Consider the following 72,089-nt stretch of genomic DNA (forward strand, 5'->3'; position numbering starts at 1 on the left):
CAAATATTAAAAATGTTAGTAGGAGCTCTGGGACTACCCTTCTTTCCTCTATCTCCTTGGTCCCTTTAACATCCAACATGCCAGAATTTTGCCTGCAAACTGTACCCAGACCCAGAGGTTGCAACTTAGACACACCTTGGTATTCATTTTCCTTGAAAAACTGTGAAGTAAGCACTTCTCAACAAAGATTTAATATATTATTTTAAAGGACCTATCTTTTTTCCAACACTGTAGATATGGGAGAGTCATTTAAGTTCTATTATTTTTCAGGGGTGTGATTGATGTGATGAGTGCCAGGTGGAGTTGAAATGATGGGCTCAAATTCTGACTTGAGGTTGGGCATTCAAATGACAGCAATAGGGAACCCAATCAGGCTCACACTATGATAAGTTTGAGCAAAGGATACTTATAAAAATGTCTTAAAAACACTTTCATTTTATCTCTTTAAATTCTAAAAACAGATTTAATGAAACGGTGTATACTTCCAACAAGCCATTTATATGCACTGTCAAAGTAAACAATGTAATCACACTACATCCATTAGCGTTTTGAAGCAATGATGAATATTTATGCATTTAAAACAATTTGAAACAATGGCGTGGATGTCACATTTTTGTTTACATTGTAGTGTGTCTCTTTGATGCACTGTAAATAGGATAAGAATGTTATTTTTGAGCAGAATTTTGGACTTGTTTTTCCTCAGATGGAAAATCACAGTTTATGTTTTTTGTTTGTTTGTTTGTTTGTTTGTTTTTGTCTCTTGTACATTTTCTTTCATTCATATTATCTGCTGCCTGAAGGGAACCAAAATACACCACTGTGACATAGTGATATTTTGAGCTAAAAACATTGGAGAATCAACAGGTACAGAATGAGGTTTTTTGGTTTGTTTGTTTTTTCTGAACCTTCCTTATCTGCCTAAAATCAGAGCCTCCAAAAATAATTTAACTGTCATAAATATCCTCCCCAGTAGTTTCAACCAAGGAAGATGGACTCCTATCACAGCAGAGAAGTTGGCACTAGGATAAGAAATCACCAAAGCAGGTACACAATTTAGAGAAAGCAAAGGGAAAGAACCAAAGTGTGCATTCAACAAATGCAAATTTTGTGAATCTTCATTTTTAATGATCTTTACATATATATATGTGTATATATATATGTTACAAAACAGTAAACGGTCACTGTGTAACAGTTTAAATTACCAATGTATTTGATTTTACTGGAGAAACCTAGGTGCCAATAAATAAAAGACATCACCAAAGCAGACATTGTCACAATGCTACTGGATCTCCCATCTGTGCTCCGAAGGACCCATTTATCTTTCCTACAAGTCATTTCTTTTCCCATGTGTCCTTTCTCCCTTTTCCCTTCCCTTAGTAAGATAATATATGAGCCCTAAATTCTAACCTCCTCTTTGAACCACATAGTCTGTGAGTTCCCATGTATGTTCATAAATAAATGTTGCTCTTTTTTGTTGTTGGTTTAACTTACAGGCCTCAACCACTGAACCTTAAAGGGTAGAAGGAAAGGTTTCTTCCCCACATGCCCAAGAGCCAACACTAGCTCTGCAAAGTCTGCATTTCTCACATCCAATTTTCTTTTCTTTTTTTTTTTTTGAGACGGAGTCTCACTCTGTTGCCCAGGCTCGAGTGCAGTGGCGCGATCTCGGCTCACTGCAAGCTCTGCCTCCCAGGTTCACGCCATTCTCCTGCCTCAGCCTCCCGAGTAGCTGGGACTACAGGTGCCCGCCACCACGCCCAGCTAATTTTTAGAGACGGGGTTTCACCATGTTAGCCAGGATGGTCTCGATCTCCTGACCTCGTGATCCGCCCGCCTCGGCCTCCCAAAGTGCTGGGATTACAGACCTGAGTCATGGTGCCCCGCCACCTAGAGCTTCCTTTTCTAATGAGCAGTGACTAACGGCATCTTGGGTCAATCAAAGGGTTTCATTTTCATAATTTCTGTGATGTCAAACCAACGCGTGAAAATCACTGGTATTTTCAGTACTTTAACTTCTGCATTCATACAAAAAGATACTGAAAGAAACAAAATCCTCAGAATCAAAGCATCCATGACCATTGCACAATGCATACATTTCCAACGGTCCCTAGTTGGTTTCATGTGAGTTACATCATGTACTGGTGCCAGGAATGCCTGCCTACAAGCAGCAATTACAATACTTTTTATTCTTTTCTTATCTAAAGTAAATGGAAGGCATTCTTGCTTTGGCCTTGATGAGTGACAGTGCCCTTTGCAAACTTTGAGAGGCTTCTACATTTTCCTTTGTGCTATAGTGATGAGAAGGAAATGCTTTAGAATACTTCTCATTGGAAACTAGAAACTCTGAGATAGGAGAAAATTCTGCAAGGTATTGATTTCTCGGGGGCTGTTTTCCTTAGGGACTAGAGAAATTCTCTTTAAATCCTGTAAAACACAATCATTACTGCTTTGTACCCTCTCTGTTAACCAGAGGGCTTGGGTGATTATAGATCATAGACTCAGCAAAAGCCTTTAAATTTTGGAAGGGAATAGAAAGCTTAAAATTCACCCTTGTGGGAACCCCTGAAGAGCAGATAAATGCCCTTTGCTTCTCTGTACTCCCCAGTGTGTTTTGCCTACTGTTTTGAATGTTCATGCTATTTTTTGCCTGACAAATGTCTACTCTTCTAAGAAACTTTATTTACTGTGGTTATGAAAGGAATTTATTTTGATTTTAGAAAATTTAAAAATATTAAAAGACATAAAGAGAAAAAAATCTCCTTAAAGCTATCCAATTATGAGTCATACAGACATAACTGCTGTTACCACTGTTACTTCTTGAGTGTGTGACATTCTAGACATTCATCTGTGTGAATACATGTGTATGCTAGTGCATATATTTACAGAAACTGTGTCTAAATTAAAAATTGGAATAATTATGTAGTTAACTAGTTATCTGTTTGTCTAGTTTGACCTCATACTATCTACCTACCCAGTGTTGTTTGATATTAAAGTATAATTTTCCCCTAATTTAATAGTCCATCATATCCCATATACTGTGAACTATAATTTATTTAATCAGACTCCTTTGTATTGGAAATTTAGATTGTTCTTAATTTTTACCATTTTATTATTACTGGAATAATTTTCCTTACTTTTATTAATTTCTTGGTATTTTTGAATTTTTGACCTAGGAAAAATTCTTAAAATTAGAAATAGAGGTCAAAGGATATAATTTTAGAAGTCTAATGCGTTATCCATGGCACCACAGAGCCAGCTATAATTTTAAAAGCTTTTGATATATATATATAGCTAAGGATCCTACAAAAATGTATGTTAGTGTACTTTCTCAGCAGAGGATGAGCTGGAAATATTTCAGGCCATTTGATGTAAAAGTTTGCTTTGCTTTTTACTATTAATGTAATTATTTTGATTTCTGTGCAGTGAACATCTTGCAAGTGTTCGTTTGTTACTTTTATTACTAACTTGGTGTCCTTTGCTCATGTTTCCATGGTGCCATTTTTCTTTTCTTGACCATTCTGTGGCAATCAAATGTAAAATAATGTTTATCTGACATGTACTTTGAGTTTTCTTTATTATCACTTTGGATTGTTATGAAATTTTTTATACCCACCTCAAATCTGTATATCAAGCTCTGTCTCACAAACCTTGTAATTTATAAGGTATATTAGATATTACATTTTTATTGAATTTTATATCATATAAAAGAAATCTGCAATATAATATGATAATGCTATGGAGAAAAAAAGTACCATATACATTGGAAATATTACCAAAAAAACTAACTTTCAGGTAACAGGGATTCATCTTAACTGAAAATCAAGTTGTCAGATTAAAATAATTCTATTGATACTTTCCCTTACATAGAGCAAAATGAACAATTTTGAATTGTTTTCCATATTGTTTTTTGTACCACAAAGACCTGAGAGTAGGATTCCAAGATGGAACAGATAATATTTTACGCATCTCTTCATTTCCAACAACTAGCACATAGTAGCCACTCATACAGCCCTACCTGTCCCCAACCCATAAATAGAAAAGAAAATGAAGGCCGGGCGTGGTGGCTCATGCCTGTAATCCCAGCACTTTGGGAGGCCAAGGCGGGTGGATCACCTGAGGTCGGGAGTTTGAGACCACCCTGACCAACATGGAGAAACCCTGTCTCTACTAGAAATACAAAATTATCCAGGCATGGTGGCACATGCCCGTAATCCCAGCTACTCGGGAGGCTGAGGCAGGAGAATCACTTGAACCTGGGAGAAGGAGGTTGCAGTGGGCTGAGATCGTGCCTTTGCACTCCAGCCTGGGCAACAAGAGCGAAACTCCATCTCAAAATAGTAATAATAATAATAATAATAATAACAGCAATAATAATAATAATAATAATAATAATAAAATAAATAGAAAAGAGGCCGGGCGCTGTGTCTCACGCCTGTAATCCCAGCACTTTGGGAGGCCGAGGCGGGTGGATCACGAGGTCAGCAGATCAAGACCATCCTGTCTAACATGGTGAAACCCCGTCTCTACTGAAAATACAAAACAAAAAAAAATTAGCCAGGCGTGGTGGCGGGCGCCTGTAGTCCCAGCTACTCGGGAGGCTGAGGCAGGAGAATGGCGTGAACCCGGGAGGCGGAGCTTGCAGTGAGCTGAGATCGCACCACTGTACTCCAGCCTGGGCGACAGAGTGAGACGCCGTCTAAAAAAAAAAAAAAAATTAAAAGAAAAAGAAAAGGAAGCTCTAGGCAAGAAAGAAAGGAAAGGAAAGTGAAGGAAATGAGGGAGGGAGGGAGGGAGAGAGAAAGGAAGTTAAAATGAAAAAATGAAGAATTAGTTTTTCATAGAAGATTTTTAAAAGCTCTGGTGCATTCCTGGAATCTAAAAGGCCACATGCATGTGCAGGACTGTGTACACGGCCAAGTAACACATGAAAGGGCTCTCACTCTTTTTTTTTTTTTTTTTTTTTTTTTGAGACGAAGTCTCGCTCTGTCGCCCAGGCTGGAGTGCAGTGGCGCCATCTCAGCTCACTGCAAGCTCCGCCTCCCAGGTTCACACCATTCTCCTGCCTCAGCCTCCTGAGTAGCTGGGACTACGGGTGCCTGCCACCATGCCCGGCTAATTTTTTTTGCATTTTTGGTAGAGACAGGGTTTCACCGTGTTAGCCAGGATGGTCTCGATCTCCTGACCTCATGATTCGCCCGCCTCTGCCTCCCAAAATGCTGGCATTACAGGCGTGAGCCACCTTGCCCGGCCACGGTTCTCATCTTTCACCACTTTATGGCTTTGAGGATCTGCACAAATAGGAAGTAAAAACAAATACATAGTTGCAAATGGTGTGCTGGTGCATTGGAGGTATGTCCCAACACACATACTGAACCCCTAGGCAAAGGATGGGAGACTAACTGGTCTAAAATATTTAGGAAAATCTTTGTCAAAACATTAGCTGACCACTAAGCTATCCAAGCCAAGCCTTCAGTGCTACCCATGACAAATACAGAAAGTCGCTAAACAAACAGTAACAGCAGCAACAACAATCGCAACACAAACAACTAAATAAATAAACAACAAAAATAAAGTAAAACCAGAACAGAAACAAAACAAAAAAGTGCCGAGAAGTATCTGATTTCCAAAATTTCCACATTATCATATTTAAAATTATCTAGTCTTTAAGAAAAAAATGAGATATGTGAAGAAACAGGAAAGGATAATCCATACACCGAAAAAAAGGCCAGTTACTAGAAATTATCTGCGAGGAAGACAAGATATTACATATACTAGGAAAATACTTTAGATTAACTGGTAATATGTTTCAAAGAACTAGCCAAAATCATGTCTAAAGAGCTAAAGGAAAATGTAAATGACAACTCACCCAAATAAAAAACAACAACAAAGAGAAAAATTATTTTAAAAGAAGCAAATAGAAATTCTGCAGTTTAAAAGCACAATAACTTAAATACAAATTCACTGGAGAGGTCACCAGTAGAATTGGAGTGCCAGAAGAAAGAATTCATGAACTTGATGCTAGGTCAGTTGAAATTATCCAGTCTTAGGAACAGTAAGACAAAATAATGAATAAAAAGGAATGGAGGCTGGGTGCAGTGACTCATACATGTAATCCTAGCACTTTGGGAGGCTGAATCAGGCAGATCACCTGAGGTCAGGGGTTTGAGACCAGTCTGGCTAAGATGGCAAAACCCCATCTCTACTACAAAAATTTGCTGGGCATGGTGGCAAATGCCTGTAATCCCAGCTACTCAGGAGGCTGAGGCAGGAGAATCACTTGAACCCAGGAAGCAGAGGTTGTAGTGAACTGAGATGCCGCCACTGCACTCCAGCCTGGGCGACAAGTGAGACTCCATCTCAAAAAAAAAAAAAAAAAAAAAAAAGAATGGGGAGTCAGACAGAGACCTGTGAGATACCATCAATCATACTAGCTTATCCGTAATGGGAGTAAAAGTTATTTAAAAAGTCACACATTAAATACAAGGGATCCTCACTAAGAAAACCATCTGACTCTCAGCAGTAACCATGGAGGCCAGAAGTTAGTCAGATGACATATTCAAAGTTCTAAAAAAAAGGACTATCAACCAAGAAATCCATATCTAACAAAAAACATCCTTCGAAACTGAAGGTGAAATTGACATTCTCAGAAAAACAAATATTTGGAAAACTTGTTGCTGGCTGAACTGTCAAATAAAGAATACTAAGGAGAATCTGTCAGACTGAAATTAAAGGGCACTGGAAAGTAACCTGAGTCCACATGAAGTATAAAGGGCACCATTACCAGTGACTACGTAGGCAAATGTAAAAGAAAGTAAAGCATAATTTTATTTGTGATACTTTTCTTCTGCTATCCAATTTAAAAGACAATGGAATACATCAGTAATTATAAAACTGTGTTGGTAGGCTTATAATGTCATTACTATTACATAAAACACAAAGGAGAAGAAAGAAAATAAACCTATATTGGAAGAAAATTGTGTGTACTATTGAAATCAAGTTGCTGTTGACATGCACCAAAATTTTAAAGTTAAGATGTTAACTGGAGTCCCGAGGGCAACAACTAATGGAATTGCTCAAAAAATATATAGTAAAAATAAATAAAGGAATTTAAATAGTATACCTGAAAATATTTATTTAATAAAAAGAAGCCATAATGAATGAACACAGAATCAAAAAATACATAAGACAAATGAATAGGTATATGGCACATGTAAATATTACCTTATCGGTAATCATATTAAATGTAAATTAACTACACATTCCAAACTAAAGCCAGAGATTAGTAGAACACATTTAAAAATATAATCAAACTGTCCAGGAACAGTGGCTCACACCTGTAATCCCAGCACTTTGGGAGGCCGAGGTGGGCGGATCACGAGGTCAGGAGATCGAGACCATCCTGGCTAACATGGTGAAACCCTGTCTCTACTAAAAATACAAAAAATTAGCCGGGCGTGGTGGCGGGCGCCTGTAGTCCCAGCTACTCGGGAGGCTGAGGCAGGAGAATGGCGTGAACCCGGGAGGCGGAGCTTGCAGTGAGCCGAGATAGCGCCACTGCACTCCAGTCTGGGCGACAGAACCAGACTACGTCTCAAAAAAGAAAAAGAAAAAGAAAAGAAAGAAAGGAGAAAGAAAAAGAAAGAGGAGCTCCAGGTAAGAGAAAGAAAGAAAGAAAGGAAAGGAAAGTGAAGGAAAGGAGGGAGGGAGAAAGGAAGGGGAAGGGAAGGAGAAGGGGAAGGGAGGGGAAGGGAAAGGGAGGGGAAGGGAAAGGGAGGGAAAGAGAAAGAAAAGAAAGAGTTCTAGGTTACAGGAAGTGGGCTTTTTGGTGTGACTATTAGGAAGAAAAAGTATTAACAATAATCACACCACCGTCTGTAATTTCGTAATTTAGAATAGTCCAAATAAGAAAAAAAAAGCTACACAATAAAGGTAACACAGTTAAAACAGAAAGCTGCCTATGGCTATATATAAAGTGTTTAGGACAGTAGTTGGCACGAAGCAACTGTTTGCTGTTCAAAGAACAAATTTTGTACCTGCAGCAACTCACATTTCTAGTTTTCCATCTTTCTGCAGGACCAAGGTGAGATTTTGATTAAATCATCAAATTTGCTAATTATGTCACAAAAGTAGCTATCCAAAAGTGCTGCAATAGGGAACTATTTATGCATTCTTTAATATTCTTTAAGTATCATTTAGCTAATTTTAGGTAAAAGCAAATAAATGTATAATGCTCATTTTTAATATACTTATAGTAAGTTGTTTTCTACATTGTTTTAATAAAATATAAATTATTTCTGTCATGTAGTGTTTTTGTTTGTTTTTGTTTTTTGTTTTTTTGAGACGGAGTCTCACACTGTCGCCTGGGCTGGAGTGCAATGGCGTTATCTCGGCTCACTGCAACCTCTGCCTCCTGGTGTCAAGTGATTCTCCTGCCTCAGCCTCCCACGTAGCTGGGATTACAGGTGCCCGCCACCATGCCCAGCTAATTTTTTGTATTTTTAGTAGAGACGGGGTTTCACTATGTTGGCCAGGCTGGTCTCAAACTCCTGACTTCGTGATTTTTCCGCCTTGGCCTCTCAAAGTGCTGGGATTACAAGCAAGAGCCACCGTGCCCGGCCACACTCATGTAGTTTTTAGAAGTCATCTTATCTTGGGATTGGGTGAAGAGTGAGAAAAAAATCAGTGGGAATATTCCCACAGGAAGTCTTGAATTCATTCAGGAATGAATTATTAGAACTTCTGATTAAAGTTGACTCTAGGTAAGAGTGATCAAGTCAACTTGAACATCTTCTACCCTTAGTCTTGAGCCAGGCTCCTCTATTCTCTGTTCCACATTTCCAGCTAACTTCAGTTGACATAAGGGTTGACTGCCTTCAGGTGCATTGTGACAGCTGAGATTTGTCAACCCAGGAATGAGAATTTTTTTTCAGATAACACTAAACATTTCAGACTGTATCACACAATTCTACAGATATTTAAAAATTCATTACATCTTTTTATTAAAATAATTTTGACAGAATTTAAACTATAAACAAATGCAAAGAAATAAAATACTAAGATAAAACATTAACTCCTATTAATTTTCAAGTCTTCTAAACTCTTATTGAATTTAATCTTATTAATAATTTTTTCTCTCTGACATGAGAAGAAAAAAATTGCTGTAATACTCTTTTATGAGTCAAAATCCTTCTGAAAAGTATTTATTATTCTGGTTTAGTTCTTCAGAACAGATAGGTGTTAAAATTTCTTACATATGGTTTTGACCCTTTGTGCTGCTATAACAAAATTCTACAGGTTGGGTAAGCTACAAGCAATAGAAATATATTAATAGTCTCATAGTTTTGGAAGCTGGGAAGTCCAAGATCAAGGTGCCAGCAGGTTCTGTGTTGGGTAAGAGTTGCTCTGTCTCGAAGATGGTGCCTTGTTGCTGAATCCTCCAAAGGGGAAGAATGCTGTGTCCTCACAAGTGGAAGGCATGAAAGAGCAAGAGAGTGCTCTCTTGAAACTTGTCCCGTTTTATTAGGGTGCTAATCCCATTCATGAAGGCAGAGTCCTCATGACTTAGTCACCTCCCAAAGGCCGCAGCTCTCAGTACATTAGGGATTATTCAACATGTATTTTAGAGAGGACACCGTCATTTGAACCACAGCAACCTTTTAACTGAAAAATCATGAAAGGTCACATTTAATCACCTGTTCCTTACAGCCTTCCTAGAGAGTCACAAAAAGAGAGAGAAAAACCAAAAGGAAAAGAAAATAAACATGTACTGACCTGCTTCTAAATTACAGGCACTCTCTTAGGTAATTTACATGTGAAAGTGTATTGAAAGCAGTAGATTTGTTGAAGTACAAATCAAAAATTATTTTACTGTTTTTTTCCTATCTCTTCCTTCAAACTTTATTACATCTCTTTTGTTCGCCATCAGCCCTTTGGATAAGATTCCATCACTTTTCAGTAGTTTCCCATCTACTAGAACAGTGTCATTTTTGGAAATTATAATAGTCCAGCCGAGTGCAGTGGCTCACGCCTGTAATCCCAGCACTTTGGGAGGCCGAGGCAGGTGGATCACCTGAAGTCGGGAGTTCGTGACCAGCCTGACCAATATGGTGAAACCCTGTTTCTATTAAAGACACAAAAATTAGCTGGGCGTAGTGGTGGGTGCCTGTAATCCCAACTACTTGGGAGGCTGAGGCAGGAAAATCACTTGAACCTGGGAGGCAGAGGTTGCAGTGAGCAGAGATCACGCCATTGCACTCCAGCCTGGGTGACAAGAGCAAGACTCCATCTAAAAAAAAAAAAAAAAAAAAAAAAAAAAAAAAAAAAAACTATAATAGTCCAATTTAGTCTAAAACCTGACTTTATTGTCATATCATACTCAAATATCTGCCCTTCCCCCAATTCAGGGACCAGCCATAATTAAAGAAAGATACCTACACTTTCACCTTGCTCAGCCTTTCCTCACTCTCTCCTCCACCTTCTGACTCTTCCAGGATCAGAACAAAGAAAATGGGTGTTGGGGGGAAAGGATGTTGGAAGGATAGAGTCTTACCCCTGAGCTGGTGCTCCCCATGGTCCTCACTCAGCTGAGAATGACTGGCTGCTATGTCTTCTCTGGCAGCCTCCACATACTGACTCTCTTGTGTGGCACGTTTGTGCATTCTTCAAGGCCCAACTGCTCACTCCTCTTCCTGGAATCAATTTTGGACTACAGATTTGCAGACTTTAAAATTCTCAACGTGGAAAGGAACACATCAGAGTCAATATTAACCTATGTTCCCTCATCCTGGGGACAGATGAGAGGTCCTCACAAGAATTATTTTGCCTTGCTCTACCTAAATGGCTGTGTCCAAATGGACCTACAATAAAACTAGCAGATGATTACATATCTTACTTTCCTTTATGGACTTTTTGTCTCCAGAAGAGTTTTCTTGGAGTATTCCCTCTTGGCCTATTGGGAGGGAAAAACATACTTTTATCTCCTAAAAAGAAAGTAGGAAAAAAAAAATCTTAACACTCTCTGCAACTTAATCCACTCCTGAAAATTCCATTAAACATTGTCCTTGCAATTTCAGATCTCCTCTTGTAGGCTATAGAAGCTTGATGGATGCTGGATCACTTCTGTTGCATTTTGGGAATTTCTGCTTGGACATATCTAATGATTCTCATTAGAATGTGGATGTACTTGTTGGTCATTTAGCAAGGTAACAGGAAAGGTTCCATCTAATATTTTATTACCTATTCAATATCTCATTTAACTCTGACAACCATCCTACAATGTATTTATTACTGTTTCCATTTATAGAGGAGAATGCCAATATCTTTTGAAGTTAAGTACCTCTTCAAGGTCACATAGTAAGTGCACCCAGGTTTTGGAGGATGTATCTGACTTAGAAGATATATCTAACTATGTATCTCTTCATGTACCCTCTGCATCAGGAGTTCTGGAACTTTAGTGTACATCAGAATAACCTGAATAGCTTCTCGTAATACACATTGCTAGGCCTCTGAACAGGTGTGAGTGAAGACCTAGAAATTTGCATTTCTATCAGGTTCTCACAGAATGCCAATGCTGCTGGTCTGGGGATTACACTTAAAGAAGCTCTTGTTGCCTCATTTATGAAAAGGTGAAAGGAAAATAACATAAGAATGTACCTCCTCCACAAAGCTGTCCTTCCGCACTGTCACACTTCTGACACCATTCTTTGGAAATCCACATACAATGTATTTCCTTAATAGCATTTCTAAATTCTGCAGTTTTTGTTTTTGTTTTTGTTTTTGTTTTGAGACAGAGTCTCTCTCTGTTGCCCAGGCTGGAGTGCAGTGGCATGATCTCGGCTCACTGCAACCTCCACTTCCTGGGTTCAACCGATTCTCCTCCCTCAGTCTCCTATAACTTGGGTTAGCCAGCAGGCCCAGCTAATTTTTGTATTTTTAGTAGAGACAGGGTTTCACCATGTTGGCCAGACTGGTCTCGAACTCTTAACCTCAGACGATCCATCTGCCTCAATCTCCCAAAGTACTAGGATTACAAGTATGAGCCACTGCACCAGGCCAATTCTGCAATTTTTATATCCTCCATTATTGACTAATGCAAACTGCTTTTCTCTTAACTGTCCAAGCTTCTTTATTTCCTCTCCCCAGGAAACACTTGAAAACAAAGCAAAACAAACATTACTACACAAAAATAGGCAGTAACTTTACCTTGCCCTTCTGGTCCTTCCCAATTTGGTGGGTCTTGGTTTCAAGACCTTTTTTGAACCAAATTTAAGCCCTCAAAGACACTAGGAAAGAAAAAGTAGAACTGCATCAAACAAGAGGGACAGTGAAGAACCCTGATAATGGGACTGGAGCACCTCTGGATTTGTTTTAGGCTCTGACTCACTGCCTCCATGGCTAGACTTCTCTTTCCTGGAAATGAAAGGGAGGGCTGTACTGACCGCTCTTCCAGTGTTCCAGTGAAGATCTGGATTTTATCAGCAGTGGTGATGTTAGTATCAGACTCTAGGAGGTAGGATAAATCTCTAATTCATCGTTGTTTTTAATTTTCATTTTTTCTATTACATTGCTACAACACCAAATGATGTTTGATTACTTTTCTTCCTTGGAAGGAAAAAACAAAAACAAATAAAAACCAATTAGTGTGTCTAAAGACTTTCAAAATGAGGACTGAAACTTGTTATCTTTTCACTAAGGGAAAAAGACAGAAAATTGCCTCCCATTTCATGGTATTCTTCTCAAATGCTGAATATGGCACAATCTACTTACCTAATTATATATGATTTATGACCATTTCCACTGAAGCTACGGAGAGGAAGCTTGCTTCCAAAGACAATATTCAGTTTTATGAAACTCAGCAGGTACCGCATAAGTCTGCTTTTTACTGCAAAAGGCATAATTACTTGTTTAGAAATGAGAGTGTGAGAGAACTGATGAGAAAAAAATTAAAGTGAAAAACTTTTGAAACATAGTGATTTACAGATACTGTTAAGCACATTTATAAATGTGGCCAAGGTGAATAGACTGTGTGTAAACTTCAAACACAGACACTTAAAGAAGAACGATGAGAACTCCAAATGCCTTCGCCAGTGACTCGTCTTTGAGATGTTGCCAACTGGGGAAGGTCAGCATCTCTAGGCTTCCCTTCTTGCCTGGGTAGCAAATCAAAGCCTCCCTTATTGAGCTTGCATTGATTGTATAGAAATAGCTCTGTAGACGCTCTTTGGCTTCGCACTTTCTCAGCTGTTTTCTTCAGGAAGTAAACACTTTTGTTTTAGGACTCACATCTATTTCCCATTACAATGTTCCAGAGAAACCCTCACATTGAAGAAAGGTTGGTTTGTGCAATGTAATCATCATGGCCTCTATATTTCATATTTATTTCTCTTAGGCACAAACAGGTCACTTGGTCTCACGTTTTTGTACTCCCTTCTGTTACAAATCCTGTGCTCAGAAGGCTTGCTCAACACATTATAAAATGGGCGCTTTAGCTACCACTGAATATAAGTTACATTTGACTCTTAGCACTTCCTGAAGCATAAAATAAGGGGTAAAGTCACAGCATGGTATAAACAACCAAGTAAGAGCAATAAAGAGAAAAACATCATTATGTGATTTTGGTAGAAATGGTAGAAAAAGAAACTGTGTTACATGTATCTGATTATAAATATGAGAAATCCTTCATTGACTCCCAGCTTTAACTATAAAATGTCCTTGAAAATGAATTTGAACTCTTTTTACACTGTTCACTATCTTCCAAAATATTTTTATTGTATATATTTAAAGTGCACAACATGATGTTTTGATATACATATACATAGTAAAACATCAAGCAAATTAACATATCTATCCTCCCCAATACTTACCTTTTTGTGTGTGTCGTAAAAGTACCCAAAATCTACTGTCTTAGCAAATTTCCAGTATACAATACAATATTATTAATGATAACCCTCATGTTATACATTACATTCCTAGATCTATTCATCCTTTACAGCTGCAACTTTGTACTTTTTTCCAATAAATAACAAAACTTTGGCTGAAAACTAATAATACTACATTTTGAGAAATTAGCAGCAAAATTCTTCGAGTGAAGACAAAGGCTTTTTTAAAAAATAGAGTAAGTAGTAGTTAAATGTATTTTGGTAGATTTTAGAGCTCTCAAATTTCTAAGATATTCAGTAAGTCAGCTTGAAAAATTATTTTATATATCAGATAACTTGAATCTAGAGAGGTTGCGTCTTTCACAGGAGAGGGCAGTGGAGTGAAAATTAAAACATAAAAATGTAAACCTCTAGAAACATTTCTTCTCCACAGAAAGACATTTATCATCAACTGGTTATATGTTGTTTAATTTCTTTCTTCAGAAAAACTCCTATACTGTCCTTGCGTCAGTCTATTCTAATGTTGCTATAAGGAAATATCTGAGGCTGGGTAATTCATAAAGAAAAGAGTTTTAATTGGCTCATGGCTCTGCAGGCTGTATAGGAAGCATGGCGCCAGCATCTACTTGGCTTCTGAAGAGGCCTCAGGGAGCTTCGACTCATGGCCGAGGGCTGAGCTTACACATCACATGGCGACAGCTGAAGCAATAAAGGGGATGGGAGGTGCACACACTTTTTTTTTTTTTTTTTTTGAGATGAAGTCTTGCTCTGTTGCCCAGGCTGGAGTGCAGTGGCTTGATCTTGGCTCACTGCAACCTCCACCTCCTGGGTTCAAGTGATTCTCCTGCCTCAGCCTCCCCAGTAGCTTGGACTACAGGTGTGCACCACCATGCCCAGCTAATTTTTTGTATTTTTAGTAGAAATGGGGTTTCACTGTGTTGGTCAGAATGGTCTTGAACTCCTGACCTTGTGATCCTCCCGCCTCAGCCTCCCAAAGTGCTGAGATTACAGGCGTGAGCCAATGCACCCGGCCCACGCACTTTTAAATAACCAGATCTTGCATGAACTCACTCATCACCAAGGGGATGGCACTAAACCATTCATGAGGGGTACACCCCCATGATCTCAACACCTCCTACCAGATCCCATCTCTATAACACTGGGGCCTGGTAGGAGGTGCTTCTCCCACCATTTCAACATGTGATTTGAAGGAGACACTCAAACTATATCAGTCCATAAAATATATCCCCAGATTCTGAATTCTCTTTATACCTTTCTGTAGAATAATTTTTTCTGCCTGTTCTATAACATTTATCCATTTCTTCTTAATTGCAACCCTCAAAATTATTCATAATAAGGAATTATTATATTTGATATACTCTTTTAAGGTAGAATTATTACTTAAAGGAAAGGTACAAATAAAGCATAGCAAAAAAATATGTTTAAATGGTAGCATCTCTTTTTTTGCATCTAAATTTTAAATTTGCATTTACTAATTAATTGGAGCATTTTGTAGCTAATGGTGATCCTAACTGGAAAAAACATCACATTACAGTTGTTCGGTTTGACCATTTCCTACATGATCCAAGGTCATCTTGTCCAACCAGCCAGCTCTTCCATTCATTTAGCCAATATTTATTGAGCATTTTCAATTTGTGTCAAGGATACCAACCTATCTATCTGCACCTATCTATCTATCTATCACTCCCACACACTCTTCATTCTAGAAGAGTTATGATTTGGTTAGAAAGTGTTAAGCCTATATTTGAATTATAACATGAACATACAATGGGTCTTAACCTGCCTGGGAAGGTATAAAACAGAGAACCAGAGGGGAAACCATGCAACATGTTAGCCAATGATGGGAGTGAACATATAGCAGATACTTTATATGTCTTATGCAGATGCTGCAGCTGAAAATATCATGAGTGCTGGATGATGGAATTTTTTATAAGTTAGAAAAATGAATCAAATGTAAAGAGATGGACTTTAGGAGAAATAAATAACACGCATTTGGTTTCAAGAAAGTGCTGCATGAATGGAGGATGATAAAACCGTGGAATCAGAAATAGCAGCGATGCTAGCTGGCAGTGACTATGATAGCAATGGCCTTCAGGAATCACCATGGGAAGCATTGACGTGGTGTGATCTAATAGACAAGTACCAAGCCTATTGGGGCTGCAGTAGAGAAAGAAAAGAAAGATTTCAGCCATGGCAAGACACCAGACAAAATTTGTTTACAAATATATATGGACTACCCTCTGGAGAGACCTGAATAAAGAAAAGTGTTGGGCAATTGTCTGCTCTAATGGTAGATGAGGAAAAAACATACAGGAGGGAGAAGTGGGAGGATGTTTATTCAGGAAATAAAATATGAAATGGGGAGGGTTGCTACGTGGAAAACTAGAACCAGACCAGTGATAGTAGCAGAATAGCGGTAGATTCCTAGGGTTGCTGAGATTCTCTTGAAGAAAGGAGTTTCTGGGTTTTATCTTTGAGATACTTAAAAAATTGGGCGGAGTATGGCCCAAGCATCTGAAAACAACAATACCAATTTCCTTAGGTGACCTTGAGTGCATAAGCCTGAATTCTGGAATTTTATTATTACATGCTTACATTTCTTTTTACCCTAACATTATCAGCTCTTTGAGGGAAAAAGTAGTTCTCAAAATATGAATGCCAAGATTCTCAAGAACATCAGCTACCATGTGTTGTGTACTTACTGTGTTCAAGGCACATGGTGGATACTCCTCATTTATTTTATCTACTCTTCATTAAAACCCTCGAAGTTGAGGTACTGATGGCCCTCATTTGGAGATGAAGAAAGGGGATGGAAAGGAGTTAAGCACTTGGCCAGAATCACACAGCTAGTATCAGGTCTTCCTAAAACCATAGTCATGCTTTTTTATCTTCATTTTGCTTTCTGAGCTAATTAACCAGATTACATGGTTGATAAAATAATTTAAATGTCATAACTTTGTAAAAGGAAGATAGAATTTTGTAAAAGTAGCAATGCAATTTCAATAATTAACCTTAAATGCTAAACAGTTAAGTGAAGGTTTTACACAATTTATCTAATTCAACACCATTGTCTTCCCTGGATATTTAGTTTTTCTATTTATAATGTTTGCTGTGTGCTTTTAGTTTATTACTCTATCTTACAATCCCTTATTTCAACATTTACTTTTTTTCTTTCTATAGTATTGCATTGGAATTTCTCGGTTCTTAAGAAGAAAAGATTATTTGTATTTCTATGATAGGATTAAAGAGGTTTGCTAAACAGAGTTGGTGAAACTAAAAGAGACCAGTAACGAGTCAATTGTGACTGCCATTTTTTTCAGAGTTTTGAATTAAACTACTCTAAAATTTTGTATTATACCTTGAAAAGATATTTTAGAAATGGAAGGCTTCAACTTTTATTTTTCCTCATAAATGTTTGGGAATCCTGATTTCATTCCAAATCCCCCTCCTTCCACCACAGAATCTGGAATAATGAACTCCTCTAGAGATGATAAACGTCTGTTGCTTTCGGGGGGCAATTTGTAGACCTTATTTTATTTCTTATTTTGACTCACTAAAGAAGTAGAGATATTCTTCTTATCTACTTTTAGCAAATGAGGTAATTGAAGCTTAGGGAGTCGAAGAACTTGCCCAAGATCAATAGCTATCAGGTGGTGGAGCTCTCATTCTAATAAAGCTGACCACAAAACCTATATTCATAGCTCCTACAATTGCAAGGCAAGGGACATTGAATATCACAAATGTGTGTGGTGGTTTTAACACAAATTATAGAGCACAGATCAGTGATTGAGGAGTAGAAGATATACATCAACCAAAGATAAAAGCTGGTATTTGCAAGATTGAAAAGATATACAACTACACAGAAAACATTTCCAAAACCAATTGGAAATTAATTAAATGCAGTATTGAGCAACTGTTTGGACATAATTTAAAGTTTCATTAATTGAGGAAATGCTGAAAAAATATACAGTGATATATTTTACAGAGATCAAAGGAACGATAGGATTTACATAGGCTGATTTTGAAAGGTCTTTGATTTGTGAGTTAAAAAATAGGCACATTACAAAGCAGTGTGTAGTGTATGGGTGAACACCATCAATGACAAGACTTGTGTGGGCGAGTATGTATGTGCAGTTGCTTATGTACATACTGTAAGATAAATTCTTACAGGAGGCATTCCTGAGGTATAGGTTTGCACATTTAAAATGTTGATGGATACTGACCAATATAATTCTCTCTACCCAGAGGTGGATATAAGTATGTATTTTTACATCCTCTTGCCAATCATAATTTTTTCTAATATTCTATTCACAGAATATTTAGTTTTAATTTGCATTTTTTCATTAATGTGGTATAGTACATTCCATTTGTCAATTAACTATACAAATCTTTTCTCATTTTGGGTTACTTGGTTTATTTTTTTATTTTTAGGGTCTTCTGCTATATAATATACGTAACCTGTTTTAATGTCTTGTGTTGGGAACAGGCCCCCCAAAATCTGGCCATAAACTGGCCACAAAACTGGCCATAAACAAAATCTCTGCAGCACTGTGACATGTTCATGATAGCCATGACGCCCATGCTGGAAGGTTGTGGGTTTACCGGAATGAGGGCAAGGAACACCTGGCCCACCCAGGGCAGAAAACCGCTTAAAGGCATTCTTAAACCACAAACAATAGGATGAGCAATCTGTGCCTTAAGGACATGCTCCTGCTGCAGATAACTAGCCCAACCCATCCCTTTATTTCAGCCCATCTCTTCATTTCCCATAAGGGATACTTTTAGTTAATCTAATATCTATAGAAACCATGCTAATGACTGGCTTGCTGTTAATAAATACGTGGGTAAGTCTCTGTTTGGGGCTCTCAGCTCTGAAGGCTGTGAGACCCCTGATTTCCCACTTCACACTTCTATATTTCTGTGTGTGTGTCTTTAATTCCTCTAATGCCACTGGGTTAGGGTCTCCCTGACCGAGCTGGTATCGACAAGTGGCACCCATATGTGGGGGCTCGAATCCAGGCCAAAGGTTCACCGGAGCGACAGTTGGAGAACGTGGAACTAGCTGGAGGACACCCAAGTACTCTTAAAGCAATCCCCGTGGTGAGTAAGAAGAGGAGCTCAGAAGCATCAGGGTAACAATGGGACAAGTGTGGGCTGTGGTTCGTTCACACTGATGATGTGAACTGATGATCAGGAGGAAGGAGAGTATTTTCACACTGATGATGAGGAGGAAGGAGGGTATAACGAAGTAACAGAAGAGGTTACAGAGCATGTTTATTTGCCAGCTAAAGCTAAAGTGGCAAAGGAGGGAGAGGTTCATCCCTACCCTTCTGCACCCCCTCATTGTTATTTTGAAGAAAAAGAGTGGCCTGACCCTGCAGATCTCTCTTTTCCAGAGGACACTGGGCTAAAAGTAGTTGCCCCAGTGACTGTTCGAGCAGCACCTTGAGCGACCACTCTCAGTTCTATTCAGGCAGGAATTCAGCAAGCTAGACAAGAGGGTGATATAGAGGCTTGCCAGTTCCCTGTTAGAATACACCTGCCAGATCAACAGGGAAATATTATAGCTACATTTGAGCCTTGTCCTTTTAAATTTGGGAAAGCACATTTAGTTGATTATATCAAGGCCTGTGATGGTATTGGAGGTAATCTGCATAAGGCTACTCTGCTAGCACAGGCAGTGGCAGGACTGAGAGTGGATAAAGGAAATACTCCATTTCCTGGAGCTTGTTTTAACTGTAGGAAGCATGGTCATACAAAAAAAGAATGTAGAAAATATTAGCAAGTCAGGCCGCCAGATAGGGGAAAAAAGAAAACTGCTGAGCCTGAAATATGTCCAAAATGTAAAAAGGGAAAACATTGGGGTAATCAGTGTCACTCTAAGTTTGATAAAGATGGGAACCTGATTTCAGGAAATGCCATGAGGGGCCCATCCTGGGCCCCATTCCAAACCTAGGGATTTACGGCTTCGGCCATTCCCTCACCCCTGTACAATGTCTGTCCCCCGCCACAGCTGGTAGTGCTGCAGTAGATTTATACTGCACAAAAGCTGTGAGCCTTCTGCCTGGGGAACGCCCTCAAAAGGTCCCAAGAGGAATCTGTGGACCCTTGCCAGCGGGGATGATAGGATTACTTTTAGGAAGGTCTAGCTTAAGTTTAAAAGGGGTAAAAATACATACAGGAGTCATTGATTCAGATTACAATGGGGAAATTCAAATTATTATATCTACTTCTGTTCCCTGGAAAGCAGAGCCAGGAGAGTGTATAGCACAGCTCCTGATTGTGCCATATATGGAAACAGGGAAAAGTGAAATTAAATGAACAGGAGGATTTGGAAGCACAAATAAACAAGACAAAGCAGCTTATTGGGTAAATCGAGTTACTGATAAACATCCTACCTGTGAAACAACTATTCAGGGAAAGAAATTTAAAGGTTTGGTAGATACCGGAGTGGACATTTCAATCATTTCTCTACAGCACTGACCGTCCGCGTGGCCAATTCAACCCACTCAATTTAACATAGTTGGAGTTGGTAAAGCCCCTGAAGTATATCAAAGCAGTTATATTTTGCATTGTGAAGGGCCCGATGGACAACCTGGGACTATTCAACCAATTATAACTTCTGTATCTATAAATTTATGGGGGAGAGATTTATTACAACAATGGGGAGCACAAGTTCTAATTCCAGAACAATTACATAGCCCTCAGAATCAACAGATGATGCATGAAATGGGGTATGTCCCTAGTATGGGACTAGGAAAAAATTTGCAAGGTTTGAAAGAACCACTTCAAGCGGAAAGACAAAGTTTCCACCAAAGATTAGGATATCGTTTTTGATGGTGGCCATTGTTAAGCCTCCAGAACCTATACCTTTAAAATGGTTAACAGATAAGCCAATTTGGATAAAACAGTGGCCACTAAGTAAAGAGAACTAGAGGCTTTAGAGGAATTAGTTACTGAACAATTAGAAAATGGGCACATAGCTCCAACATTTTCCCCTTGGAATTCTCCAGTTTTTGTAATTAAGAAAAAATCAGGTAAATGGAGAATGTTAACTGACTTAAGAGCCATCAATTCAGTTATACAACCTATGGGAGCATTACAGCCAGGATTGCCTTCTTCTGCTATAATTCCAAAAAATTGGCCTTTAATAGTCATAGATTTAAAAGACTGTTTCTTTACTATCCCCTTAGCTGAGCAAGCCTATGAACAGTTTGCATTTACAATTCCTGCAGTAAACAAGCTGCAGCCTTCTAAGCATTTTCATTGTTTCACAGATGGGTCTAGTAATGGTAAAGCTTTTTATTCTGGTAAAAAAAAGTAAAGTTTTCCAGACACCCTACACTTTAGCTCAAAAAGCAGAGATTGTAGCTGTAATTGAGGTATTGACTGCTTTTGATATGCCTATTAATGTGATTTCTGATTCTTTATACATGGTCCATTCCACACAGTTAATTGAAAATGCTCAGTTACTATTTCATACAGATAAACAACTGATGGCAAAAACAAAAAAGGGGGAGAAATAAGGATTATAGGACAGCCCATACATAATTGAATCTGGCATTATTAACTTTAAATTTCTTGAGCCTGCCCAAAGGCCAGATGTTATCAGCAGCTGAACAGCATCTACAGAAAACAGCTGCAAAGACAGAAGCAGAACAACTGATTTGGTGGAGAGATCCGATAACAAAAAGTTGGGAAATAGGTAAAATAATAACTTGGGATAGAGGTTATGCTTGTATTCCTCCAGGCCAAAATCAACAGCCAATTTGGATACCATCAAGACACCTGAAACCTTATCATGAGTCAGATGCCAAGGAAGAGATTCCGGGAGGATCCCGAGGACCCACCAGTTGCAGCCATGTCGTGGCTGATGCTGAGGAGGACCCCAAATGTCATGAGTAACACCTGTCAAACACAGCCACCCACCTGGGGACAGATCAAGAAGCTGTTACAGATGGTGGAAGGAAACCTGAGGAAACCGGAACAACCAGTCACAATGAGTAATTTAATGGTAGCTATGATAGCGGTGATCACCATTGCCATGAGTATTCCTTCAACAAGGGCTGACAGAGAGAACAATTATATTTATTGGGCATATTTATCAATCTTGGCTGGCAATAATGCCTGGATGTAATCACTCTATGACACAGTTACACATGCTTTCTAATCTCAGTATTTACCGTAACAAATCTGCTCCTATAATTGAGGCATACCGCCCTCAAAAACCTATTTGTAAACAAAATAGAACCTGGCCAGAAATAATGAACGTACTTGTTTAGGAAGATTGCTTTGCAGAACAGGCAGAGGTGCTGTGCAATGATTCCTATGGAAACATTATTGATTGGTCCCCTGAGGGGATGTTTAGCTTAAATTGCACCTCTCAGTCTGCGTGCCATGGCCACACTATGTTCAGCTGATCTGAACAAAATGGTCAGATGGTAGAAATGATAAGAAGTATGGCAAAAGTTCCTATTATCTGGAACCATGGCGGTATAGTGACACCTCAACCTCAAATGATAATGGCCCGTTGTAGGAGCTAAACATAAGGATTTGTGGAAACTATTAATAGCTCTTAATAAAACCAAAATTTGGGAAAGAATAAAAAAGCATCTAGAAGGACACTTTACAAACTTGTTTTTGGATATTGCAAAATTAAAAGAACAAATATTTAAAGCATCCCAGGCACACCTGACCTTAATGCCAGGAACTGGAGTGCTTGAAGGAGCTGCAGACAGATTGGTAGCTAATAACCCATTAAAATGGATAAAAACACTTGGAAGCTCTGTGATTTCAATGATGATTGTGCTTTTAATCTGTGTTGTTTGTCTTTGTATAGTCTGCAGATGCAGATCCTGACTCCCGTGAGAAGTAGCTCTCTGTGACAAAGCTGCCTTTGCTTTTATCACTTTGCAAATCAAATAAGGGAGACATGCTGGGAACAGGCCTCCCCAAATGTGGCCATAAACTGGCCACAAAACTGGCCATAAACAAAATCTCTGCAGCACTGTGACATGTTCATGATGGCTATAACACCCATGCTGGAAGGTTGTGGGTTTACTGGAATGAGGGCAAGGAACACCTGGCCCACCCAGGGCGGAAAACCACTTAAAGGCGTTCTTAAACCACAAACAATAGCATGAGTGATCTGTGCCTTAAGGACATGCTCCTGCTGTAGATAACTAGCCCAACCTATTCCTTTATTTTGGCCCACCCTTTGTTTCCCATAAGGGATACTTTTAGTTAATCTAATATCTATAGAAACAATGCTAATGACTGGCTTGCTGTTAATAAATATGTGGGTAAATCTCTGTTCGGGGTTCTCAGCTCTGAAGGCTGTGAGACCCCTCATTTCCCACTTCACACCTCTGTATTTCTGTGTGTGTGTGTCTTCAATTCCTCTAATGCCACTGGGTTATGGTCCCTGACCGAGCTGTTCTTGGCAGTCTTGCATATATTTTTTCAATCTGTCTTTCATCTTTTTTAACATAAAGCATCTTTTGCTTGTTAGAAAACTTTATATTAGTTTGTGATTCTATTTCCTAATTTTTCTCTTGGGCATTGATTTGATGCCTAGAAAAGACTACTAGCCTAAAATTATATGAAATTATTTACTTATATTTTGTTTTTAAAATATGGTACTCAGTTCTTTAATCTCTTTAAAATACTTCTGTATGGTGAAAAATGAGGATATAATTTTATTTTCTTCTAAATAGATATTCTACATTACCAACATGTGTTATCAAAAAATTTTTACAGTCTTAGTTCAGATTTCTCAGAAGCAGATTCTAAAATAAGAATGTCTATGCAAGTAATTTATTAACAAGTTACACCTAGTAGTAAGAAGTAGAAGAAGCAGGAAAAGGAGGGGAAATAAGCCAAACAAGGTAAAGTTCAGGGCTCAGCCTGATCCCACGAGAAGCCTCAGGACATACATTTCACTGTGGAGTTTGTTGCTTGTGGAGGCAAAGAAGCTTGGCTTTCATCCTCTTTCAGCAGTCAGTCATTGGAAGTGGGCTACCTGGAGGGAAATAGAACTACCAGACACTTGTGACTCTTGGTGCAACAGAGGAAGCAGCTCCAATAACCTAAAAGTAGCCCTTTAAAGAAGTTTGCAAGTGGGTAGCCCTTTAAATAACTTTGCAAGTTTGGGGTGGGGCGTGGTGGCTCATGCCTGTAATACCAGCACTTTGGGAGGCTGAGGCAGGCGGATCATGAGGTCAGGAGATCGAGACCATCCTGGTTAACACGGTGAAACCCCGTCTCTACTAAAAATGCAAAAAGCAAATTAGCCGGCCGTGGTGGCGGACGTCTGTAGTCCCAGCTACTCAGGAGGCTGAGGCAGGAGAATGGCATGAACCCGGGAGGCGGAGCTTACAGTGAGCTGAAATCGTGCCACCGCACTCCAGTCTGGGCAACAGTGGGAGACTCTGTCAAAAAAAAAAAAAGTTTGCAAGTGGGGACTGGCAGGAGTCAAACACACAGAAACTGGAGATTAGGAACACAGAATCCACAGGAGAGACACATGGGATCCACCCACAGATACTGACAGTGTCTAACAACATCCATCCCTTTCACTGCTCAGTCCCAGTTATTGCTGATGTTAAGTTTATGCCATCATGTCACAGTTTCTTCAAAATTATAATGGTTAATAATTTCTAGGTTAAAAACTTCTATAAGATGATAGTTAATGGAACAACCTATAACCCATGATTGAAGTTATTTCCAAGGTCATAGTTATCAATACTTGTTTTATCTCTCCTCTACCACCCATACCCAATACTCTCATCTAGCATTTCTTCTGGCCCAGATGTCTTGTGTGGTGGTTGACTGACTTTCATCCATAAAGGATCTGAGCCCATGTTAATGCTCTTGTTAGATGGTAATTACCCATTCCCAGTTAAAACTGAACATGACAACACCAAGAGACATCCCAGTGGATCACCTGATGATCTACTCTAGGTAGGAGTGATTCCTCTTTACTGATTTTAAGTGGCTTTGACCCTATCTCATCATGACAACAAAGGTCAATTACCCCTGTGTGACAGTGATTCAATTCTTTACCTGTTTGTACAATATTATGAGGAGGCCAGTATGAACTGGTGGCAGATAGTTTTAAGTTTAACTTAAGCCTGCTTGGGTTTCCTGGTGGAATTATCCTTCTGAGAATGAGGACCTCTTGACAACAGAGAGTTGAAATGATACAAAACACAAACAGCCCCAAATGGATCAATGAGAGTGATGAGTTCACAGAGTCATTCCTACTTCCATTCCTTGAATTTTGGACCCACGTATTCTACCTCCTGAAGACACAGACTGTATTATATAAGTTATACTGTCTGTTACATATCACACTTGAAGGATACATATCACACTAAGTTACATATCACACTTGAAGGATAACATCTCAAGCCTACACAGGCTCTTCTCCAAGACATCACCTTAGTAGTATCTTGAAGCATCTATTTCCATGCCCTGCCAGACTGGAAGCTTCTGGATGGTGTGATCTGTGGTAGTACCAAGGGATCCAATGCTATATGCTCAGTGTCACATACCCTATTCAGCAAGTGAATTCTTTGGTCCCAAACAGCGTTATGAAGGAGTTCATGTCTGTAAATCAGACTCTCTCTGAACCACTGAGTAATGGTACTGGCAAAGGCATTTGGGATGGAAAGGAAAGGTAAACCTGTATTCAGAATATATTATGTCCGATAAGCATGAATCGCCTCTCTTCCCGGGGTCAAATCCATTCAAGTAAAATTGCCATGAAATGGCAGGTTCATTTCTTTAAGTCACAATACTTTATTGGGGACTCAGTTTGGGTCCCTATCTCTGACACATCAGAACTTTGGCAGCAGTAGTAGCTAGGTCAGCCTAGATGACAGAAAGCCCATGCTGTTAGCCCAAAACTTCCATCTCTGCAATTTGGCCACTCTGTCTGTGAGCCCATTGCATAAGCCCTGGGGCAAGTGAGCACAGAGACTAGCTGACAACTCTAGACAAGTTCTGTCCTACTGGTTCTTCCATGTCTGCCCTGAAATATGTAATTTATAGGGCACATCCATGTCAAATACAATGATTGCCATGCTTTCTACCTACTCCCATAGCTCTAACTGCATGTCTTTTCCACAAAGGCCGCTGGTCCTGATTTTCCAAGCATCTTCCTTTCAGGACTCTTGCCTGAATTGCCTGAATTTTAATTTTTCAGACTGTCTTCTGTTACTTACCAATTTACATGTAAGGTATCTCTATCTTTTTTTCATGTCTCAATAGTTCATTTCTTTTTATCACTGAATAATATTCCATTGTATGTATATACCAGTTTGTTTTTCCATTCACCAGTAGAAGGACATCTTGGTTACTTCCATATTTGATGATTATTAATAAAGCCTCTGTAAACATTCTCATGTAAGTTTTAGTGTGGACATAGTTTTCAGATCAGTTGAGTAAACGCCTAGGAGTGTGACTGCTGGATTATGAGACTATGTGTAGCTTTGTAAGAACTGCCAGAACATCTTCCAAAGTGGCTGTACCATTTTTCATTCCCAACAGCCTGAACAAGAATTCCTTTTGTTCCATATCCTCAACAGGATTTGATGTCATCAGTATTCTAGATTTTGGCCATTTTTTTCCAACTTTTATTTTATATTCAGGGGGTACATGTGCAGGCTTGTTACACAGGTAAATTGTGTATTGGTATACAGATTATTTCATCACCCAGGTAATAAGCATAGTACTTGGTAGGTAGTTTTTTGATCCTCATTCTCCCCCCACTCTCTACCCTCAAGTAAGCCCCAGTGTCCATTGTTCCCTTCTTCATGCCCAAGTGTACTCAACATTTAGCTCCCACTTATAAGTGATAACATGTGGCATTTGTTTTCTGTTCCTGCATTGACTCACTTAATTAGCTCCATCCATGTTGCTGCAAAGGACATGATCTGTTTCTTTTTTATAGCTGTGAAATACTCTGTGGTGAATACGTACCACATTTTTTCCAGTCCACCATTGATGGGCATTTAGGTTAATTCCATATGTTTGTTATTGTGAATAGTGCTGCAGTGAACATACATGTGCATGTGTCTCTATGGGAGAACAATTTATATTCCTTTGGGCATATACCGAGTAATGGTATTTCTGGGTTGAATGACAGTTTGTCTTAAATTCTTTTAGGAATCTCCATACTGTTTTCCACAGTGGTTGAACTAATTTACATACTCACCCGTGGTATATAAGCATTCTCTTTTCTCTGTAACCTCACCAACGTCTGTTGTTTTTTGGCTTTTTAATAATAGCCATTCTGACAGGTGTGAGATGGTATCTTATTGTGGTTTTGATTTTTATTGCTTTACTGATTAATAATGTTGAGCATTTCTTCACATGCTTGTTGGCTGTGTGCATGTCTTCTTTTGAGAAGTGTCTGTTCATGTCCTTTGCCTATTTTTTAAAGGGGTTGGTTTTTGTTTGCTACTTTGTTTAAGTTCCTTCTAGATTCTGGATACTAGGCCTTCATTGGATGCCTATTTTGTATCTACTCCCATTCTGTAGGTTGTCGTTTGCTCTGTTGATAGTTTCTTTTGCTGTGAAAAAGCTTTTTCATTTAATTAAGTCCCATTTGTCAATTTTTGGTTTTGTCGTAATTGCTTCTGGTGTCTTCATCATTGTATTAGTCCATTTTCACATTGCGATAAAGAACTACCTGAGACTGGGTAATTTATAAAGAAAAGAAGTTAATTGGCTCACAGTTCCAAAGGCTCTACAGGAAGCATGGCTGGGGAGGCATCAGGAAACTTACAATCATGGCAGAAGCAAAGGGGAAGCAAGCACATTTTCACATGGGGGCAGGAGAGACAGAAAAGGAGGAGGTGCTACACACTTTTAAACAGCCATATCTCATAAGAACTTGCTCATTATCACAAGAATAGCAAGGGGGAAATCTGCCCCCAAGATCCAATCACCTCTCACTAGGCCCCTCCCCCAACACTGAGGATTACAATTCAACATGAGATTTGGGTGGGGACACAGAGCTAAACCATATCAATCATGAAATTATTGCCAGGGTCTATGTCCAGAATGGTATTTCCTAGGCTTTCTTCTAGGGTTTTTATAGTTTTAGGTTTTATATTTAAGTCTTTAATCCATCTTAAGTTGATTTTTTGCATCTGGTGAAAGGACAGGGTCCAGTTTTAATCTTCTGCATATGGTTAGCCAGTTATCCCAACACCATTTATTGAAGAGGAAGTCCTTTCCCCATTGCTTCTTTTTATCAACTTTGTTGATAATCAGATGGTTATAAGTGTTCTTTAGCATGTTCCATTGGTCTATGTGTAAGTTTTTGTGCCAGTACCATGCTGTTTGGATTACTGTAGACTTGTAGTATAGTTTAAATTTTGGTAGTGTGATGTCTCTGGCTTTGTTCTTTTTGCTTAGGACTGCTTTGGCTATTCAGGGTCCTTTTTGGTTCCATATAAATTTTAAAATACCTTTTTTCTAATTCTGTAAAAAATGTCATTGGTAATTTGATAGTAGTAACATTGAATCTGTAAACTGCTTTGTGCGATATAGAAATTTTCAGAACATTAATTCTTCCTATCCACAAACATAGAATGTTTTTCCATTTGTTTGTGTCGTTTCTGATTGCTTTCAGCAGTGTTTTGTAATTCTCGTTGTACAGATCTTTCACCTCCCTGATTAGCTGTATTCCTAGATATTTTGATGCTATTGTGCCTATTGTGAATGGGATTGTGCTGTTGATTTGGTTCTCAAGTTGGACATTGTTGTATATAAATGCTACTGATTTCCGTACCTTGATTTTGAATACTGAAACTTTGCTGAAGTTATGTATAAGATCTGGGAGCTTTTGGGCAGAGACTATGAGGTTTTCTAGGTATAAAATCATATTGTTTGCGAAAAGAGGTAGTTTGACTTCCTCTCTTCCTATTTGTGTGCCTTTCATTTTTTCTCTTTCTTGATTGCTCTGGCTGGTGCCTCCATTTCTATGATGAATAGGAATGGTGAGAGTGGTCCTCTTGTCTTGTTCCAGTTCTTAAGGAGAATGCTTCCAGCTTTTGCCCATTCAGTATTATGTTGGCTGTAGGTTTGTCAGAGATGGCTGTTACTATTTTGAGGTATGTTTTTTCAACGCCTAGTTTGTTGAGGTTTTTAACATGAAGTGATGTTGAATTTTATCAAAAGTCTTTTCTGCATCTTTTGAGAAGACCATGTGATTTTTGTTTTTTGTTCTGTTTATGTGATTAATAACATTTGTTGATTTGCATATGTGGAACCAACTTTGCATCCCAGGAATAAAGCCTACTTGATCATGGTGGGTTGGCTTTTTGATGAGCTGCTGGATCCAGGTTGCTAGTTTTTCGTTGAGGATTTTTGCATCTATGTTGATCAGGGATATTGGTCTGTAGTTTTCTTTTTTTGTTGTGTCTCTGCCAGGTTTTGGGATGCTGGCCTCATAGAATGCATTAGGGAGGAGTCCTTCCTCCTCTGTGTTTTTGAATAGATTCAGTAGCATTGGTACCAGGTCTTTATAAGTCTGGTAGAATTCACCTGTGAATACACTTGACTCAAGGTTTTTTTTTTCTGAGTGATAGGGTTTTTTGTTTGTTTGTTCTGATTCAATTTTAGAACTGATTATTGGTCTGTTAAGGATTTAATCTCTTCCTGATTCAATTTTGGAGAATGTCATGATTCCAGGAATTTATCAATTTATTCCAGGTTTTCTAGCTTCTCTGCATAGAAGTGTTCATAATAGTCTCTAAGGATTTTTTGTATTTTTGTCGGGCCAGTGGTAATGTCCCTTTTGTCACTTCTTATTTGTTTATTTGGGCCTTCACTCTTTTTTCTTTAGTAGTCTAGCTAATGGTTTATCAATCTTATTTATTCTTTCAAAAAAACAAACTTTTGATTTTGTTGATCTTTTGTATTGTTTTTAGCATTTCAATTACATTCAGTTCAGCTGTTATTTTGGTTATTTCCTTTCTTCTACTAGTTGTGGGGTTGGTTTATCTCTTGTTTTTCTAGTTCCTCTAGGTCTGATGTTAGGTTGGTTGTTGCGGGAAGTCAGGGACCCCGAATGGAGGGACCAGCTGAAGCCATGGCAGAAGAACATAAATTGTGAGGATTTCATGGACATATATTAGTTCCCCAAATTAATACTTTTATAATTTCTTATGTCTGTCTTTACTGCAATCTCTGAACATAAATTGTGAGGATTTCATGGACACTTATCACTTCCCCAGTCAATACCTTTGTGATTTCCTATGCCTGTCTTTACTTTAATCTCTTAATCCTGTCATCTTTGTAAGCTGAGGAGGATGTCTGTCGAAACATGACCCTGTGATGATTGCGTCAACTGCACAAATTGTTTGTAGAGCACATGTGTTTGAACAATATGAAATCTAGGCACCTTGAAAAAAGAACAGGATAACAGCAATGTTCAGGGAACAAGAGAGATAACCTTAAACTCTGACTGTTACACTATTACACACAGTATAATTACACACATTGTATCACACACTGTGTAATTCCACACACTGTGAATTGCACACAGTATCACACACACGGTGTAATTGTACACACTCCATTACAAACTGTGATTACACAAAATCACACAGTATAATTGCACATGCCATATCACACTGTGTAATTGTACACGCTGCATCACACACGGTGTGATTACACACTGTATCACACACTCTAATTGCACACACACCATATCACACAGTGTAATTACACCCTGTATCACACACACTGTAACTGCACACACTGTATCACACAGTGTGATTGCACACACACTGTATCACAATTGCACACACTGTATCACAATTGCACACACTGTATAACACACATGGTGTAATTGCACACACTGTATCACACACAGTGTGAGCTGTGGGGATTGTTTGGCTGCTCCTTTCTGATGGCTCTTTCCAGACTCTCAGTAGTTTCCACCCACCCATGCTCATTCAGTGCTAAACCAAAGACCAGAGGAAATCCCTCTACAAATCTCCAGACCTCTTTCCCTTTCCAGCATTTTGTCCTGCAAATTCTGGCCACTGTGGCTCCCCTTGTTCTGAACTCAGTTTCCCCAAGTCAGTGAGCTCACTGGGCTCTCTTTGGATCCCTCCTGTGCTGCAGACCAGAAACTCTCCAGGAAGCACACGGCACTTCTAAGCCTTGCCGCGTTTATTTGCCATCTCTTAGCAATGTTGGCCAACATCTGAAATCTACTGTTTTATGTATTTTGCCCAGTTTTCCACTTGTTCAAGGTAGAAGTTGAAATCTGGTCTCTGTTATTTCATTGTAGCTGGTGAGTTTTTTTTCCCAAATTGGCGAGATGTAGGTGTACACAAGTACAGCCCATATGTATTTAGATAATGGGCAAAATTAAGCTATTAGAGTGACAAGTGCTTTTATACACTATTTAGGGTATGCGTATTGGTATGGTTCCTGAAACAGCATATATCCTGGAGAGACATATAAAGAGTTACATTTCTATCCAGCCAGTAAGGATGATTCCCGTTGTTTATAATACAGTGGGGAAGGACAACTTCATGTCCAAACAGAACTTGTGTTTAACATTTTTTGATATTTGTTTATAAATTTTGATATTAAAATTAAGTAATCCATTGAAAATAATGTGTTAAAACTATGTAATGAGAAGGACTTATGTTTATAATAAATTATTAAATGAAAACATATACTTCCAAGATACCGTCTCTTTTCCTCTATCTTTCTGCATTTGGGAAATGCAGTCTTAGTGACTTAGGTGAACTGCAGCATTAATTTACAAATTTGAAAAAAAGATTTAATAATTCATGAAAGTTATCTGAAAGGGTAATATATAATAAACAACAGATATGCCTCTGAAAGAGCATATGATGCCACTGGACACACCTCTAAAGAATACATTTTATTGCATTAATCACATTTATGGTGCCTTTATTATTTCATTATGTAAATATATAATCTTATCAAGGTTCATTTTATATTTAAGAACAATCCAATTTTTATTAATAAATTGAATACCAATAGGAAAATAATAGCATGGGAAAATCTAATCAATGGATAATTGAGGCCTAAAGCAAAATTAAATTATTTTGCAAGATTTAATCCCAAAGGAAATTAGATTCTGTATCTTGCTTTTATAATTCTCATTTTAAGAAATTAAAAATTTTGTATTAAAATATTAGAAGATAAATCCTGTGATCGTTTTGGGTATCTTATTATACCCATTAAAAATTCTACTTAAAAATGTATAACTCCTCATATGCTAATTTGTAATGTTTACGCTTGTAAGTATTTGAGTCTATTAACGAATTTTATATGGCTCTATTAATCATTACAAAAGATATACTCACCAAGCCCTAAAAGTAAGTCCCAAAGATAAAAAAAATCTGGAGAACTGTAAAAGATATTAATTTTTGGTTCCAAAGAAAGTCAAGCAATAGAATTACAATTCATTCAAAAAACTATTTTCATTTTTTCTCTGTAGTTCCAAGGCTTTGTGACAATTCTAAGAGGTATCAGACACTATCCTATTTCAAGTATTCGGTAGATAAGGGAGTTGGTTTAGAATCAAACAGACTTTGTTTTGAACTTAAATTCATTTTTTGCCTTATTGACTTTTGACTTTTCAGTTTATTTTCCTGGATTTCCATTTTCTCATCTATCAAGTGGTGATTCTGGCATATCTCATTGTCTAGTACATAATAAGGGTTCAGTAAAGCTACTAACTTACTGAAAGGAAAATATATTTCTAATGTCAGTGCCATGGTGACAACAGCATCATAGTAAATAAAAAGAACTAAAAGCTCAGGTGGTTGTAGAGCTTGTGTAAATGTGCGGTCCATGTTCATCATCACTGCCATCTAGTGGCAATGTGACAAACCGCACTGTATACTCTCTTCCTCTTACAAAGCCACCAGTCCCACTCCTGTGACAACCCACTAATCCATTAACCCATTAACCCATAAATCCATGAATGGATTAATCCCCTTCTGAGGGCTCTGCCCTCACGACCCAATCACCTTTCAAACGCCCTACCTTTCACTTCTGCCACGTGGGGGAATAAATTTCCAGATGAGTTTTGGAGGCAACAGATAAACCATAGCAGTTTGGTGATAGAGAATTTTAATATCATATAATTTTATGATAAAATAAGACAATTAATGACAGTCTGCTTAACAAAGGTAAAAATTACTCTCCAAATGTGATCATCATAGCAAGCCGAGGTTTTGCTGACAAAGTAAGTTTCATCTCCTGAGTAATTTCATAAATCAGTGGAAATTATCTTTTTTTCTGGATCTAGTAGACATACTGACTATTCCTTTGAAGCCAAACAGTGCTAGGACTTTTTCCTGTGAAGTGGTATGAGAAGTAAATCCTTTCTGTGTAACACTGGCTATGAAAATTATACTATAGTTTTTAGTTTATCCAATGAAAGAAATTCTCTTTAAGAGATCATTTTTACAAATTTTAATAGCATATTGGTAGTACATTCCTTTAAACAGGTCAAAATTTAGTTCTTTATTAAGCTGATAATAATAGTTGTATAGCAATCTTTCCCATAGTTTATTAATTTATGATCTCGCTGAACATATTTGTTTTAAGCACATTATGTTTTGGGGATGTGTTTAGACATACAAAAGGGATTCTTTTTATTTTGTTGATTTTCCCTATTCTAATTTTTTCATAGTCTTCCATTAAGGGCTCCTCTTTGAATGATTATTTTAAAATTTACCTTCCTCCTACATTGTTTTCCAAATCGATCTTTTTCCCTTTCTAAAATAGTACTTTTGGGGCCGCGCGCGGTGCCTCACGCCGCAATCCCAGCACTTTGGAAGCTCGAGGCGGGTGGATCACGAGGTCAGGAGATCGAGACCATCCTGGCTAACACAGTGAAACCCCGTCTCTACTAAAAATACAAAAAAATTAGCCCGGTGTGGTGGCGGGTGCCTGTGGTCCCACCTACTCGGGAGGCTGAGGCAGGAGAATGGCGTGAACCCGGGAGGCGGAGCTTGCAGTGAGCAGAGATAGCGCCACTGCACTCCAGCCTGGGCGACAGAGCGAGACTCCGTCTCAAAAAAATAAAATAAATAAAATAAAATAGTACTTTTATTTAGTTAAAACAAATGTCATAATAGGAAGGTTATCAACACAGAATAGTAGTATACAACAGGTTTTGATTTTGTTTGCATGAATCCTCGTCAATATTGCCTCTAAAACTTCAAAAACTAACCAGTTAATAAACATTAGCCGTCTTCACCTTAGCAATTTCACATGAATCCGTGGAAAACATATGCTCCTGACATATTCATATATCCTAAAACGCTTTTGTGCTGTATGTCTATTGACAATTCGTACGGTATTGCATTTTGATTATGCAAAATGACATACAGAGTAATTTATTCCTACGTTGGAAATAGAAAAGTTACCTAAGCCACAAGCCCCAGGGTACTGTTAGCAGTGTCTGTTCACAATAATCACAATGAATTTCATGCCTGTGGCCTATTTTCACATTGCAGTATTCTGGGCCCAGAGCTCAGACAAGCTGTTCTGCTCTGAGGCACGCATAACAACTAGCAACAAGCATTTGGAGCTTCCTGTTGAACATCTGTTGCAAGAGCAGAGAGATATAATTACAACGCAGTGCCCCATTTCTTTCCTCCTAATCCACCAAGAATCATTTTTAATAGTTTTTTTCTATTATTTACATGGTTTAAGTAAATTATTCAAGGAGATGTTGATTGTAAAATGGTTCTTTTGTTCCCAGCCTGTTTTCCTTGGGTTCGTTGTCAGGTGACCTGAGGTCCAATGCCTTCATTCCATCTCATCAGTGTCCGCCTCTCCTCTCTCTCTTTTTTATTATTTCGTTACTCTTCCACAGACCTTCTTTTTATACCTATAAAAGTGACCTCACATATTATTACTATTCTCAGTATCTTCTAAAACATGAGATTTTTTTTTCATACTTAGCACATTTATACAGGGCTTCCTTTATATAGATTGTGCAAAGCCATTGATTGGTTTTCTCTTTCCACTTCCTTCTTTTTTAAAAAAATTAATCTGGGGAAAGGAATGTAAGCTTCCTCCCAGGGACAGTGTATGCAGGAGATGCTGCTACTCACTATCTTCACTTTAACAGCCTCACCAATATTCACACCAATATGCACGCACACACACATACATGCATAAACAGGCGCACACACATCTACACACACACCACACACATGCACACACCACACACGCACACACCACACACATGAACACGCACACCACACACATGCACACACCACACACGCACACACCACACACATGAACACGCACACCACACACATGCACACACCACACACGCACACACCACACACATGAACACGCACACCACACACATGCACACATGCACCACATGCACACACACCACACACACGCACACACCACAAACATGCACACACATATGCACACACGCACAATCTGTCTTTAGTCCTCACTCATCTAAAATTGTTTTCAAAAATGTCACTCAGTGTGTCTTTATGTAAAGCGAAAAATATATATTTTGTACTTATTCATGTAATCTATCTTTTTTTCTGAAATGCTCTCTTTCCTCTGCTTCTAAAACGTCACGTCCTCTTAAGTTTTCTCGTAGCCATTCTGGACACCTTTTCTCTCTTAACGGTGATATTTCTTAGGATCTCTTCTTTTCACATTCTATGCTGTTGAAATTCAACCAGAGATGAACTTGAGAATCACAGGTGCCAGATGTCACTACATTCGAACTGAATGTGAACACAAAGCGGCATGTCCTTGACAAAGACATTTAAAGAAAGCCACCCATGCACACCTGTTTCTTTTTTGTTTGTTTGAGGTGGAGTCTCACTCTGTCACCCAGGCTGCAGTGCAATGGTGTGATCTGGGCTCCCTGCAACCTCTGCCTCCTGGGTTCGGGTGATTCTCATGCCTCAGCCTCTGGAGTAGCAGGGACTACAGGTGTGCACCACCACATCTGGCTAATTTTTGTATTTTTAGTAGAGATGGGGTTTCACTATGTTGGCCAGGCTGGTCTCGAACTCCTGACCTCAGGTCATCTGCTCACCTCAGCCTCCCAAAGTGCTGGGATTACAGGAGTGAGCCACTGCACCCAGCCCCCATGCACATTTAAGTTCTCATCTGGGAATATTTTCCTTCTCCGAAAAGAATATGCTTAATATTTCTCTTAGTGCAGATTATCAATTTTAAAAATCTTTTTCTCTTTCAAGTGAATTTTTAAGCATGTTGTTGAAGTAAACATTGAATTCTACATTGACATTATTTTATTTTATTAAATATATTATTCCATTGACTTCTGACTTCCATTTATCATGTTAAGAAGAGACATTTCACAACTTATTTCACACCCACTAGAATGACTATATTAAAAAAAAATAGGTAACAGTAAGTGTTGCCAGAACCCTCATACACTGATGATGACAATGTAAAATTGAACCACAACTTTGGAAAACGTTTGAGCAGTTTCTCCAAAAGCTAAACATACCATGAGTTACCATGGACTCAGTGAGTTTACTTCTTCATTATTTACCCAAGATACGTGAAAACATATGTTCACCCCAAAATTATAAACAAATATTCACAGCAGCATTATTCATAATAGTCAAAATGTGGAAACAATCCAAATGCCCATCAAATGATGAATGGATAAACAAGATTGAATATTATTCAGCCATACAAAGGAATGAAGTTCTGATACAACATAGATGAAACGTAAAACGTTTTGCTAAGTGAAAGAAGCCAGTCGGAGAACACCACAGATTATATAATTTCACTTATATGAAATTTCCAAAACAGGAAATGATATAGACAGAAAGTAGATGAGTGGCTGCATAGGACTTGGGGACAGAAGGATTAGGGGTGACAGCTGAAGGATATGGGGTATAAAATGTTCAGAAGTTGTGTTGATGATTGCAAAACTGTGTAAATATACTAAAAAATCATTAAATTACACACTTTAAATAGGTAAACTGTATGGTATATAAACATATTTCAGTAAAGGTGTTACCAAAAAAAAAGCCAGGTGTATGTCTAAAACCTTGTTATAGTGAAAATGTATATTTTCTTGAGTTTAACATTTTATTTTTGTCTTTGTTTTTATGGTTTTATTATGGTATGCCTACATGTGATTTATATCATTATTTATTGTATTTATTGTCTGTAGACCTTTTTAAGTCCATGATTGGTTGACTTTCTCCAGTTTTATACAATTTTCAGCCATAATAACTTCAAATGTTGCTACCATCCAATTTTATCTTTCACCTCTTTTGGATACCTTTTGGACTTTCTCACTATATTCTAGATGTAATTACTGTCTTTGGTACTTCTCTCTCTGTGTCTCTCTCTCCATCCATCTCTCCCTCTCTATATTCATATGTAGAAAGATACATACATATATATACAGTGTGTATATATTATATAATATACACATATACATATATGTATATTTATACACAAATATAGTCCCATTCTTATCTGTGTATTAATAAATGGCTATTAAAACTGTAGACTGAGTACTTAATTTCAGTTATTTTATGTTTCAGACTTAAAAACTGATCTTGATTGTACTTTTTAGAGTTGACAGTTCTCTGCTGAGACTCTCAGTATTGTATTTCACATCTTTGACTGCAATGATCACAGTTATATTGAAGTCTGTATTGGTTTATATTAGAACTTGAAGTTTTATGGCTCCTTTATCATTTGAGTGGGTTCTAATGTACACTGTCTTGTCACCTATACTGTTTGATGCAGTCCTATATCTGGTTAGAGCTATTTTCCTCCAGAGAGGATTCCTGACTGGGGTCCTAGAGGTACAGGACCCCACCAGACACTGGGTCACGTAAAGTGTGGATGCAGTCATTGCGTGGATTGTGTTACCCCTGTTACTCTTATTTGTAAGCTTCAGCTCTCAGCATCTCAACTCAAAAGCCTGGAGGTTTTACCAGGATCCTCTATCATTATATTAATGACCTCTGGCTTCCAATTTCAGTCCCTCACCCAGCCTTGGGAGTTTGTCGGAGATGCTACCCAGCCTTCCATCTGTACATTTCTATAATCCGCAATCAGCAAACAACCCCATAGAAACAGGGATCCCTTTTCTGAATTTCTGTGTCTCAAATTTTGGTAGGTAATTTTTCAATATATTTTTAGGCATTCTGTGCTCCCAAAGAGGTTTTCCCCACCTAGCTTTTCTCCTTTTCTCAGCAGGGTGAGGGATGGGATTCTAAATTACCTAGTGCACCGTCATTGAAAGCAGTAGTCTGTCCTCCCAACTTTATTTCAGCTAAAGGGTAAGTTGTACCCTTTAAACAAATCTTTGACATTTTCAGGTGTTTATATAGTATAGTTCCACGAGATAAGATTTTCTCCTTCCTTCTATTGCCTAAGTGAATGGTAAAAAGGAAATTTCTTTCAAGTAATTTGAAAGCGCTTAAAGTAGAATTTTAGCTATAAGTAATAAATGAAAGTACATACCTTAATGTGGCCTGAAGCCCCACCCTTCCTGTGGCTGTCCACGCCTGTTTTTCACTGCACAGCTCAGAGTGTACTATGCCACTCTTGCTTCATTTCACACGTGGGCACGCTGCATTACTGGACGCTGTTATATTCTGATTCAAAGGAAAAAAGAACTGACAAGGAGGCAGAAGTGGGAAAATTATCTGCCTCCAATGTACTATCCACATAAAAAGTGAACTGCAGGATTTTTTGTTGATTCAAATCCCAAGTCTCTAATTGGGGCGGTGGGGGAGCGTGATACGATCTGGATTTGTGTTCCCACCCAAATCTCATGTCCAATTGTAATCCCCAGTGTTGGAGGAGGGGCCTGGTGGTAGGCGATTAGATCAGGGGGTGGTTTCCCTCTTCCTGTTCTTGTGATAGTGACTGAATTCTCACGAGATCTGATTGCTCAAGAGCGTGTAGTACCTCCCCCTCGCCCCTGTCCCCTCTCCCTCCTGCTCCTGCCATCCAGGACATACCTGCTTCCCCTTCACCTTCAGCCATGATTTTAAGTTTCCTGAGGCCTCCCAAGCTGTGCTTCCTGTACAGCCTGTGGAACCATGAGCCAATTAAACCTCTTTTCTTTATAAGTTACCCAGTCTCAGGCAGTTCTTTATAGCAATGTGAGAATGGACTAACAAGGGGGGCATACAGAGTGAGTAGATAGAAGCCTCTCCTTACTCCCTGCCTTGCTATTTGTGTTGCTGTCTTTCTGGTCTAAGACAAGCCAGCCAACTATCAGTCATTTCTGTTTGGTGTAAATGGGTCTAAATGAGGCATGATTCTTTAAAGAGATTAGAAAGATAATCAATTTATATTCCCAATGTTGTTGCAAATCTACATCTCTTGCCTGGTTTCTTGGTGTTTCTGTGGAAAAAGTAAATCTATCCAAGCCAACAAGCTAAAAGCATGACATGAAAATCTGATCTTTATTAATTATAATTTTTTTTCTTCACTCTAACAAAAACTAATGTAGAATAGCAAAGGTTGTTGCAACACAATTAGAATATGTAATTGCACACTGGGTCAGCCAAAAGCAATTTGGTATTTAATTGTGATTGTGCAAGCATGTCTCACATTTACTATCATTAAACAGTCAAATACAGGCACCTTTGGCTATCTAAACCCTCTCAATCCAAACTCAGTAACTAAACAAATTTGGATCATGGGAAATACACGTGTACCTAATCCGCGTAGCCACTGTCTTTCTTTTCAGTTGACCTGCATGTATCAAATAACAACAGTTCAAAGAATGCCTGGGGAATGAATAAGAGAACAGTTACATTATTTAATTAAACAGCTAACCAATCAAATCAATCTATTTATAGCATTTCCTGAATGTCGATGGCTTTGCAGAAGTTCATTCTAATTAGGCCATTTGGTTACCACTTACAGAGACTACCTAAAAGAAATGAGAAATGGTGAACAGATATGAGGCACAGCTGAAGGCAGATACAGGTAAATATGTCCGTATTTTTGGAAATTCTGGACACACATGGAAGAACTTACCTCATTTCAAAGATCAAAACAAACACTCGTATTAAAATTATGCTGTGGATCTCAAAGAAATCAATAAACTACACAACTCATTAATTTTTGTAAGGTTTTCTAATACTAGACAAAACAGTGATATGCTACATCCAAATTCTTCATTTTCTTCATCTTTTTTTTTTTTTTTTTTTTTTTTTTTTGAGATGGAGTCTCACTCTGACACCCAGGCTGGAGTGCAGTGGCACGATCTTGGCTCACTGCAACCTCTGCCTCCCAGGTTCAAGCAATTCTCCTGCCTCAGCCTCCCAAGTAACTGGGATTACAGGTGCCCACCACCATGCCTGGCTTATTTTTTTGTATTTTTTGTGGAGACGGGGTTTCACCATGTTGGCCAAGCTGGTCTCAAACTTCTGACCTGAAGTGATCCACTTGCCTCAGCCTCCCAAAGTGCTGGGATTACAGGCCTGAGCCACCATGCCCAGGCTTCTTCATCTCTTGATGTGAGCAAGAGCTGAAAATACTGGACAGGAATACTGGACAGTAAAATAGACATTAATAAAAATCCATCAACTCTATATTTGCAAAACTGCAACAAGCTTTCATTCGAATATTAGATATTATAAGTTGATCAAAACACTAAACTCAATGTCTTTTTAGCTTTTTTTCTAACAAAATATTCTATTATCTAAACATATTATTTCTGACCAAAAATTCAGTGTGGATAGGACTCAATGTGTGAAGGTTTAGTGCTCCAAATACAAGCTCCAGGATAATTAAAATAGCAAAGAATCATTTGTTTTTAATTTATTATCCTTTCAGGGATAGTTGGTCTATTTCAAGAATAAAGTCATTTAATATCACCAGGAGAAAAAGAAGTGGGTTTGGTGCTGGAATGTGCCTTCAGGCAAAGATTGCTATTATAGATTTAACTATAGGACTGTGTTTAATTAAACTTTATTACTTTATTTGCTTTCTATCATATGAAGGGAAATAATTTGCATTAAATTGTTAGCCATTTAAAGATTATCTGTTTTGACCAAACACACATTGTGTATGTAACTGACACCTCCTCGGTTCAGCCCTGCCTGGAGTTGTGCAAAGACCTAAAATTAGGTTCAAATTCGAGAGGTTCTGAAACTCTTTGGCTACTAAGGTAAGCTCTGGAAAAATTAAGGGTCAGTGAGCAGTGAGACAGAAGTCAGAATTTGAAAACCAGATTAGAACCAGAGAAATATCTCAGTCAAAAAACATGAGCACAGAGAATGCAATACTCGGTCCAATTTAACGAGGTTCCAGATCACCAGGCTTTCATTCTCATTTAGTCAACCATGCCAAAGCTCCGGCCCTAGAAGGACTAAAAGGCACTGCAATAGTTTGAATATTTGTCCCCTCCAAATCTCATGTTGAAATTTAATGCCTGTGGGAGGTGGGACCTAATGCGGGGGGGTGGGGAGGGCAGGCGTTTGGATCATGGGGTGAGTCCCAATGAATAGATTATTACAGGGGATGGTGAGTGAGTTCTTGCTCTATTAGTACCAACAACAGCTGGTTATTAAAAAGAGCCTGGCACCTCCATGCTCTGTCTGGCTTCCTCTAACCAAGTGATCTCTACAGGCTGGCTCCCCTTCACCCCATGCCATGAGTGGAAGCAGGCTGCAGCCCTCCCTGGAAGCAGATGCTGGCACCATGCTTCTTGTGCAACCTGCAGAACTGTGAGCCAAATAACCCTCTTTTCTTTATAAATTACCCAACCTCAGTTATTCCTTTATGGCAACACGAATGGACTAAGACAGGCACTTAGCAGCTTCTGACAAAGACAGGATTCTAGTGCACGAGGAGAAACCAAGAGAAAATCAGTACTGAAAGGAGAAATCCAAATACATAAAAAGACACTTGCCCCAGGAGATGGCTTATTAACTGTGGTGAAGACCAGAAAAGATGAGCCACAGATTGGAGAAAGATATCTGCAAGGCAAAACCAATACAGGAATATTATACAGAATACATATATGTTTTATTAACCTCATACAAATGGGGGCAAGGAAAAGACAAACTAGCCAATGTTATATCAGCCAATATACTTTCAAGGGATACAGTGGGCATCCACAGAACTTGAAAACTATACTGCCAACAAACAGATTTTAAAAATTGTTCAAACTCTCTTATAATCAAATCCAAAAGATACTATTTTATAGTCATCTGATTGAAAAAAACAAGTTTGATGTACCAAATGTAGATAAGAATGTGTGGGAATAGCAATTGTATTATTCTGGTGAGAATGTAAATTCATACCTCTACTTTGGAAAACAATATAGTAATAACCATGAAATTAAAGATGAGGCTATCCAACAATCTAACAATTGCAGGTCTAGAGATGACCACACATTCATATGGAGAACATACTGGGGTGTTCATTACAGAACTTGCTGTGAGGCAGGAAGAAAAGGGAGACTGTAATAATTGTCCCTCAGTTGGGAACTGGGCAAGGGCACTATGGCATTCATACAATGGAGACCAATGAAGTTGCTGAAACGAAAAGTCCAGAGAACATGCTTTTTTTTTTCTTTTTTTTTTTTTGAGATAGAGTCTCTCTGTGTCACCCAGGCTGGAGTGCAGGGGCGCAATCTCGGCTCACTGCAACCTATGCCTCCTGGGTTCAAGAGATTCTCTACCTCAGCCCTCCCAAGTAGCTGAGGTTACAGGCATGTGCCACCACGCCCAGCTAATTTTTGTATTTTTAGTAGAGATGGGGTTTCACCATGTTGGCCAGGATGGTATTGATCTCTTGACCTCGTAATCCACCTGCCTTGGCCTCCCAAAGTGCCGGGATAACAGGCGTGAACCACCACACCCAGCCAGAACATGCATTTTTAAAAATGTGAAGAAAGTGTACTAAGACTAGTCACATACATTTAAAAAGCAATTTCTCTTTTGAGTACATACATAGACGACATTTTTTTTTATGCATAGTAGTTTACTTCATGTCTAGAGTTGTGTGAGCTGGTGACAAACAACTCTGTGAGTAACTGCCTACTAAGGAATGGAAAGAAAGGGATCCAATGGGGCTGGTTGGGGTGGTTCATGCCTGTAATCCCAGCACTTTGGGAGGCCGAGGCAGGTGGATCACTTGAGGTCAGGAGTTTGAGACCAGCCTGGCCAACGTGGCGAAACCCCGTCTCTACTAAAAATACAAAAATTAGCTGGGTGTGGTGGTGTGTGCCTATAAGATCAGCTACTTGGGAGACTGATGTAGAGAATCCCTTGAACTTGGGAGACAGAGGTTGCAGTGAGCTGAGATTGCGCCGCTGCACTCCAGCCTGGGCGACAGAGTGAGACTCCATCTCAAAGAAAAAAAAAAAAGGAAAAAGGAAAAGAAAGGGATCTGATGGGAATGTGGAGTTAAACTGCATATGTAAATCTTTATTTTCTTAAATTGAATCAAAATAATTAAAACATTTGTAAAAATATGATCAATGTTAAACCAGATTTGTTAAATCTGGTTGATGTGACATTTGTCTGATATACAATGTTATTTTCATTTGAAATATTACATATTATACAGTTACAAATTTAAATTATTTAATAAAGAAAAATTACTACAGTGCTTTATTTCCTCAATAAAAGCCTATGAGGCGGAACAGTTAATAATGGTTCAAATAACTTAAGGAGGCATTTTATTTAAGGAAGAACTTCTTAAAAGTGAGATTTCCAAAACAGTCATTATTTAGACGGGACCAATGCTATTTTACTAGGTTTATCAAAGATGAGGCTGTCTACAAACTTATGTATCATTCTAATAAATATTTTAATATAGAATGTTCTAAATTTTAATAGGAAAATAATATTTAAGTTCCTTCCATGTGCCATGCATAATCTTATATCAAGTATAATTTCATTTTTATAACATTTCTATGCCTTACCTCTTGCTTCTCCCCAATTCACAAATGAAGAAAGTAGTTACACCACCCTTCGTTCATGTACAAGGGGAGGGTTTGAATCCAGGTCTCCAGGAACCCAAAAGTCATGCACCTTCCAAGGCAGAGGAGATTACCATGTTACAGCATAGATAAAAACATAACAGAATTAGGAATTGGATAAGTACAGAGGGTTCAATAGTGTTCCCCCAAAATTCCTCTCAACACTGAAGCTCAGAATGTGACCTTATTTGGAGATAGGATCTCCAAAGGTAATGCAGATGTAATCAGTTAAGATGAGGTCATACCAGATTAATTTGGGTCCTAAATCTAATGACTGGTATCCTTTTAAGAAGAAGAGAAAACACAGGACACAGGCACAAGGAAGCAGCAAACGTGAAGACAGAGGCTGGGGGTGTAGTGATGCAGCTATAAGGCATGGGGCCACCGGAGGCTGGGAAGGGATAAGGAGGGACCCTTCCCCAAAGCCTTCAGAGGGAGCAGCTGACACTCTGAATTTGGACTTCTAGCCTCGAGAACAGTGAGAACATATTTCTGTGGTTTGAAGCCATGCATTCTGCAGTACTCTGTTGTAGCAGCCCTAGGAAACTAATACAGGGATACAGCTGAGACCCCAAATGTGCTGAGATCATATTTAATTTTCACAGACATTTTGCTTAGTTCCATCTTGCTTTCCTTCAGCTTAGAGATGAAAAAAACATAGTCCCTACCTTCATGCATGTACAAGGGGGAGGATTTGAATCCAGGTCTCTAGGAATTCCAGATTCCTGCAGGTTCCAAGGCAAAATAGTTCACCGTGTTATGATATGTGTATAAATGCAAGATAACAAAGAATTAGATAAGCAATTTAAAAAGTCATCCTAATAATTCCTAATGAATAATAATGATGAAAGCTGTTAGTGAAATCCATAAATGTTTTATTTAGATGGCTTAGATCCATTCTACGACAATCTTTATTTTCAAAAAATAAATTAAGCAACAAAAATTTACGAATTTCATATTTTCTGCTATCACCATAAAACAGAATCAATCTCATGTGGTTATATTTTGGGCATGTAGCACATAAATCATGTCCTCTATTAATAAGATGCTCCTATTTGACTTGTAGAAGTTTGTGGACCATTTAAAATTGAATAAATGGTTTGGTTTGCTTTCAGAACTATAAAGAGTATAAACTGGTATTTGGCAAATTGTTTTTTTCAAAACACAGAAATCTGCCGTTTTAAGTTTTTGTTCAGATTTCAAAATTAACTTCTTATTGGAGAGAACCAGTTTAATTATGTTCTGATTTTCTCTCTTCTCCTTTCAAGAGCCATAGTTTATTATGAATTCGGAAAGCTTAAGTTTCTATTACCCCTTTAAATGAATTGGAACTAATTGGTCAATAGTTCTTGGCAATAATGAGTTGCAACTAGCATTACTTTCCTAGTGAATTATACAAATGCACTATGTTGACTGTGAAACTCCATTAGAGTTGCGATCAGACTGCAGTGGCTTTCACCAATAATGTCTCAATGGCACTTAATTGAGGGGTAGAGAAAAGCCAAGGGCTGCCCTTATTAGAAAATCCTGATTGGCATCAAAAAGGCACAATAGTATATTTGTTAAGTACTTTGGAATTAGCTATACCTGGTACAAATACAGTACTTTCCCTTATTTTCCACACTGGTCAGGTCTGTGCAAGCCTACTCCCAGAAGTCCAAGGAAGCTGAGAGTTCGAAGGAGGAGGCTGACAAATCTAGTCTCTTAGAAATAAACAATTAATAAGGACTTACAAACAGACATCATGTCTGTGTCTTGGACAGTCATGGGACAAGATGGTGGATCCCCACACCATTACCCTTCAGACCCAGGGCTTATATACCGCAGGGAAAGTGTGTACATGCTTCACAAGGGAGGCTTAGGTCAATTGAAGTACGGTAACATCAAGGGATTACACCTTGGGAATTATGGTAAATAAATTTAGGATTTATAGTAAGTCCCTGCTCTTACACAAGGAACACAAGGAACAATAGATAAACTGGAAATCCTAGAGACCCTCCCGGAATGGGTTAGTCAGAAGCCATCATGGCAGATTAGCATCCAAGATGGAGTTGCTATGGCGTCTACACCTTACAAGCTATAAGACCTAGGAAAGGGAGGCAACACCCTCTCTAAGCCTAATTCCCCCTCTGTGTATTAGGTTCATAAAAGTACCTACCAACGACTTACCAATGACAAGGAAGGTGGAGTAATCGGCCCAGAATGGAAGGCTAGTTTATTTTTATCACTGACGTTGTTTAGAAATGCTGGTGTATGCAATAATAACAAGCAGAATGACTGTTGTTGTTTTTCATTTCTCCATGGCCATGCACTCACTTCTTTACTGTTCCCACTGCTCCACTCTAGGCTGGCAACTAGGACTCACTTCCTAGTGTTACTACAGGGATGAAATGGGCAGTCCTGGTGACACTGTCCTGGAGTCACTGCCAAGGGCAGAGGTAGAACATTGTATTTAACAAGATTCCTGGGAAAGGTGAGATCAGACAGGCAGGACTGCTTCTCAGGAGCAGGAAACTGGTACCTAGGCAGCACTTCCCAGGGCCTGCTCATGGCCACGGGACATGATGACATGATGTGACAGAAGCACTGACTTTGGAGCAAGTGAGGTGCAGTCAGCACACAGGTGGAAGCCTGTGTGACATCTCGTAGCACCCAGAAGTTTACATTCCATGCCCCACGAAATGTTCAGGTCTTGTGGAATATTTTCATAGAAATCAATAAATGGATATAGTCTGTGACTATGGACAAAGGGCAGGACCAAGAGGGCCGGCAGGGGAAGAGAAGAAAGGAAGCATAAGGAATTAGGCTAGATAATTGGTTTAAATGTTGCTAATACCAAGATACTCTCTGACGAGGAAGACTAAATAATGTAAACAATAATAACTTAACATGAAGGCAGACTTAAAATCTAGATAATATCAACAAAGATAACATGAGTGGGGAGAAGAGTGGATGCTGTCACATTCGTATTCTTTTTCCCCCACAGGGAATTTCTAGCCCGGCGCTAAGAGAGACACACAGAGAGAGAAATGTATGTGTGTGCACATAAATATCTGAAAATAACAAAGAAACTCTGGGAATAAAAACCAGAATGATCAGCTTTCAAAAAACCAAGGAAAAGAATGAGAAAGGAAATGTAGTATGTGAATAAATAGACATAAAAAACAAAGTACAGAACAAGGTGAGAGAAGATTCATGAGGAACAGCCAGTTGTCATGCTAAAGTAATTACTAAGATAAGACACAATTTAAGAATCATATCCCTGAGGGGAAAAAGAGTATCAACTTTGTCTATCACTCCATTTCTAGCTTGGGGAACAGAGTGCCCGAAGCCAGTGCCCAGTGATTCCTGAACTGGATGTAAATAAAAAGCCAAACCCTAACGACATTTCCTATAATTTTTATACATGGACGTTGAGGCTGGATTTGCTAGTATTTTGTGAAGTTTAGCGCATCTATGAGAGGCAAGATTGAACTAGAATTTTTCTTTCTTGTTTTACCATTTTCAGCTTTTGGCATCAATGTTAGAATAGTCTTATAAAATAATGTGAGAAAGCACTGCCTCCTTTTCCATTCTCTCAAAAAGTCTATATAAGAATGTAAGTATTGGGCTGGGCACAGTGGCTCATGCCTGTAATCCTAGCACTTTGGGAGACCAAGGCAGGTGGATCACCTGAGGTCAGGAGGTCGAGACAAGCCTGACAAATATGGTGAAACCCCGTCTCTACTACAAAAATTAGGCAGGTGTGGTGGTGGGAGCCTGTAATCCCAGCCACTTGGGAGACTGAGGCAGGAGAATAACTTGAACCTGGGAGGTGGAGATTGCAGTAAGCCAAGATAGCGCCACTGCACTCCAGCCTGGGGGACAGAGGGAGACTCTGTCTCAAAAAAAAAAAAAAAAAAAGTACTTGTTCTTTGAATGATTAGTAGAATTCTCTAGTAAAATAATGGGGGATTGTGTTGTTGGTGTGAATAGATTTTTAAGTAAACACTCAGTTTATTTAATTACTATAGGTCTTTTATGTAGGTTTTTGATTGCCTTTTAAATCAATTTTTTCTGTTATATTTTTCTAGGAAATTGTCTATTTTATCTAACTTGTAAACATATTAGTCATTAACTTATTCATAAGTAGTCTCTCAGAGTTTTATCTCTGCTGTACCTGAAGTTATGTTTCCTTTTTCATATTCAATATTATTTATTTGTGCTTTTTCTATTTTCTTCCTATGCAATCTTGCCAAGAGGTCATACTTCTTATCTGGCAAGGAACCAAGTTCTGGTTTTGCTAATTTTCTGTAATTAATTCTTTGAGTTCATTTCATTAATTTCTGCTTGTACTTGTATTACTTCATTTCTTCTACTTTATTCTTCCCTAATTTCTTAAACTGAACACTTAGCCTCTTCATTGGCATTTCCTCTTTTATAAGCATTTAAAACTATAAATTTCCCTTGAAATACTCTTCTCCAACATTTGTTTAATAAGATGGGTAAGATGTGTTGAAAAGATACTTTAGTACAGATTTTCTAATTTCTATTTTTTTAAAGATTACAAATAGGATTTCGCTGTCTTATTTTCTCATTTCTAACTTAATAGCACTATTGTAAGATAACATGATTAGATTGACACTACTTCTTAGAAATGCTTATAAACTTTCTTTTCTTGTGGCTAGTCATGGTGGCTGACATCTGTAATCCCAGCACTTTGGGAGGCCAAGGCGTGCGGATCACTTGAGGCCAGGAGTTCTAGACCAGCCTGGCCAACATGGAGAAACTGTGTGTCTCTATTAAAAACAGAAAAATTAGCTGAGTGTGCTGGTGAGCACCTGTGGTCCCAGCTACTCCGGAGGCTGAGGCATGAGGATCGCTTGAACTCCAGGAGGCGGAGGTTGCAGTGAGCCGACATCACACCGCTGCACTCCAGCCTGAGTGACAGAGCGAGACCTTGTCTCAAAACAAAAAAACAAGGAAATGGCTAATTTTCCTAAGCGTTAATGCACATTTGAAAAAGTGCATATTTTCTAATTATTAGTTGAAAGGTTTTATATACTTTCATTAGGTCAATCAAAGCACATTAGTTTTTCTGTTCAAATTTTTTTGGTCTCTTCATAAATTAATTACTTAAAGAGATAATTAATTCAATAGATGTGTTAACATCTCCCACTACGTGTATTTATAGCTCTTTTTAAGTCTCTCAATTTTCACTTTCTGTATTTAAAGCTATGTTATTGGGTTACAAGTTGAGAATTATTATAACTTTTTCTGAATTATACTTTTACAAATTATTAATGACCTTCATACATAATATTACTTTTTAGTGTCTATTTCATATATTTCTTTTTTAAAATATCTGTCATATTTTATTTTATAACATAAAAGTAATTGACTTTTACTATTTAAAAAGTATTTTAGTAAAAAATTATTTTTAACTTAGAAATGCCTTTGAGAAAAATAAAAATTATATTCCAACACTCAGAAATTAGACTTTAATGTATATTATTCCATATCTTTTTCTATTAATACATATAATGAATATATATACATTTATAAAATGTATATATACTACATATAATTTATATATATGTTATATATGTATTATATATAATTTTTTAAACAAAAAGAGATTATACCATATGTAGCATTTTGCACCTGCCTTTTTTCATTCGAGAACCTTACCAGGAAGAAACTTGAATATAATCAAAAAAAGATAAGACATTTCAGGAGATTAGTAGCCCAGTGAGACAGCATATGATAATGCCGCATCAGTGGTATAGAAAATAAGCTTCATTTCTTTGCCCTATAGACATGATTGAAAGTTTCAGTTTGAGCAAACTACCTATGGCATAGGTTAAAATGGGAAGGCTTCAGGGTAAAGGAAGGAAGTGTAAACTGACCTGTAAGGAAGGAAGACATGTAGGAATACATGCTATATGAAGGGAGCACAGTGTAGAAAATGATGACCAAAAACAATCTGGGCTGAGGTTGTAAAACCATAAACACATAAATTTTGTTAGATTGGAAGGCTTCTGTAAAGGAAGAGTTATAAAGTGACACATTATATTGGGACCCCATTTGAGAGCTCCAAATTAATAACAAAAGAGCTCCTACCTGATCCTTCAGGCACATGGTTTGGAAAAAGAAACAAAATAATAAAAGTGTAAGTTTCATTGTTTACATCTTAAAATGTTGGAGATGTTTAGCTAAAAGCATAATAGTTTTAGGTTCCCTGTGTATCCTTCCCCCCCGATCCCACACCCCTCCAGATTTAACAATTTTGCAGTTGTAACAAGTGTAATCCTCCTTCTGTTGAATTCCATTAGCATTTCAGGGGATACTTTCTTTATTTCAAATTCATCATCAGTTGGTGATCTTCACACTTAGACTCCATTCTTTGCCCTGTAGATTTGATGCCTGGAAATTAACTGTCTGGAAAGCACAGAGGTGCTAATGGCAGTTTATTATGGGAAAACTCTAAATTCTGTGAAGTGAAAACTGCTTTAAAGGAGTGAATATTCTTTCTCTTATATTCCTTTTTGTGAGTCCAATTGTTGTATATCAGACACTTTAAAGTAAGTAATACCAGAAGGAAAGTTAAAAGCAGTCCACACTTCATTCAAACACAGATTGTGATTTGCACAAGATTTACAGATGAATTAACTTGTTTTAAATGACTCACTATTCCACTCCCACCAGTGCTCAATTATTTTTTGGTATAATAAATACAGCCCACAATAGAGGATTCAGAAGCACAAATCCACCCTGAGCAGTTGCTGACTTAAATAAAATAAAATAAAATAAAATAAAATAAAATAAAATAAAAGTAAAACAGTGACATCTGCAGAATGAAGAAAAATTATTTTTAGATGATTCCATTGTTGTAGAAGAAAGCACTACAGGATGACAGACAGCTATTTAGAAACCTATTTAATGCCTTTCTAAGATATCCTGAGATGGCGGAGTAAGCTCAAATTATTTTGTGAAGATTCACAAAGATTTATGGAAGTGGCTGATAGCACCAGCAGTAGGCAAGGTGATAACCACAGAGTTGGGGGCCTCTGTTCCCACTGACGCCATGGCAGTTCACACCCCGGAAGCGGAAGCATACCCTGGAAAAGGGCTCATCAGAGCTCATGTGTACTGGATTCTTATCCTATGCCAGGCTTCATAGTGTAGAGTTTGTGAACCTATCTTTTTTTAATCCTTACCAGAACCCTATTAAGCCAGACCTTGTGATCACTTTAAGAGGAAGCTGAAATAGAGAAGAAGTTAAGAGGCCTCAAGATAATCCAGAAAGTAACAGAGCTAGAAGTTGGACCAGTTATTTTAGTTACCAAAGTACATGATCTTAACCTCTCTCCCACTGTAAAGCAAAACTCTGTTACTGTTGCAGTCTTGCCAATGCACCACAATGTTTCAGTCTTGTTGTCTGAGGTGGTACCTGGAGTTCTTGGTCTCATCACCAAGAAAATTAAGGAGCGTGGACACAAGGTTGAGGTTGGAGCAAAAGTTTAATCAGAAAAAGAAAGCTCTTCACAGCAGAGAGGGCTGCCAACTACGAGGCTGAGTCTGGGGTTTTATGGGCTAGAAGGGGAGGAATGTGCTGACTGGTTTGTAGGCCATCTTGGAGAAAGCATCACTTAGAGAGAGGTATGATAGTGTAAAGAACCAATTGGAGGTAGAGGTGAAGGCTTGGTTTGGGACCTTGGCCCATGCCATCAGGGCTAAAGTGATGATTCACCCTATGTAAATGAAGACTTAGCCCATGGCTAATTACAGAAAGATAGGCATATGTAAAATAGGTGAAAAGTAAGAGACCAGTAGGTGAAAAGTAAGAGACTAAGGCAACCCAAGGAGAGAAAAATGTGTCCAAAAAAGGAGTGGAATTTGTTCATATGGGTTCACAGAGAAGTATTTCCCTCCAAGGACATGGGCTGTTTCTTATCTGAGGCCTGCAGTTTGATTTTCACGGTGTTCTTTGTATAAAAGAGTTTTACCAAGGACCCACCCTAACTGCCTGCATGGCCAGTTTCTTACTTTGTCCTCTCTCACTATTTCCTGATATATTATATGCATTCACTTACTTAGATTATCTCTCTTTTACCTCAAAAACTAAATGTATCATACCAAGATAGCAGTTTTGTTTCAAATAACTTGCTCGTAGTATTAACTAAAAAAAATCATTCTGCAAGAAATCTTTCCAGGCAGTGAGGCTGTCAAAGAACTCTATTTTCACTCAAGCCAAACATGAGTCTAAGTTTTGGTCAGCATCCAAATTGCTGACACTTCAATCTAGAAACATCTGTTCCAGCTGCTAATGAAGCTATTTAATAGTGATACATGAATTAAAAGTGAAATAGATTTTTTAAAAGTGCTGTGACAAACTTTCAGTAAGATATTCAATTAATTTCTTATTTAATTGAAAAACTACGATACATTTCCCAATCAAAATACAGCAAATTAATTCAACTTTATTTTCTTGTCAAATGATCTTTGCATTTATTTCACATTTTTCTGTTTTATGCATCTGTTAGTCCTGCGTTACACGTATATCTAAAATCAAGGAGCACATCTTAACCTTTTTTCAAAACTCATCCATGACTTCCTAGTTAATCTTTTATTTCCCCTAAACTCAAAAACCACTATGCTTCTTTCTTTTTCTTTTAAGTGTTGAGAAGCTGTCACTTGCCTAGGGGCAAATATCTTCTTATAGTTACTATTTAATGACCCTAAAATAAGATTTGTTAAAAGTTATCACGATTGACGTTTTTCAATTGGACATAAATAAAATTATTCTTTAAAGTGACAAAGCTTCTCTAAAATCAGAGGACCCACCACAATATTTTCCATAGCAGCTGTGTCACTTTTCATTTCCACTAACAGTGCACCAAGTTTCTATTCTCTCCACATCCCCACCAACACTCTTTTTTTATAATAGCTATCCTAACAGGTGTGAGGTAATATCTCATTGTGGTTTTAGTTTTTATTTGCATATCCGTAATGATCAGTGACATTGAGCATCTTCCCATATGTTTGTTGGCTATTTGTATATGATCTTTGGAGTAATGTCTATTCAAGTCTTTTGCACATTTTTAAATAGGGTTATTTGGTTTTGCTATTCATTGTAGAGGGGTTTTACATATATACATACATTCTGGATATTAATCCCTTATTAGATATATGACTCCAAATATTTTCTCCCATTCCATAGGTTTCCTTTTCACTCTGTTGACTGTGATCTTTGACGATCACAAGTTTTTTAAGTTTGAAGTAATATAATTTGCCTATTTTTACTTTTGTTGGTAATGCTTTTGGTGTCATATCCACGACATCCTTGCCAAATCCAACATCATTAAGACTTTTCCTATGTTTTCTTCTAACAGTTTTGTAGTTTCAGGTCTTATGCTTAGGCTTTTGATTGATTTTGAATTAATTTTTATATACAATCTAAGTAAGGGTCTAACTTCATTCTTTTACATGTTGTCAACCAGTTTTCCCAATATCATTTGTTGAAAAAAAAATTGCCATTATATGGTCTTGACACCCTTGTCAAAAAACATTTGACCGTATATGCAAGGGTATATTTTGGAGATTTTATAGTATGCCATTGATCTATATGTCTGTCTTTATGCCAGTTCCACATTGTTTTGACTGTTGTAGTATTGTAATAAGCTCTGAAATCAAGGAGTGTAAGATTTACAACATGGTACTTTATTTTAAGAATGCTTTGGCTGGCCAGGTGCAGTGGCTCACACTTGTAATCCTAGCACTTTGGGAGGCCAAGGCAGGTGGGACACAAGGTCAGGAGATCGAGACCAGACTGGCCAACATGGTGAAACCCCGTCTGTACTAAAAATACAAAAATTAGCCAGATACGGTGGCATGTGCCTGTGATCCCAGCTACTTGGGAGGCTGAGGCAGGAGAATCGCTTGAACCCAAGAGGCAGAGGTTGCAGTGAGTCAAGACTGTGCCACTGCACTCCAGCCTGGGCAACAGAGTGAGACTCCATCTCAAAAAAAAAAAAAAAAAGAATGCTTTGGCTACTTGGGGTTGCTTGAGATTCCATGCAAATTTTAAGATGCAGTATTCTATACCAGTGGGATTTTGATAGGCATTGCATTAACTCTATAGGTCACTGAGATAGTATTGATATTTTAACAATATTAACTCTTCCAATCCATGACTATAGAATGTCTTTCCATTTATTTGTGTGTTCCTTCATTTTTTTAGCAATGTTTCTTAGTTTTCAGCGTAAGTTTTTCTGCCGCCTTGGTTAAGTTTATTCCTAATAAACTTAATTTTACATTTTATGTTTTGTATTTTTGATGCTATTGTAGATTGAATGGTTTCCTTAATTTCTTTTTTCAATGGTTCTTGTTAGGGTACATAAATGCATCTGTTTTTTGAGTGTTGATTTTGTATCCTACAAATGTGCTGAATTCATTTATTAGTTCTAACAATTTGGGATTCTTTTAGTGAAATCCCTAGGTTTTCTACATATAAGATCTTGTCGTCTATGAATTATCTTAGAGATAATTTTACTTCCTCCTTTCAAATGTAGATGCTTTTTTTTTCTTTGCCTAATTACTCTGGCTAGAGTACCAAGTTTAATAGAAGTGGTAAAAGCATTCTTGTTGTGTTCGTGATCTTAGAAGAAAAACTTTTAGGTTTTCATCATTGAATATAATGTTAGCTGTGAGCTTTCATACATGATCTTCATTATATTGAGGAGGTTTCATCCTACTCCTAGTTTATTAAGTGTTTTATTATGAAATGGTGTAGAATTGTGTCAAATGCTTTTTCTGCATCAATTAAGATGATCAATTGACTTTTTCTTATGTTGAATCATTCTTGAATTCCCAGAATAAATCCCACCTAATCACAGCATATCATCTTTTTAATGTGCTGTTGAATTCAACTAGTTTGCCAATACTTTGTTGAAGTATTTTGCATCAAAAATACTTTTCTTATAGTGTCTTTGTCTGGTTTTGATATCAGTGTAATGCTGGCCTCACTGAATGAGTTTGGAAGTTTTCCCTCCTCTTACATTATTTAGGAAGAATTTAAAATTGGTGTTCTTTTCTAAATGTTTGGTAGAATTCACCACTAAAGCCATCTGGTCCTGAACTTTTCTTTGTTGGAAGTTTTGATTACCGATTCAATCCACTTACCAAGTATAGGTCTGTTCAGATTTTTTATTTCTTTATGATTGTCTTGATGGGGTGTGTTTTTAGGTACTTGTCTGTTTTATCTAGGTCATCAAATTTGTTGGCATACAATTGTTCATAGTATTCTCTTATAATCCTTTTTATTTCTGTAAAATTTATTGTGTTCTCCTCTCTTCTATTTTTGATTTTATTTATTTGAATCTTCTCTTATTTCTTTTTTTTTGAGACAGAGTCTCGCTGTGTCACCCAGGCTGGAGTGCAATGGCGCGATCTTGGCTCACTGCAAGCTCTGTCTCCCGGGTTCACGCCATTCTCCTGCCTCAGCCTCCAGAGAAGCTGGGACTACAGGTGCCCGCCACCATGCCCGGCTAATTTTTTGTATTTTTAGTAGAGACAGAGTTTCACCATGTTAGCCAGGATGGCCTCGATCTCCTGACCTCATGATCCGCTGGCCTTGGCCTCCCAAAGTACTGGAATTACAGGCCTGGCCGAATCTTCTCTTATTTCTTAATCTAACAAAAAGTTTGTCAATTTTGTTGATTCTTTTTAAGAACTGACTTGGTTGTATTAATTTTCTCTACTGTTTTTCTATTCTCAATTTCATTTATCTCTAATTTTTATTATTTCCGTCCTATTCTAGCTTTGGGTTTCATTTTTTTCTTCTTTTTAAATTCTTTAATATATAAAGTTAGTCTGTTGTTTTGAGATCATCCTTCTCTTTTAATGTAAGCATTTAAAGCTATAAATGTAAAGGAAATTTATAGGCAGGATTATTACTTGAGCCAAAGGGCTCGAGGCTATAGTATGCTTCAGCCACACCTGCGAATAGCCACTACTGAAGTCTAGCCTGGGCAAGATAGTGAGACCCTGTCTCTGAAAAACATTTTAAAAAATCAAAAATAAATGTTTATAAAGATACAATACAAAAAAACAATTAACAAAATGGTAGTAATAAGTCCTTCCCTAGCAGTAATTACTTTATAGATGGATTAAACTCCCTAATCAAAAGACATAATTTGGCTAAATGGATTTTTAAAAATTCAAGGATATGCTGTCTACAGGAGATGCACTTTAGAAACAATAACACGCATAAGCTGAAAGTGAGAATTTAAAAAATCCTAAACTTCTAGTTTTCTAAAAAAAAAAAAAAAAATTGAAAGATGGGGTCTCAATTTGTTGCCTAGGCTGGAGTGCAATAGCATGATCGTAGCTCACTGGTGCCTTAAATTCCTGGGCTCATGGGATCCTCTTGCCTCAACCTCCTGAGTAGCAGGGACTATAGGCATGCACTGCCATTCCCAGCTAGTTTTTAAATTTTTTTATAGAAATGGTATCTCATCATCTTGCCCAGGCTGGTCTGAAACTCCGGGACTCAAGTGATCCTTCCTCTTTGGCCTCCCATAGTGCTAGTATTACAGGCATGAGCCACCTCTCCCAGCCTCCTCTAGTTTTAAGAGATGCTAATGCCTCTAAAGATTATTTGACAACATCATTGTGAAGAAACTAGTAATGTAATTCAAATTAAAATACAAGATGTAATATTCCAAATGAACACTCTAAAGATAGATGATGAGATAAATGAGATAAGATGCTGAACCAACAAAAATGTAGACTTCAATAAGTAAATGAAGATTCTTCAGATTTATTTCAAATGACAATTCCTATAGCAGATACTTATCATGTATTTATTGGATAAATACTTATATTTATGTATGACTCTGTATTTTTCCCATGTATATTATCTTTATTTTTCAAGCATTTTAATTGTGTTTTTACATCTTTTCTCTCATTTTATCTTCCTCTCAGCCCTATGAAGAATCAGGATATTTATTATCATCACCATTTAGCCCAGGAAACATTTATGTATGAGTTGATTATGTTCAACTACTCATATGTCTAGAAATTCATCTGACAAATATTTAATCTGGCATCCTTTATTGCTCTCTTATTATTGAATGGAACTGAATCTTATTTATTGTAGCTTTATGGTGAGATTCAAATTTATTTGTCATATGTAGTCCTTATACTCACCTGTATAGTTATCACTAATTAGCAATAATTAGTCTATATGATTAAACCATCCAAGAGATACAGTTGACCCTTGAATCTTGAACAATGCAGAGGTTAGTGGCATTAACTCCCCACACAATAAAAAAACCGTGTAAAACTTTTGATTCCCCCAAAACTTAATATTACTGATAACGTAAACAGTCAATGAACACATATTTTTATGTTACATGTATTATATACTATATTGCTACAATAAAGTAAGCTGGAGAAAAGAAAATGAATTAAGAAAATCATAAGGAGGAGAAAATACATTCACTATTCATTAAGTCAAAGTGAATCATCATAAAGGCCATCATGCTTGTTGTCTGCACTGAGTAGGCTGAGGAGGAGCAGAAAGAGGAGGAGTTGAAGTTGCTGTCTCAGGTGTGGAAGAACTGGAAGAAAATTTGCATATATGTGGACCCAGGCACTTCAAATCCATGCTATGCATGAGTCAACTGTATTTCTATAGCCTGGTACCACAATAGGCATGCAGAAAGCAGTGGTAACAAGATAAACATTGGCCTCACCTAATATGAACTTTCAGTATAGCGAAGAACACAATTCTCAAACTACACACACACATATATATAGTGAAAAAGTATTACAAGTGTTGTGTGAACCTGTAACACATCAATTCTAGATTTCATAAAGGAACTGACAGCAAATAATTTTTAGCTGAAACTGGTCAGGTGAATAGAAGCTAGCCAAGGGAAGAGTAAAAAGAAGGACGGCAGGTTGCGGAGCATTCTAGGAAAAGGGAGGCGTATATTAGGCAGTTCTTTCATTGCTATAAAGAAATACCTGTGACTGGGTAATTTATAAAGAAAAGAAGAGGTTTAATTGGCTCATGGTTCTTCAGCCTGTACCAGAAGGATAGCACTAGCATCTAAGGGAGGCCTCAGGAAGCTTACAATCATGCAGGAAGATAAAGGGAGAACAGGTGGGAACCGGAGCAAGAGAGAGTGGGAGGTGCCACACACTTTTAAGCAACTAGACCTAGATCTCACATGAGCTCACTCAACACCAAGAGGATGATGTGAGGCCATTCATGAGAGATCCGCTCCAATGATCCAAACAGCTCCCACCAAGCCCCACGTGCAACAGTGAGTATTACATTTCAATATGAGGCTTGGCAGGGACACAGATCCAAATCATACCAGGAGGGAAAAGTTTGGAATAACTAAACATACAGCGTAGCCAGAAGAATAGGTTGAGGAGAAGAGTGCATTCAGAAAGGCTGGAGAGGAGGCAGAGGCAGCTCCCAAGAAGGGCTTGTGAAGCATGTTAAGAAACACGGATTTCAAAGGAAATGGAAAGCCTTTGAAAGGCAACAGTGAAATCATAGGATCGGGTTTTCATTTTCATGAGCATTTCGGCTCACTGTGGCTGATCAATGGAAAAGAAAGTCAAGAAGACCAGTGCTTAAGCATGTGTATTTTTAAAGTGGTACGACTTTAGCTTCCAGTTGCTCGACTGCTTCATTTGTTATTCTCATGAAGTTTACCAGGTCACTTGAACCCTGTTAAGTCCCAGTTTTCTCAGCTACAAATTATGGATGACTGTAATGTTTACCTCAGAAGACATTTCCAAGATCACACGAATTAATACATACAAAGAACTTAACAGCCGGCCATGGTGGCTCACGCCTGTAATCCCAGCACTTTGGGAGGCCGAGGCGGGTGGATCACAAGATCAGGAGATGGAGACCATCCTCGCTAACATGGAGAAACCCTGTCTCTACTAAAAATACAAAAAAAATTAGCCGGCATGGTGGCGGGCGCCTGTAGTCCCAGCTACTCAGGAGGCTGAGGCAGGAGAATGGCGTGAACCCGGGAGACAGAGCTTGCAGTGAGCCAAGATTGCACCACTGCACTCCAGCCTGGGCCACAGTGGGAGACTCTGTCTCAGGAAAAAAAAAAAAAAGAAAGACATTAAGGCAGGAATCAAAAAATTATTTGAAACAAATGAAAATAGAGACAAAATGATATGGTTTTGAATGTGTGTCCCCTTGAGATCTCATGGTGAAATGTAATCCCCAGTGTTGGAGATGGGGCTTAGTGGGAGGTGTTGATCATAGGGGTGGGTTCCTCATGATTGGCTTGGCACCATCCCTTTGGTGATGAGTGAGTTCTCATTCAGTTAGTTCATGCATGAGCTGGTTGTGTAAAGGAGCCAGAAACCTCTCCCTTCTCTTGCTCCTGTTCTCACTATGTGAGTCCTTGGCTCCCTTTCACCATCAGGACTGAAAGCTTCCTGAGGCCCTCACCAGAAGCAGATGCCAGCACTATTCTTCGTGTACAGCCTGTGGAACCATGAGCCTAACAAACTTTTTTCGTTATAAATCACTCAATCTCAGGTATTCCCTTATAGAAATACCAAATGGACTAACAGATACAACATACCAAAACCTCTGAGATGTAGCAAAAGCAGTGTTAAGAGGAAAATTTACAATGCTAAATGCCCACATAAATAAGACAGATAGATCTCAAATTAACAACCTAAACTTGCACCTAAAGGAACTAAAAAGAAAAGACATAACTAAAATCAGCAGAATTAAGTGAAATTGTGACCTACAAAACCATACAAAGGATCAACAACATGAAAAGTTGGTTATTTGCAAGGATAAACAAGATTGATAGATCACTAGCTAGATTAACAAAGAAAGAAGAGAGAAGGAACAAATAAGCACAATGGGAAATTTAAAAGATGACATCACAACTGATCCCACAGAGATACAAAAATCCCCAGAGATTGCTGTAAGTATATACCTACATACAAACTAGAAATTCTAGAGAAAAAGGTTAAATTCCTGGAAACACACAACCTACTAAGACTGAAAAAGGAAAAAACAGAAATCCTGAACAGACTGATAGTGAGTAATGAAATTGAATCAGTACTAAAAAGTCTACCATCCACAAAAAGCCCTAGACTAGATACAGCTGAATTCTACCAGATGTACAAAGAAGGGCTACTACCAATCCTACTGAAACTATTCAAAAAAATTGAGATGTGACTCCTCCCTAACTCTGTTTTTTTGTTTTGTTTGGTTTTATTTTGAGATGGAGTTTCACTCTTGTCGCCCAGGCTGGAGTGCAATGGTGTCATCTCAGCTCACTGCAACCTCCGCCTCCTGGGTTCAAGCAATTCTCCCGCCTCAGCCCCCCAAGTAGCTGGGATTACAGGTGCCCAACACACCTGGCTAATTTTTGTATTTTTTAGTAGAGACGGGATTTCACACATTGGCCAGGCTGGTCTTGAACCCCTGACCTCAGGTGACCCACCCGCCTTGGCCTCCCAAAGTGCTGTGATTACAGGCATGAGCCAACGCACCTGGCCTACTCCTCCCTAACTCTGAATGAAACCAGTATCATCCTGATACCAAAATATGACAAGGACATAACAAAAAAGAAAAGTACAAGTCTACATTCCTGATGATAGATGCAAAAATCCTCAATAAATTACTAGCGAACCAAATCCAGCAACATATCAAAAATTTTTTTTTTCTTTTTTTGAAACGGAGTCTCGCTCTGTCACCCAGGCTGGAGTGCAGTGATGCAATCTTGGCTCACTGCAAGCTCTGACTCCCAGGTTCATGCCATTCTCTTGCCTTAGCCTCCTGAGTAGCTGGGACTACAAGTGCCTGCCACCATGTCCAGCTCATTTTTTTTTTTTGTATTTTTAGTAGAGACGGGGTTTCACCATGTTAGCCATGATGGTCTCCATCTCCTGACATCGTGATCCGCCTGCCTCGGCCTCCCAAAGTGCTGGGATTACAGGCGTGAGCCACCGCACCTGGCCAAAAATTTAATTCATCATGATCAAGTGTTCTTTATTCACACAATAAAAGGATGGTTCAACATGTAGAAATCAATAAATGTGATTCACCACAGAAACACAATTAAAAACAAAAACCATAGGATGATCTCAATAGATGCAGGAAAAGTATTTGATAAAATCTAACATCCCTTTATGATAAAAAAAAACCCTCAAGAAACTAGGCATTGAAGAAACACCTCAGAATAATAAGAGCCATCTATGACAAACCCACAGCCAACATCATATTGAACAGGCAAAAGTAAGAAGCATTTTCCCCAAGAACTGCAATATGAAAAAGATGTCTACTCTTAACATTCCCATTCAAGTTAGTATTGGAAGTCCTAGCAAGAGTAATCAAGCAAGACAAAGAAAAGGCATCCAATTAGAAAAATGGGAAGCCAAATTATCTCTCTTTGCTGATGATATGATTCTATACATAGGAAACCCTAAAGATTTTGCCAAAAGACTCCTATTACCTGATAAACGACTTCAGCAAAATCTCAGGATAGAAAAATCAATAACATTTCTATACACCAATAATGTCCAAGCTGAGTACCAAATGAAGAATGCAATCCCCTTTAAAATGCCCACCAAAAAAATAATAAAATACTTAAGCATACATCTAACCAAGGAAGTAAAAGATCTCTATAAGAAGATCCATAAAACGCTGTTGAAAGAAATCGTAGATGACACCATCAAATGGAAAAGCATTCCATGCTCATGGATTGGAAGAATCAATATTGTTAAGATGACTTTACTTTCCACAACAATCTACACATTCAACATTGTTTCTATCAAATTGCCAACATCATTTTTCACAGAATTAGAAACATATTTTCTAAAATTAATATGGAACCAGAAAAGAGCCCAAATAGCCAAGGCACTTCTAAGCAAAAAGAACAAAGCAGGAGGCATCATATTATCTAAGTTCAAACTATTCTACAAGGCTACTGTAACCAAAATAGCATAGCACTAGTACAAAAATAGATACATAGATGAATGGAACAGAATAGAGACCCATGAAATAAAGCCACACACCTACAACCAATTATATTCGACAAAGTCAACAAAAATAAGCAATGGAATTTAAAATACTCTGTCCAAAAAATGGTGCTTGTAAAACTGGCTAAGTATAAGCAAAAGAATGAAACTGGACCCTTACCTCTCACACTATACAAAAAATAAGATGGATTAAAGACTTAAATTTGAGACTTCAAACTATAAAAATCCTAAAAGAACACCTAGGAAATACTTTTAGACACTGGCCTAGACACATAATTTACAACTAAGTCCTCAAAAGCAAATGCAACACCAACAAAAATTGACAAGTGGGATCTAATTAAAGAGATTCTACACAGCAAAAGAAACTATCAACAGAGTAAACAATATACAGAAAGAGGTTGGAATATTTGCAAACTATGCATCCAACAAATGACTAATATCCAGAATCTATACAGAACTTAAGTTAAAAAAAAACCCAAATAACAAAGAAATTGTTCTACCAAAAAGACACCCATACTCTTATGTTCATTGCAGCACCATTTATAAGAGCAAAGACACGGAATCAATGCAGGTGCCCATCAATGGTGGATTGGATAAAGAAAATGTAGTACATATACAACATGGACTACTACACATTAAAACAAAAGAATGAAAAAGTGGGCAAGAGACATGAACAGACTTTTAAAAGAAGACATACAAGCAGCCAACAAATGTATGAGAAAATGCTCAACATCACTAATTTATCAGAGAGATGCGAATCAAAACCACAATGAGATACCATCTCACACCAGTCAGAATGATCATTATTAAACAGTAAAAAACCAACAGATGTTGGTGAGGTTGCAGAAAAAAGGAAATGTTTATACACTGTTAGTGGGAAGGCAAATTAGTTCAACCACTGTGCAAAGCTGTGTGGAGATTTCTCAAAGAATTAAAAATGGAACTACCATTCAACTCAGCAATCCTATTACGGAGTATCTGCCCAAAGGAAAAGAAATTGTTTCACCAAAAAGACACCTGTACTTATATGTTCATAGCAGCACTATTTACAATGGCAAAGACATGGAATCAACCTAGGTGCCCATCAATGGCGGAATGGGTAAAGAAAATGTAGTAGTACATATACAACATGGACTACAACACAGCCATAAAAAAGAATGAAATCATGTCCTTTGCAGCAACATGGATGCATCTAGAGGCCATTATCCTAAGCAAATCAACACAAACAGAAAACCAGATACTACCTATTCTCACTTATAAGTGGGAGCTAAACATTGGATATACACAGACACAAAGATGAAAACAATAGACTGTGGGAATTTCAAAAGGGGAAAAGGAGGGAGGAAGGGAAGGGTTGAAAAACTACCTATTGGGTACTACATTCTCTGCTTGGGTGACAGGATCATTAGAAGCCCAAACCTCAGCATCACACAATATACCATATAACAAATCTGCACATGTACTCCCTGAATCTAAAGTTTAATAAAAGGCTGAGTGCAGTGGCTCACGCCTATAATCCCAGAACTTTGGGAGGCCAAGGTGGGCAGAACACTTGAGGCCAGGAGTTCAAGACCAGCCTGGCCAACATGGTGAAATCCTGATTCTACTAAAAATGCAAAAATTAGCTGGGCACAGTGGCACGTGCCTGTAATCCCAGCTACTTGGGAGGCTGAGGCACAAGAATCACTTGAACCAGGGAGGCAGAGGTGGCAGTGAGCCCAGATTGCACCACTCCAGCCTAGGTGACAGAGCGAGACTCCATCGCAAAAATAAAATAAAATTTAAAACAATAATAAAAATTTAAAAATAAATTCATACCTCAGAATTCTTACAAATAATTTAATCAACTCTAAAATTTATTGGCTAATTAACACACTGATTTTAAGTTATATTTTTAATATAAAAAAATACAGCTTTTGCCTGAACTCACAAATTTTGATGTTTAAAAAAATATGTCTAAATAGTCTTGATCTAGTTTCAAAGTTATGGCTGAAAACTGAACAGGCAGACATGATCAACTAACCTCTCAGTCATTCCATAGTAAATAAAAGCAGCAGATTTTCCTAAACTCCTTCCGGAAGATATATTTCATTAGACAAACCCATGAACTATAGACGACTTCAAGTATTTAAAAACAGGCCGGTTGCAGTGGCTCACGCCTGTAATCCCAGCACATTGGGAGGTGGGAAGATCACGAGGTCAAGATCGAGACCATCCTGGCTAACACGGTGAAACCCGTCTCTACTAAAAATACAAAAAAAAATTAGCCGGGCGTTGTGCCGGGCCCCTGTAGTCCCACCTACTCAGGAGGCTGAGGCAGGAGAATGGCGTGAACCTGGGAGGCGGGGCTTACAGTGAGCCGAGATCACACCACTGCACTCCAGCCTGGGTGGCAGAGCGAGACTCCGTCTCAAAAAAAAAAACCTCACTCTTGATATTGAGATGGAAAATAACATATTGTGTTTGTTTCTTGATTGAACTGATTCTCAACAATGTAACTTAGGCGCTACTCAAAAACTGGTTATATATCTATATTTTGATCATGTTTTCTTTTTTATTCTGATAGAATCAACTTGATTTCTAATAACTATGTTAAAATAAGTGATTAAATATTAATAAGAATAAATATATAAATGAATAAAACTACAGTCATTTACAAATAGATTCAATAAATGTCAGTATTAGTCAAACATTACACATGAATGAGACATCTCGGAGAAAAAAATGACACCAAATCATGAGCCTATACAACCCATCCTGGAGCCTCCTTCCTTCCCCTTGGCTATATAATTTCTAATCATGCTCACAGACCTTACACACCTGAAGGAGTTATTAAACCTTTTAAGTCAGTATGTGGCAGGCCAGGACTTACTAACAACTGTTTCAGTACTGACTGAGTGACTAAGTTAAATATTAAAAGCTAGCACCCTTATACAAAGGCTGGGATGTAACAAGAGCCCATCAGAAGTTTTGCCTAGGCCTTTCCTGGGCCTCAAAGCATGACAAAATAACAAGGAATTCTTAACAGGGCACATTTAGGATTAAATAAGTTTTATTGTGGGTCTGAAGAAACTCCCCAGGCCTCCACAAACAAGTTTATTGCGTGTCCAAAGGAACTCCTCAAACCTCTGTGATTTAGCAGGAGACAAGATAAGGGTAATCACTCAAGCACCTGGAGCCATTTAGATTAAGTAAATTTACTGAAGCTCTAGAGGAAGGTCTTCAGAACTCAGATCTTAGTTATAGATCAAAAGAGGTTAATCACATGTGTTTAGATGAATGCACACTTACACATAGACATTTAGCTTAGAAGGTATACAGACTCTGGAAAACTTTGTAATTTCGAGTTGGTCTGGCGATAATTTCCAGGCCTTCTCCCTGTAACTGATTACAGAAATAAAAACTCTCTTCCTCCCCAGTTCATCTGCATCTCATTATTGGGCCGAGAAATAGCAGCCCGACCCTCAGTTTGGCCCAGGAACAATTATAGTGGCAATTCCAAAAAGCAGGAAGAGAAACAAATATAGTGCTTAATACTCCAAGTTTCTTTTAGATTAAAACACCTTGAAGAAGTTTCAATCTTGGCTATAACTGGATATAATTGGAGGAGTTTTCTTAGTGACATATAATACAATAGTACCAGGTCATTAAGCTCACACAAACACAAAAATAAATGGCGTTTCTAACTGGTAGTACATGCTCTTAAGCATTTAGGAGAACTTCTTTAAGCTATACAAATATAGTGATATTAACCACAACTCCGTCGTTCTGATTCTCGTGCAAAAAATGTAATTTTAATATTTATTATATGAATAATTATCTAACTGATTCATTGATATAGATTTTGAAACTTACCTACATTAAAAGAAATATAGATAATTTGAGGAATAAAATGGAGCTTTTCAAGTTAACAAAGAGTAAAGTAGAGATGATAAGGTGATTTTTCTGATTCGCCTGCTAAACTCTTAGCATCTCTACATGCAGTGTCATTAAGGGCTGGAAAAATGTGTGCGAGTTTGTTAAAGGCCATCAGTGTTGCTTATGAAACGCATTGTCACACCAGTGTCATGCATACATCAGACATCAGAATTCAACCAAATACTATGGCCTAGAGGCCAAATTTAACATTCAAGAAGGACACATTTACTTCCAATAACAAATTTTAGTTTTGATTTTGGTGTTCGATGTGATTAACATGATCAATCTCAACTCTTCATCGTTAGAGCAGAGCCTCTGCCCCAACATCATCTCTTCATCTTAGAAATCAATGTAATGATGGTCATATTCCTGCTTCTTCTGTACAAATTAGTGGCAAGTACAAAGATATTTACTGGTCATCAATTATTCACAACATTGCATTGCTGACTCACATAAAGTTGTCCCAGAAGAGGCCTTTAACAATTTTTCCCAGAAACACTTCCTTTACCTGAAAACTGTGAAAAAAAAACAGTGGGAATTTCAAACACTGTGGCAAGGTAAAAAGGGACGTATTTGTGTGCAGATAATTTAACTAGTTCCTGCAAAACCAACAGACCGCACAATTCACTGTAATTACCCCAGTACGAAGATAATTTTAAGTTTTTTTAACATGTATTTTCAAGTAATAGCAAATCTCATTGTCCTTCGAAGGAAAGTATTTCAGAACTTAGAGAGAGAGCAGATCCTGGGCCCTACATCAATGAGGTTCATTTTTCAGCTTTAACTGTCAAATTAGATTTTTGCTTGAGTTGGCAGCAGGGCAATTGAGTTGCAAAGCAGGTTTTATGAAAAAAGGAGTTTTAAAATTATTTTACATATAAAGAACTCATGCCTAGAGGAATTAGGCCATAGAGTTTCTTCAAAAACTTTAAAGAAGTTATTTCTTTCTCCTATGAATATATACTATAAAGTTGTTTCCCAAGGCTAAGTAAAAGACAGCATTTGGGGAAAGAAAAGCTCATAACCTGATGACTTTCTGTCCTAAGGGAGGCAGGAGGAGGAGGAGGAAAAGAAACAGAGAAGTCAGGCATAGGCATATCAGCCCCACCACCCTCGACATCCAATTCTGTGGTGAGAGGGACGCTTTGTAGGAAAAGCCTAAACTATCAGAGTTGGTGGCCTGTTTCCCTTGGCAAACTCAGGGGAGGGGCTTAATGCCACTGGAAGTAGCCCTACATGGCTACTTCCTACCTTACAGGAAGAGATGGCTCAGAGGTAGCACCCAGAGGAAAGAGGTAAGCAGCAATGAAGAGGTAGTGTTGCTGTCCCCAGGGCCTGTGTGCCAAGTTCAGGAGACTCAGAATTCTGCAGTAACTTCAAGGGTGATGCTATCAGGATTGCAGGGACACCATCAGAGTTATGGGTTCAAAGCCAAGAAAGCCAGTTTTCAATTTGCTTTATAGAACAAAACCCAACTCTATGCTATATATAAGAGACAACCTAAAACAAAGTGATTCAGAAGTCTTAAAAATAAAGGAATAGGTAGAGGCATGCCAGGAACATGGAAATAATAAGAAAATAAAGGAAGTAATCCAGATATCAGATAAAGTAGAATTCGAGACAAAAACACTACATGTGATGACAAAGTCACATTTTTTTTTTAAATGCCGTCTCACTTTGTTGCCCAGGCTGGAGTGCAGTGGTATGATCTCGGCTCACTGCAACCTCCACCTCCTGGGTTCAAGCGATTCTCATGCCTCAGCCTCCTGAGTAGCCAGGATTACAGGCACCCACCACCAGGCCTGGCTAATTTTTGTATTTTTAGTAGAGACGGGGTTTCACCATGTTGGCCAGTCTGGTCTCGAACTCCTGACCTCAAGTGATCCACACACCTCGGCCTCCCAAAGTGCTGGGATTACACACCTGAGCCACTACACCCAGCGAAAGGCGTATTTTAATGCTAAAAGCCATAATTCACGCTTGGAAGATAACTTTTGGGAAAATTAATGAACCAAATGACATCAGCGATCACCTTTATAATGCAAAAAATATGGGAGATTCAAGGAGACAAAGAAACAGAACACACTCATAACAGGAGACATTCCGTACACCACTCTCAGCACAAGACAGGTCAAATGAACAAACAATAAATAAGGAAAAAGGGTGCTTATACAACATAGAACAATGACAATGAGGTAGCTTCATGGCTATACATTCACAGGTTATTCACAAAAATTGATTACATATTAAGCTATAAGGAAGACATCAGTGAATTTCATGATGTAGAAATACTACAAGAAATAATTCTGTCCACAATGCAATGAAGTTAGAAATTATTAAGAAGAACAAAAATCAAAAAGCTCTTTTATCCTGGATACTAAAAAGCCTATTAAATAACTCATAGGTGACAGGAAAAATACAAACTGAAATTACAAAATTTCTTTTAAAAATCATAATATAGTGTGAACCCCAAAAATTTGAGACAGGTCTCAGTTAATTTAGAAAGTTTACTTTGCCAAGGCTGAGGACGTGTCTGTGACACAGCCTCAGGAAGTCCTGAGGACCTGTGCCCAAGGTGGTCAGGGCACAGCTTGTTTCTATACATTTAGAGAGACATGAGGCATCAATCAATATATGTAAGAAGTACATTGGTTAGGTCTGGAAAGGCGGGACAACATGAAGCAAAGGCAGGAAGACTGGAAGCCAGGGAGGGAGCTTCCAGGTCACAGATAGGAGATACAAAAACCGTTACATTCTTTTGAGTTTCTGATTAGCCTTTCCAAAGGAGGCAAATCAGATATGCATCTATCTCAGTGAGGAGAGGAGTGACTTTGAATAGAATGGGAGGCAGGCAGGTTGGCCCTAAGCAGTTCCCGGCTTGAGTTTTCCTCAGTGATTTTGGGGGCCCAAGATATTTTCCTTTCACAATGGCATTAAATAAAACAATCTATGAGATACATTTAAAAATGTAATTAGAAGAGAATTCATAACACCAAACACCAGCAAAAATAAAAGAATCAAAGTAAATAAATACTCATCTTAAAACGCTGAAAAACAAACCCCAACAAATTAAACCTAAAGAAAACAAAAGAAATAATGAAGATAAAAGCAGAAATTAATGTGGTAGAGTGTATAAAAATAGTAGACAATAAGTAAATGTAAATCCTACATTCTTGAAAAAACTAACAAAAAGACAAAATACTTGTTAAATCAATCATAAAGAGGGAAAAATGGGCACAAATTATACTTATGTTTTTTAAATGACGTAGAGGAATACCATTAAACCAAGAAATATTTTAAATAACAAAAAATGTGCAGACTTCTACATAAATAAAATGGAAAACATGAAATTAGTAATTTTCTTGGAGAAAGCAGATTACCAACATTAATCCCATGATAAACAGAAAATTTAAACGAACCAACTTCCCTAGAAGAAATCACGATACCATGAAACTACTTCACAAAAAAACCATGAGGCCCAGATGCTTTCACAGGAAAATTCTACCAAATCTTTAAGGCCCAAAGAGTTTCAATACTCTATAGGCTGTTCAAGAACATTTTAAATGAAGAAAAGTTTTCTAATACTTTTTGTGAAACAAGTGTAGCATTAATACCTAAACTAAGTAAGAAGAATGACAAAATTACAAAGCAGTGCAACGGATAGTGATGTAAATAAGAAAAATTTAGAGAATAGTACACCATGGCGCAGTGGGAATCACAAGAATGCAAGATTGGCTCACTATGAACAAAACTGTTCATGGCTTATTAACAGTTCTAGGAAGAAACACATGAGTTTTCTTCAACGTGTTGGCAAAGCCTTTGAAAAAGCTCCACATACCTTCTTGATGAAAACTCTCAAGAAAATAGGAGTTAATAGATGCTTTCTTACTATAAACAAACATACAGGTCTTTTTTTTTTTTTTTTTTTTTTTTGAGAAGGAGTCTCACTTTGTCACCCAGGCTGGAGTGCAGTGGCGCGATCTCGGCTCACTGCAAGCTCCGCCTCCCGGGTTCACGCCATTCTCCTGCCTCAGCCACCCCAGTAGCTGGGACTACAGGCGCCCGCCACCACGCCCGGCTAATTTTTTGTATTTTTAGTAGAGACGGGGTTTCACCGTGTTAACCAGGATGGTCTCGATCTCCTGACCTTGTGATCCGCCCACCTCGGCCTCCCAAAGTGCTGGGATTACAGGCATGCGCCACCGCGCCCGGCCAACGTACAGGTCTTAGTCGTCGTAAAGGCAGCATTTTACTTGATAGAGAAACATTGGAGGCGTTGACACTAAGATCAAAAAAACAAGGCAAGCAGTTCAGGCTGGATCCCTGCGTGTGGTGAAGAGGCTGCAGCCGGCTTCACTCCAGGTCTGTGTTCTTCAGATCTCAGCCGTCTGCCCCTACCCAGCAGGCCTCCGCCTCAACTTCTGATCAGGCTGCAAAGTCCTCGCTTTGGACAATATCCTCATTGTCCCAGTGGTGCAGGTCACTTTGCCTTCACTGTGGGGATCCCCTGTCTTCCTCCCTATCAAGTCCAACAGCCTCAGGCTCTCTCAGCTATCTGGACCATATTTGGCTAGGAGCTCTGGAAGTAAACAAGGGAATTTTAGCCTTTACTAGACACCACAGGAGGGCGGTGGTTAGTGGAGCAGAGGTCATTTCTGGTTTATCTGCTATCTATCTATCTATCTACCTATTTATTTATTTATTTATTTTTAGACAGGGTCTCACTCTGTCGCCCAGGCTGGAGTGCAGTGGTGCGACCTCGGCTCACTGCAACCTCCCCCTTCTCCTGGATTCAAGTGATCCTCCTACCTCAGCCGCCTCCCCTGAGTACCTGGGACCACAGGCGCTCACCACCACTCCCGGCTCATTTTTGTGTTTTTGTATAGAGCGGGTTTCTCCATGTTGGTCAGGCTGGTCTCAAACTCCTAACCTCGAGTGATCTGCCTGCCTCAGCCTCCCAAAGTGCTGGGATTACAGGCCTAAGACACGGTGCCCAGGCTGCCTATCCTTTTTAACCACTATCTGGCACTATACAGACTGGCAGCGTGCTGACTGAGGAGGATTCACTAGGGGATGGTACTTTCCCCAGGCAACGCCCCCAATAGGCAGCAAGCAAATCTCCTCTCCACCAAACTGTTTTCATCAAACCCTTCTTTGTTGTTTCACTGTGACTCCACTCTCCCTCATCCCAGAGATTTTAGCCTTGAGAAGGTAGATACCAAGGTATTTTTCTCCTTTCTTCTTCTGTTCTCTGGATCCTCGCCCCAGCAGTTGAAGGGAGCTTTGTTGTGTCTACGTCTTTCCTGCCTATCCTACTTTTTTTTGATACTCTCTACCCATTGCTGAAGAAGAAGCCACATGTCCTAGACTAAAGGGCAACAGGGCTGTAGGGAAAGGCTGGGAGGGGGAGCTGGGTTACCAAAATTAAGAAATACCATCGAGGCTGGGCGCGGTGGCTCACGCCTGTAATCCCAACATTTTGGGAGGCCGAGGCGAGCGGATTACCTGAGGTCAGGAGTTCCAGACCAGCCTGGCCAGCATGGTGAAATCCCGTCTCTACTAAAAATACAAAAATTAGTCGGGCGTGGTGGGGCGCACCTGTAATCCCAGCTAGTCTACTCAGGAGGCTGAGGCAGGAGAATCACTGGAACTTGGGAGGCAGTGGCTGCAGTGAGCCGAGATCGCGCCACGGCTCTCTAGCCTGGGCGACAGAGCAAGACTCCATCAAAAAAAAAAACAAAACAACAAAGAAAGAAAGAAAAAGCAAAAAAGAAATACCATTGAAAACACTTAAGAAATATCTCCATTGTTTAAAAAAAAAAAAAACAGTCTCGGCTTCACACTGTGACATAACTGTGAGGAATTAAGGTCTGGAAAAGACTGACATATAAGACAGGGCCCTTCTGCCTCCAACTCCAGAGGGGTACAGGTACTCTTCAAGTAATGACCATGCATAAAAACAGGCAGTGCCACTGATTTTTGTCTAGAGTGACTAAATTTGGTGCATGAGAGGGTCATAGGAGAGGCAGTTTCACAACACAGAATATGCATGGCAGAGCTGCCAGAAGAAAACCCAGCCAAAACAACTGTGGGAATTGTGGTTCCAGCCCAGAATGTCCATGGTCTGAAGGTAAAGTGTTATTAACTTTACACACTTTACTTTGGTTAAAGTAATAAAAATTAAAATTTTGGAAAAAGATAAATAGGGGTATATATAAAGGGGTTGA

The 72,089-nt window shown here is 38.4% G+C and overlaps 1 long non-coding RNA gene across 1 annotated transcript; it reads right to left on the minus strand.

Moving 5' to 3' along the window:
- Positions 1-4,045: 4,045 nt before the first annotated feature.
- LOC117975550 (uncharacterized) lies at positions 4,046-38,990 on the minus strand. Its single transcript, XR_004665832.3, has 6 exons — positions 38,927-38,990; positions 38,424-38,557; positions 12,766-12,880; positions 12,438-12,600; positions 10,550-10,948; positions 4,046-9,660 (listed from the first exon to the last, which is right to left on the minus strand). It is a non-coding gene; the product is annotated as an uncharacterized LOC117975550 (long non-coding RNA).
- Positions 38,991-72,089: the final 33,099 nt, after the last annotated feature.

The sequence above is a fragment of the Pan paniscus genome, chromosome 14 (assembly GCF_029289425.2).
Source record: "Pan paniscus chromosome 14, NHGRI_mPanPan1-v2.0_pri, whole genome shotgun sequence".
In the NCBI taxonomy this organism is placed as follows: Eukaryota; Metazoa; Chordata; class Mammalia; order Primates; family Hominidae; genus Pan; species Pan paniscus.